This window comes from Myripristis murdjan, chromosome 19 (assembly GCF_902150065.1).
Source record: "Myripristis murdjan chromosome 19, fMyrMur1.1, whole genome shotgun sequence".
Classification (NCBI taxonomy): domain Eukaryota; kingdom Metazoa; phylum Chordata; class Actinopteri; order Holocentriformes; family Holocentridae; genus Myripristis; species Myripristis murdjan.
In genome coordinates, this window is record NC_043998.1 from 27,983,071 (window position 1) to 28,054,808 (window position 71,738).

Below are 71,738 nucleotides of genomic sequence, written 5' to 3' on the forward strand. Positions count from 1 at the left end.
CGGGCAGATTTTGTGTTTTAGCTTGAGTCAGGAAAAAGCAGATGTGAAGGTGAAAGTGGTTTCTCTGCTGCTGGACTCTGAGCAGTTTGCTGTTTGGTGTCTCGCTGCAGGACGACGAGCCAAAGCAGGCGAGGCCTCTCTTCAGGTCAGCTTGACTTGGCGCTGCGTGGACGTTTATGTAACTGTTTTTATTAACTGAGAGGATAAAAATATCATGTGGGAATCCAGCAGAGAACAGAAGATCCATAATGACAATATTTGTAAAAGCCGGCGGGGACTTGAGCTCATGACTGACAGCCGACATTAAACTAGGCGATGGTTGTTTTTAATTACAGAAAGGAAGTGAAATCCTCGCCGGATTAACTGAGACTCTTTCACACACGCTGGATTTTACACAGATTGAGTTATAAAGTTCAGTTGTTTGGGGCAGAATGCTAAAGAGCAGCTGAGAGAGATTTCTAACAAACACCTGAGAACAAACTGCAAAGAAACCCGTCCCACCTTCAGGTTCAGGTTTATTTACCCTGCAGCAGTCCAGGGGCCCGTTCTGGAAAAGAAAAAAGGGGGCCAGGGGCCGCCGGATAAAACGAGACATTATGGACGTCTTTCATTTCAAAATGTGAGAATCCCAGACCTTCATCCTGCTGAGAGGAACAGCAGCAGTCCCGTCTGTCCCACTGAAACCAGTGAAACCATCAAATTAAACTTCAACTAAATCACACAGACAAGAAAACCATTTGTGAAAAAATAAATCATAAACTCAGTGAAAAACAGTAAAAACTGCAAAAATACCAGAAATGATAAGAAATTTAAAAAAACAAAAAAAACAATAACAAGAAGACAAAGAAAGACAGGACAATGATTGTAAAATTAGATAAAAAAAAAAAAAAAAAGAAAGAAAAAGAAAAAATATGACCAGCAAAAATATTTGCGATGACAATGGCTGTATATTTACAATTAACAAAATAATTCAACCAAAAAATGAAAAATAAAATGGACTGAAGTGAGTTTTGTTTGGATGGTGAAAAACAACCCTTTCAGAATAAAAGGGCTTCACAGTTGGCCTGGTTTTTCTGTCAGGATGATTTTATTGTGGTCGTCTGGATGTGAGACAGTTTCAGGAGTTTGGGGCTTAAAAAATCTGTTAAAGCTTCTTCTTCTCTCTGTTCTCTGTTTTTAAATTCACCCCCTCGTCACATGAACTGCAAAACCTTTGATTCCCTCTTCTTTACATCCTCCTGTTGTTTTAGTTACTTCAAAGTAAAAGTTTCCTGACAGCCTGACCTCCTGCTGTCACCAAGCACAAAGCCGAGACACGAAACTTCAAACTTCAACACATTTACAAAACAGTGAAAAGACATTTCAACCCGCTGAGAGAGATTTCTCAGAACTAAAACATATTTGTGACACGTCACCGTTATTCCTGACAGAAATATTTTGAGGACGTGAAGACGTTCCTGCGTCAAACTGAGGACGTTTGACGAATGTGAGATTTCACTGATCTGATCTCGTTTTCACTCTGACGGGGATCACATGGGCTCGTCAGACGCCATCAGGCAGGATGTCCCGTGTTTCCTGTTTCCTGCAGCGGCGGGTGGGGGGTTGGCGGTGGCGGTGGCGTCTCCATCTTGTCTCCGTCGACCCTCTGAAACGCCTCGAGGATGGATTCTCGTTTCTGGGCGCTGAGTCAGCACGGAGACGCCGGAGGAGGAAGTGAAAGCTGGCGAGACGTCACCTGGTCCGGACAGACAGGAAGTCCCAACACGAGCCTCGGTGCCAGGAAACACATTGATGGTGTTCCCTGGCAGCTGTTTCCAGTCGCTCTGGCACAGAGTTTGAAACATGGCTCATTTTGTCAGAAGTCTTACGACACTTCTCAGAACCAAACAGCCACGTGGCAAAACGCCTCATCCAAGCTGCAAAATGAAGCACCGCATTTCAAAACTATATCCACACTTCAAAAACACAGAAGGCCAAACTCTAACCCTTCATATCGTTTTTTTCTGTTGGTTGTGGTTAAAACGGCTACTGCAAGTTAAATTCTTTACTGTGTAGAACTTGTGCTTGTAAATCCAGTTAATTGTAAATATTGTGAATATATGGAACAATGCATGGAAGGGCGCAAGGGAGTAATTTTGTCTAGAGCACCAACATAGGTAGACCGGCCCTGTGTACAGAACAAAATTACACAAAAAAAGGAAAAACAGGAAGGAACATTTCGGCTGCACCTCGTCGCCTAGATGGGTCCTGAACCAGACGTTGTTGGAGGGCAGCAAACCGGTTTTGGGCCCCGGCTGCACGACGGAGCTGACACTGTCCCGTTCTGCAACACACCTGCGCTCCTGTGCGTCACCCACGGGGTCTGCTGCCCCAAAATGTGGTGCAGACTGTCCAGAAATGTGAGAATACATACACAATACATCTTGGCATATTCCCGTGTTTCGGCATATTCCACGCTCATATGTAATGCAACACTCAACCTGCGGGGGGCAGCAGTGCACCTATAGGCGTCTGCTCTGCAGGAAATACAGAAGAAGAAGAAGAAGCCGATATCCTCCATGATATTTTCAGTCTCTGATCAGCTGAAGGCGGACTGCAGGCTCCTGGCTCTGGCTGCTGTTCGCCATGTCGTTCTCCCCGCTTGCAGTAACCATAGCAACAAAGACGCCCCAGGATTCCTTGCGAGTCGAGCATGTGCAGACGTGACTGAATATTCCGGTTTGGGACATTTTCCGACTAAGACGTTTACATGGCACAATATTCCGGTTGGAACAGGCACATGCCAGGAGTCTGATCTCCAACCGGAATATGACCTTAGTTGGGTTTGGCGTGTTTACATGACTCGTGTGCAACCGGAATATTGCAGATATTCTGAATCATACAGGAATATGGTGTGCATATAAACGCGCTCAGTGTTGTATTCCCACCACGGTGAACAGGAACATCCACAGCGGCTCTGTGACCTGATCTGGGAGCTTCATGTGCGCTCGGGGAACACAGAGGAGAGGCTGACTTGCTGGTTGTTGCTGAAAACTGCAGTATCTTTTATGATGTGGCTTTGAATCTCTCGCAGGCTTGTTGAATTATTTGCCAAAACCAAGTTCACAACCGCTGCTTCCTGTGCCACGCTGAACACCGGACCCCTTCCACGCTGAACACCGGACCCCTTCCACCACGTCGGTGCTGTCTTTGAGTCCTTTAGACCAGGGTTCCCCAACTCAGTCCTCCAGGCCCCCCTGTCCTGCAGGTTTTGGTTCCAGCTCTGCTCTTGCACACCTGACCCAGGTAAGGCCCACACATCTTCCTGTACACCCTGTTCAGGTAGATCTGCTTCAACCAATCAGCATGAAGCCCTTAAATGGATCAGCTGAAACCCTAACCTGCAGGACAGGCGGTCCTGGAGGACTGAGTTTAGACAAACCAAACACACGGTACATACCTGGCCAGTGTGGCCTGAAGACCTTTATCCTCCTACGGCACATCGTGCAGGATTCTTGCACAGCTGCAGAATGCATTCATGAGGTCAACAGTGGATGTGCACATGACTGTGATCGGTGTCCTGAGTCACTGTGTGCAGAGAGAACTGAAGTTTGGTCTGAACCCGTCAGTGTGCTCACCTGGTTAGACACGACATGCAAACACATTCTGACCCACTAAAACACGTTTTGCACTGGGATGCTCTTGTGTTGCACAGTGATGAGCACAGGTAGCAAAAATTAGACACAACTAAAGCACAGGTGTCACAGCTTAACCCTCCTGTTATTTTCAAATTTACAAACAGCTTTTCTGTTTGGGCTCAGTTTGACTCCAGCAGTTTAAACCTCCACAAAATTATTAGAACTAAAATTGTTACCAAAGTTTATGTGTCGGTACTTTAAGTTCAGCCCTTTAAATAAAACATAACTCCTCCACCCCCACTTATACATCCAATATTCCTATTACGCCACTGTGGAAGAATATGCAAATCACCTAATATAAATAAAAATATAAATTTTTGGTGTTTTAATGGCTTTATATTATTTCTAAGTACAGATTTTTGTTCTTTATAACTGATGTATACAAAGTGTGTGCAGGACATTGAAAACATATCATCATGTCAATTTCATGTTTACCTGGTAGTACCCATTACATTAGGACAACTCATTAAATATGAAGCAAAAAAAAAATGATGTTAATCATTTATTTAGAGACGTTAAACATTGAATGGGGTCAAATTGACCCCAAACATAACTGGAGGGTTAAACACGACGACTCCAAACCGATCGTGGCTACCGATGCCAGGAAACCAAGGCGGCGTCTCTGACCCGTCACCTGTGAGCGGTAAACATGTCTTGTGGTGTGTAACGATGACTCAGTCGTGTTTCTGTCAAAGGTTTGATGTGACGGCGTCGGCTGGCTTGGGGCACAGATGGAAGTGTTTTGAGAGGATTATTTGGTTTGGCAGGGAGTCGGCGGTTTGGTGAATGTTGTCTGAGATTTGGGTTTTGTGTTTCTAGTGTTGGGAAAAGCCTGGAGGATGTCAAGAAATGTGTTCAGGCCACTGAGAGATGGAGCTTGCATCATAAAGATGGTGCAATACAGCTCAGAACCTGCAATTTCGCTGGAACTACATGTAGTGCAATGACAATAAAGGCTATTCTATTCTATTCTATTCTATTCTTTTCTATTCTATCTGGGTGCGGTGTTTGGAGAGGCAGTGAACTGGTCAGACGCATGACTTGGCGTCAGATTGCTGCGTCTTATCTGCGTCTTATCGTCTCACCTGGCGCTCGGTGCGACAGGTGAGCAGCAGGAAACGTGTTCAGAGCCTTGAGGCTGGAATGTTTACGTGTCATTTCTGTGTGCCAGCAATCGGAAAAAAACTTTAACTGGAACTTAACTATAAGCATGTATCTGTCTGACTATCTATCTAATTCTCTATCTATACTAGTGTTGCAAAGGGGTGGAAAGTTTCCAGTAAATTTCCCGGAAAGTTTCCGAAGATTCCCATGGGAATTTTCGCTCTGGAATATTGGAAATTTTCAGAAGATTTTTGCTGTCACTTTTTTTCAATTTTTCCGAAAATTCCCGGGAAAATTCGGCTCGGGAATTTGGGGAATTTTCATTTTTTTTCTTGTCATCAATTTGAATGAGGTTTTTAAAAAGTTTTCATGGAAGTTTAAGCTTGGGAATTTTGGAAATTTCGTTTTTGTTGTTGTTAACTTAAGGTGAATGGGGCAAAAATAAACAATAATCAATAAAATGAATGTCAACATCAATATCACCATTTTGGAAATGGAAACCCTAAAGTCCTGAACTCAGGACTCACCTCTAACCCAAAGGCCACAATGCCAGCAAACTGTAAAATCATCATCCCCATACCCCAGTGTGTGAAATAAAACTTCAATATAAACAGTCAACTTTGCATTTTAATGGGTAATTTGAACCACTTAATATGCACACCTTAACAATAGTAGCCTACTGCACACAGTCCAATGCCTGAATTAACACAGTTTGACTCAGCTCAAAATTCCCACAAAATTCCTGTTTATTCCCATTAATTCCCGTTAATTTACAAAAATTCCCATGGAAATTTTCCAACTTTGAAAATTCCGGGAATTTTGCTGATTTTGCTTGATATTTTTATATAAACTTTTTTTTAAAAAAAAAATTCAGTTTTACTACCTTCCTAATGTTTTGCTGATTTTTTATAGTTTTTCTTTTTTTTTAATTTTGTTTTTAAACCGTTTTTGGGGTGGTTTTGGTGATTTTCTTGTAAATTTGGACTCGTTTCTTGCTCCTTGATGATCAGGGCTCCAGATAAACCAGGTGCTGGATCTCCATGACAACGCTCGTTTGATCTCCATGACAACGCTGCAGGGGGCGTGGCTGTGATGAAGAGGCAATGAGCCAAGCAGCTCAGACCAAAACACAAATAAAATGATTTAAAAAAAAAAAACTGCAACAACCAGAAAAATAGTCTTTAACATTCCAGATGTGAGCTGAGAGAGGTAAGGCGTGCTCCTATTGGCCCGCCTGGATCTGTGAGCGCCACCTGCTGGACAGGAGAACTGCTGTTACTCTGATCCAGACCGGCCAATAGAAAGGTGCCTCACAAACTGTCAGCGTAAGCCCCGCCCACCAGGTTCACCTCACCAGAAAGCGAAAGTTTGGGATTTTCATTTTAATCACAAATTTATTTCACTCGCAATAAAACATTTTTTATTACAGTGTCAAGTTTTTATTTTCAAATCTGTTCCCTTACGTTTCTGCAGCCCTGCTGTTCAGCTGTGTGTGTGTGTGTGTGTGTGTGTGTCTGTGTGTGTGTGTGTGTGTGTGTGTGTGTGTGTGTGTGTGTGTGTGTGTGTGTGTAAATGTGTAGTCACAGTACACTCAGGCATCTGTATTTTATTTTTATCGAAGTGTTTCTGGATGTGTTTGCACATGTGGAGTGTGTGTGTGTGTGTCTTTGTGTCTCTGTGTGCATTTGTGTGTGTGTGCATGTGTGACTGTGATTATTTGTTCATGCATGTGTGCGTGCGTGCGTGCGTGTGCGTGTGTTTAGGATTTGCCACAATTCCAGTAAGTTGCTTCTTTTGCTGCCAGTTCCCATCTGACTGTTTGGCCCATGGCTTTACAACCCTCAACCCCCCTTCTGCACACACACACACACACACATGAATGTGAGTGCAGGGACTGTGACACACACACACACACACACACACACACACACGCACAACAATGTAACTTATCTAATCGCATGTGAACGGAGCTCTTTGCTCTCATAGTCTCAATGTTTCTCTTTTTTCAGGGGTTTTATCCTGTTGTTTTCTCAGTGTGTGTATGTGTGTGTGTGTGTGAGAGAGAGAGAGACGTAAGACCTGTTAACTGGGGATGACTTGTCCAACTGGGGACAAAACCATATCCCCATTCGGAAAAACATGATTTTTTGGGTCAGCAGTTATGGTTGGGGTCTCCAGCCTCCAGGAAATGAATGTAAGTCAAAGTGACGTCCCCTAAAGTGAACGAAGTAAATGTGTGTGTGTGTGTGTGTGTGTGTGTGTGTGTGTGTGTGTGTGTGTGTGCGTGCGTGTGTGTGTGTGTCAGTTTCTACCAGTCCCAGTATTCACACACTCTTTAGAAATGCCAAACATGGCTGCTTGGGTTGAATTTTGCCATTTTGCCTGCAGGAGCTACAGATTTCACAGCTCAAAGTCAGAATGTGAGTTTGTGGTTGAAGCAGCCGCCTTCTAATGTTCAAAGTCCTCAACATCCAGAAACCACACAGCTGATGATTGGCTGTGGAAAGAAAAACATTTCCCCAGGGACTATTTTCCCTGGCGGAGGAGGAGGAGGAGGAGGAGGAGGAGGAGGAGGAGGGAGCGTTTCAGTGTGAAAAAGTCCTGAAAAGCCAACAGTGCTGCTGCTTTTAGGAAAACTCATGTGGAGGACTTTATTGGGCTGATGGAAAACTGGAGTGAAGAAAGTGTGAAGGCTCTGAAAGTTCATGTTCATATCGTAGTGGAATGAATGGAGGAAAGGGAGGAGGAGTGATGTGGCAGCTCTGAAAGCCCACTGCTCGCTCTGGGAGGAGAGCAGAGGAACGTTCTGGAGATCCTGACGTTTTGCCGTTTGAGTGTCCAACAGAGTTCAGCTTGTAAAGACGCTCAAACCAAACCTGTCTGCCCTTTTTTTTTTTTGTTTTTTTAAGAAAAAGATCTGCATCAGCTTTGAGGGGACGATGAGGATGATGTTTCAGATCTTTGTTTTAAACGCCGCTGGACCCTGGCACTGTGTGAGTTTTCCACACAGTGCAGCCAGGCAATGCAAAGATGGGAATAAACATAAATTCACGCCAGGCGATGCAGAATTTGTGACACAAAATTCAAGTCATTCGTATATTTCACGAGTTAAGACTTTTCAGCTCAAGAGAAAAATTTGTGCCACATTCACGGAAGTCTGTGAGCCAAAAATTAATTTGGCGTTTGGCCTGAATGCACCGTCAGAAGGGATTTGTTTTACAAGACCAAAGTAAGAAAAAGTCAAAAGTAATTTTTGTTTTAGAGAATCTATATAGAATATTCAGCAAACAAAAACAAAACAAAAAAACAATGCCTATAAAAAGTATTCACCCCCCTTGGATGTTTTCCCTTTTTATTGCTTTTAGAAATTAAATCAAGGTCAATATAATTTGACGTTTTTGACAAGAATTTACCAAAAACATCTCTTTAATGTCAAAGTGAAAACAGATTTTTACAAAGTAATGCCAGTTAATTAAAAATATGTAATGTAAAATAAATGATTGCATAAATATTCACCCACTCATTTTTTGCCAAAAAGCCAAATTGTATTGATCATGATTTCATTTATAAAAGCAATAAAAGGGGAAATAATCCGAGGAATATATTTTATAGGCAGTGTAATAACACTGAAACATAATGTACTGTATTCAGAACTATCCAAAATATATAAGTATGTAAAAATCATGAGCTTTCTGACAAAAAACAAAACCATCTTCATCTTCTAAAAGAAAACAAGTCAGTTTCATTTTCACGTTCATGTTTTATATCGCTGGGACATTTTCTGATATCCAACCTGACATATCTGGACGTGATCTCGTCTCTGATTGGCCAGTAGAACCCACACACACGCACACACGCACACACCCACACACCCGCACACACGCACATGCAGTTAGAGCGTCTTCCACAGAAATGGGTTAATCAGCCGTCAGCCTGTCACAGCTGACTTGCGACAGTTACACGTCTTTAAATGACTCATGACTTTTATTGTGATAATCCACCGTGGCGGAGGACGAGGCTGCAGGTCTGAACCGGCCGGCCGACTCCTCCAGCCCAGACCTGCAGCTGCCGAGGACAAACACACACACACACACACACACACACACACACACAAGCTGTGACGACGCCTGATGTGCAGTTCTGATACTTTTATTTTTATGGAATAATTTGGTCACTGACAAGCTGCAGCTTGTTAGCTTGTTAGTTTGTTTCTTAAATTATTTTTTTCTAAGTAGAAACAAGGCAAAGCAACATTCTTGTTAGTTTAAACAGGCTCATGCACTGACAGCCTTCATCCTTCATCATCATCATCATCAGGTCATGTTAGGCTAATTCTGCCAATGCCAACTCGACTAGTGTTAATACTGCTAACGTTTACTCTGCTAACATTAACTCTGCTAACGTTGACTCTGTTCACTTTACATGCTACAAGTTTATTTGCATTTGCCTGAAAAACGAATTCTAACAGCCATGAAGGGGTTAAACCAGCGTACATGAACCCTTCATGGAAGGAATGGACAGATGTGGGAGCTGAGGACAAAAACAGGAGAACAACGAGATCATACATGAAGACAGACAGCCTGTTTCCCTGTGGAATGGAGAGGTTCCTGTGTGGAGAACCTGCAGACGTTCAGTCAGGCGCTCGGAGCCGCTCATCCTGCACAGCCCGGCCCGGCGTGGTCTCGTTCGGCCTGAGCCTCACCTGAGCCTCACCTGAGCCTCACCTGAACACCAACTCACAGCGGCGAGAACACCTGTAGGAACGTCCTGTCAACCGGAAGTAAAGACGGACCTCGGGTTGTTGGACGCATCGCTCCTCGTGCTGCCGAGGTGAAAGACAGACCGCCTGCTCTCCTTCACATCGGCTGCATTTGTAAGGACCTTTATTCTGAAAGGGAGTCGTAACTATTACCAAATAACTACATGAATAAATAAATAAATGTGACTTTTTGCACACATTTTTAAATTTTGTCCTGGAGAATTCTGCATTTCATCTCATCTCACAGTGGCCAGTTTTGCAGAAATATGAGGCAATTACATTTCTGATTGCACATGGATGCTCATGCCATGAAATTCATATCTACATACCCCATCACGGTGAGTCAAGCTGACTCATCTGTAGTTGGGTAAGAGACAACATGGCCTCAAGCTGCCACCTACATAAACTAACTCATGACCGCTCATCATCTGCAGCCGAAAGTGGAAAAGCACTCGGAAAGCACGAAGTTGCACAAACACCCTGACACACACCGAGTGGACTGAAGGTTTGCTGGTGATTCAAGTACAAACCACCTGGGAAAAGTTCAGGTTTACTCAACACACACACTGAGAAAACACTCACACTCACACACACACACATTGCATCAGAGATGGGTTGTGAAGCAACAGGTGACACTCCAGCAGGTGAAGCTCCAGCAGGTGAAGATCCTGCAGGTGAAGATCCTGCATAGCTACCATCGTAGCTCCACTGGTCGTTAACACTCCACATCACATTCACAACTCCATAGACTTGACAAACAAGATTCGAGGCTTGAAACTGGACCCAGAGGAAACCATGGTGTCCTATGATGTGACATCAGTGTTTACGTGCGTCCCTACTCGGGAGGCAGTTGAAGCTGTAAGGAAACTGCTGCACGGTAACACCCTGGGAAACAGAGCCAACCTCAGCCCTGACCAGATCTGTCGGCTACTGGCCTTCTGCCTCAACACCACCCATGTCCAATACAACAGGGACTTTTACAGGCTGAAGCTTGGCTCTGCCATGGGCTCACCAGTTTCTTCCATGGTGGCCAACCTCTACATGGAAGAAGTGGAAAACAGAGCCCTGACCTCTTTCAGAGGGACAACACCAAGCCACTGGTTCAGGTACGTGGATGACACATGGGTCACCATCAAAGCTCAGGAAGTGCAAGCCCTCACAGAACACATCAACTCTGTGGACAACAACATCGAGTTCCCAGGAGAAGACACCAAGAACAACAGCCTGGCCTTTCTGGACTGCAAGAAGAGGACAGGAGTCTTCAGGACAGGAGTGACCAGAACCCTGCAACACTGGGCAGAGAACATACCATCGTGTGCACAGTCCCAGGAAAAGGAGAAGAAACACCTGAGGAATGCACTGCAAGCTCGTGGATATCCTAAATGGACTTTTGTGAAAACAGCCACAAAATCCAGGAAGAAAGATAACGCCACGGAAGGGGAAGAAAAGAAGCCCAGATGCAACAACATCGTCATGCCGTATGTGGCTGAAGTGTTGGAGAAACTCAAGAGGATCTTTAACAAACACCACACCCCTGTGTTTTTCAAACCCAGTAACACGTTCAGACAGAAACTGGTCCACCCTAAAGACCGCACTAAACACAGCCACTAAACAGACGCATGGCCCGACACAGGAGGGCCAACTCCTCAGGCAGGGACTCTGTGGTCTACCTACACCTGAAGGACAAGGCGCACACCTTTAAGGGCCATAATGTCCATATTCTGGACAGAGAGGGCAGCTGGTTGGAAAAAGACCAAACCACCAGTCATCAGAGGAGGAGGCCTCAGACACCACCTACCCTCCATCTACCTCCCAGGAGACTGAAACACCAACCACACCTGACGTCATGTGACAGCGGTCACCCACACCTGGCACCAGGTGACTCCAACCACTCCCGATGATGATGGTTAACACCCTGGAGCTCCTGCATATCAGTGGTATCAGTGTCCCTGACAACGAACCCACACAGGTTAAACACCTGGGATTCCCTGCCAGTCAGTCGGAACTGAAGAAGCTTCTCGGAGGAGAAGCGAAACGTCTTCAAGAAAACCTGCTAGAATGTCCAGTCGACCTTGTTTTTAACTTTACCTGCAAGTAGGCAGAATGGTAGAAACATTTATATCAGATATTCTGCCTCTTATGAACACCATGAAGTCAGGACCTTCTTTAGGATTTTTCAAAGATTTCTAACTGTGAAATATAACATGAACAAAAGAAAAATAAGAAAGGGTTTTAAAAAGTTTTTTTTTTTTTTAATTATTATTATTATTTATTTATTAGTATCTTCTGGAGCCATGTTGAATTTCGTGAGGCTGTTTTCCAGTGGTTGCAGTGGTTTTTCCCTGGAAGTCTGGCAGGCAGAAGATAATTCACTGTGTTCGTCTGGAAACTGTTTAGACGTGGGACCCAAACATGACTCCACCTGCCCTCATGTTGCTCTGCACAGGTGAACCAGACACCGACTGAAACATCTCAGACACACACAAACACACACACACACACACACACACGCACACACACACACACACACACACACACACACACACTGTCCAGCCAGCAGAGTGAAACAGCAAGTGGACAGTGACATGAGGAAGAGGAAGTGAGCGGCTTGATGGTTTCGGGGGAAGTCCAAACATCCTGATGAAGTCACTTTGCTGTTTGAGCCTCGAAACACAAACTTTCTTCACATTTAACCCTCAAACGTGGGTGGGCGTCATGAGCTCTCGTGTTTTAAATATCTGTGAAAATCTTCTGAACGCAGCTGATTTCTTTAAAGAAAAAAGAAAAAAGAAAAACAAATGGGCGAAAACTCAACTGATGACCTGGAAATTTGCAAGATATTGAAAAAAAGTTACAGCAAAATAATCTAAAACTGAATAAATAAATGAAAGAAAGAAAAAGAGAAAAGAAAAGAAAAAAGAACATGACCTGAGAATCAGCTAAAAAAACGACAAAACAAAGAAATGGAAATAGAGAAAATGACGTTGAACATCACAAAAGAAACAAAAACAAAACAAAAAAAGTGAATTATTTGAAATTGATGAAAAACAAAACAAAACAAAAAAAAAACCCAGGGAAAATCCAGAATCCCACAAAACTATATTTATTATTACTATAATTATATATTTAAATTTATGAAACAGGGAAACTATATTTTTTGACAAATTGTCATGACATTTTCTTTTTTTTCCTTTCTTTTCTTCTTTCCAGGACTTCTTTTGTCTGATAAATTTCCGGCCATTTCCTCGTTTATTTATTTGTTTATTTACTGAGTTAGTCAGTTGACCTGGCTCGTCCAATCACAGCGCAGCGTTTTCCGTCTCTGACTCGTGAAATTTTTGTATTGAAGCGGATTAATCCTTTAAACTTGAACTGCAGATGCACATTAAAATAAAACCATGAATGTTGTTGATGAGAGTGTGACACCTGAGTTTAATACAAAACACTCATTAACCATTAGAATCATCAGACATATTATTAATGTCTTCCCTGTGAGACGCAACATTTACAGTAAACACAGTGTGTGTGTGTGTCTGTGTCTGTCTGTGTGTGTGTGTGTGTGTGTGTGTGTGTGTGTGTCTGTGTCTGTGAGAGAGAGAGAGGTAAAGGTCCACGCCTTTTCCTAAGAATTTCTCTGCTTTGAAGATTTTTTTTTTTTATAACCAATTTAAAAAAAAAAAGAAAAAGAAAGAAAAAAAACCCTGATAAAGCATCTGGACATTGAATGTTCCATTAACACAAAATATTATCATTGTTAATAATAATAAAGCTAATGTTAATAATGATAATGATTATATTGCAGGTAAATGAAAAGCCAGTAAAAACCCCAGGAGGCTGCGTGACGCACGTCAGTTAACCCTTTAACACCTGAACACACTGACTGACAGACTGACAGATAGATAGAAGGATAGATGGATAGACAGGTGGAGGAGGAAATTATGAGAAAATATATTTTAAAAACTAGTAAAAAATTAAAAACTTTACGTATAATAATTAGAATTACATATAAAAACATCATAAAAGACATAAATTAATCTGCCAAAACAAATGTAAAAACTGCCACAAAGTTATTTTAACAAATTATACAATACACACACACACACACACACACACACACACACACACACACACACAATTTAAAAACAAAAAACAAAATAACTAAAACAAATAACTAAATAAATACATTTATTCATTTTCCAAACCGCTTATCCTCACAAGGGTTGCGGGGTAAATAAAGACATACATTTATGTGAGAAAATATTATTATAAACTAAACTCTATTATAATTATAATACTTATACATTTTGAGTGACATTGTGTGTGTGTGTGTGTGTGTGTGTGTGTGTGTGTGTGTGTGTGTGTGTGTGTGTGTGGTATGTACAATAGCAGAGGCATGAGTCAGGTCATCAGGAAATGTCCTCCAGCTGAGGTGTTTTCCCTGGAAAACACACACACACACACACAGGACAGAGTGAGTGTGTGTGTGTGTGTGTTCCTGAAGGACAGAGCGGGAAGTGACTTGGGAAAAGGTTCCTGGACACGCTCGTCATGAAGGAAAAGGACATTTCGTTGCAAAGCTACAACACCAGACGCACACACACACACACACACAAACACACACACACACACACACACACACACAAATCTAACAGAAAGTGTCGGTGATGTCATGAAAGTCAAACCGATCAAACATTAAACCAAATGGAGGCGTGACGTGTCGTCAGGCTGAACGAAAGCTTCGTTTTATGAGACGAGAGCAATAAAGTTTATTCAAACAGGCGTCACCGCGTGCAAAGTACAATCACAGTTACCATGGAAACACATCAGCACAAGCCGGCAGAGGAAAAGTGTTTTTCCTGGTGGACACAGGCTGGAGACACAGCTGATCACCAGGCCTAAACAGCCTTTCAGAATAAAAGACATGACTGTTTTACCTGTGAAGCTGCTGAGGCTCCTGCTGTCACTCTGCAACACCCCGCTTTTATTTTGAAAGAACTCTTCAACCTGTCAGCAGCCGGCGGGTGTTCTGCGCCCGGAGAGAAAGTCAAACCACACAAGATCAATGAGATAAACAGGACAAATGAAAGATCAGGCCTCAAGACTGCGGCTGGTCGGGGTCAGAGGTCACTATCAGACTCCCTAAATAGATAAATAGATAGATAGATAGATAGATAGATAGATACTTTATTGATCCCAAACTGGGAAGTTCTTATGTTACAGCAGCAATGGAAACATAAAATAAACTTAAATAGATAAAAAAGGAAAAATATATACAATAAAGACTATATACAGTAAATACAGTAAAAAAATATAAACATCAAACAGTATGAAAACATACAGATGGTAAATATGAAATGGTCAAAAAGTCCTTTCAGAATAAAAGACATCACTGTCTTACATCTGAGGCTGATGATGTGTTGCAGTTTTCCTGACAGAATAAAGTCACAGTGATTCCACATGAAAAGCAGAGCAACAAATATCCGTAACATTAAAATATAATAATAATAATAATAATAATAATAATAAAAAACTAGTGAAGCTGAAAATTCTGCTGACAGGAAATAAAACTCTATAAATATACAACTGGGACTGTGTGTGTGTGTGTGTGTGTGTGTGTTTTAAAGACCGTCCCGTTCGGCGTCTCTCCAGTGAAACGTTGGTTCCGAGCTGCTGGGATGTTCGGTTCTGGCCGATTTATTTTGGGGCGTTTTTTTTTTCCTTCAGCGTTCAGCGTCGTTTCGGGCCATTTTCAGTAACTGTTTGTTTAAGTCTACAGTTTCATTCACAGTAGACCTTTCAGTGTAAAAGCACAGAATGAATGAACTTGGACTCACTTCTAAAGGCCCTGACACCTCTTTTGTTTGTTTTGTTAGGAGTTGTTGTTGTTGTTGTTGTTGTTTAAGATCAGAAATCACAGACTGTCCCTTTAAACGTGTCTGGTCCTCAAAACTCTGTTCATATAGAAACACATTAATATCAGTCACTGAAATCTAAACCAAGTCGCCTGCACACCTCACAAGAACAAACCAGGAGTGTGTGTGTGTGTGTGTGTGTGAGTGTGTGTGTGTGTGTGTGTGTGTGTGTGTGTGTGTGTGATATCTACTGTACACACTCCTCGTGTTAGTGATTTGTTCCACCTTCACAATAGAAAAATAAGTGTAAATCCAGCAGGGAGTTGACTCTGATGGTAAACGTGTGTGTGTGTGTGTGTGTGTGTGCGTGTTCAGAGGAACTCTGATTAAGGTTTTACAGTTTGATGGGGGGGGCGGGGGTGACTCAGTGGCACCTCGGCGTTCAATAAGACAGCGCCTCACGATAGGAAGTCTCTTTTCTTCTGTAGAACAATGTTCCTGTGTAATACAGAAAACACACACACACACACACACACACACACACACACACACACACACACACACACAGTTAACAGTGTCTCTGTATTGTATAAATGTCAGATGTTGGTCAGTGATTTATAACTTATTTCACTTCATTCCTGCCACAAATTAATCATCACATCAGAGAGGAACGCTCGTTTCTCCTGCAGAGTTCAGATTCTGGGGACTGGACTGAGTCAGCCTGTTCGCTTGGTGCTTTTTTTAATTTATTTTTTTATTTTTTTCATTTTTTTGTCATCTCTAAATTTTTCGGTGAAAGACTCTGGGTTGAACTTTGTTTCTGGTTGCTCCTCATCATTTTAGAACATCATGAAGAAAACATCCCATCTGACAAATTTACTGTTTCTGAAAAGTAAAAAGTAAAAACTAAAAAGTATTGTGAATGAGCTCCACTTTCACTGAACCTGAAACCTGAAGCTGATTCACTTGATCCCCTATTAAACTCACACACACTCCATCCTAAATCCAGAGGCATTAATATGGAGTTGGTCCTTTGCAGCAGAACAGCTTCCACTCTTCTGGGAGGCTTTCTGCCAGATGTTGGAGTGTGTCTGTGGGAGTTTCTGCCAGATGTTGGAGTGTCTGTGGGAGTTTCTGCCAGATGTTGGAGTGTCTGTGGGAGTTTCTGCCAGATGTTGGAGTGTCTGTGGGAGTTTGTGCCAGATGTTGGAGTGTCTGTGGGAGTTTTGAGCCTTTGTGAGCTCAGACTCTGATGTTGGACCAGAGGACCCGGCTCCCAGTCTGCGTTCTAGTTGATCCCAAAGGTGTTGGATGGGGTTGAGGTCGGGGCTCTGTGCGGGCCGCTCAACTTCTTCCACACCAAACTCAGCCGGCCACGCCTTTATGGAGCTGCTCTGTGCACTGGGGCTCAGTCATGCTGGGACAGGAAAGGGCCTTCCTTCCCCAAACTGGTCCCACAGAGCTGGAAGCAGAGAATTGTCCAAAATGTGTCGGTGAGCTGAAGCGTTCAGATTTCCCTTCAGTGGAGCTGAGGGGCCGAGGCCGAGCCCAGAAACACCAGCCCACAGCGTGACCCCTCCTCCGGCAAACTGCACAGTCGGCACAATGCGCTCAGGCAGGGAACGTTGTCCTGGAGGCGGGGAACGTTCTCCTGGAGGCAGGGAACGTTCTCCTGGCGTTCCCCAAACCCAGACTCGTCCATCAGATCGCCAGATGGAGAAGCGTGATTGGTCACTCCAGAGAACACGTCTCCACTGCTATGGAGTCCAGTGGTGGCGTGCTTTACACCATTGCACCAATGCATTGCACTTGGTGATGTGAGGCTTGGATGCAGCTGCTCAGCCATGGAAACCCAATCCATGAAGCTCTCTACACACTGTTCCTGAGCTAATCTGAAGATGTGCGTATGTGCCTCAGCATCCGCTGACCCACCTCTGTGATTTTACGTGGCCTAACACTTCGTGGCTGAGTTGCTGTTGTTCCCAATCGCTTCCACTTTGTTATAGAACCACTAACAGCTGACTGTGGAATATTTAGTAGCGAGGAAATTTAATGGCTGAACTTATTGCACAGGTGACATCCAATCACGGTATCACGCTGGAATTCACTGAGCTCCTGAGAGCGACCCATTCTTCCCCAAATGTTTGTACAAGTGATTGGAAGTGATTGGAACACCTGAATTCAATGATTTGGATAGTTGAGTGAATACTTTTGGCAATATACTGTACATGTATATACCCTAAAAAACATAATAATGATTATAATAATAATAACGAAAAAATTTAATTTGGGATTTTGATTCTATGTCGTGAAATTTAGCGCCCCACATGATTCACTTAATGTCTGGTTGACATGAGTTTTTAGTTTCAGACGAACTCGCCTCTCCTCAAACAAAATCTGAGGAACCAGCTGGATCTGCAGGCACAGAAACTGTTTACCTCAGTCATCCATGAATATAAATCAATCAGTCATCTGCAAATATAATTCAATAATCCGCACACATAAATACAAGAGAGCTTGTGTGAAAATAATCTGCTGTTCTGTTTGTTTTAATTAACAGTTTTATCTTTTCTCTGAACATGTGATGGTGTTTCTGTGTGAAGGCAGCAGCTCTGGGTCAAATCAGGGTTACAATAAAAATGTACACACAACATGTACAGTGTGTGTTCATATCGTACAACATGTAGAGGGATGTAAACAGAAGAGTCATGAGAGTCATGAATGAGAGGCGCTGACATTTATTTAACAGTCACAAAACATTTTAACATCGTCACATCTCACTTACAGACTTTATCTTTTAAAAAAAATCAGCTTTTCAGTCACATTCATCTTCACAACAAAACAAAGAAGAAGTTGTGTACTTCCTCTGAAATGTTCAGGGATTTATTGTGAAGGTGGTCACAGTCACAGTCCTCACACTCCTCCGACCTGCACACACACCTTCACTCCTCATTCTGCCTCGCTTTGTTTTTTTCTTTCACATTTTTCTTGTTCCACGTCCTCAAAGTGACCGGAACAAATCCAAACACCTCGTCCAAAATCTGACAGGGTGATTATAGCTGGTCGGGTACCAGGTTAGATACAGGATTACATAAAAACAAATAAATACTGTTCCAGGTATTTAAATGCATTAAAAAAAAACATTGAAACACAAGAAATTTGGTCCAGCTCCCCCAATCTGACTTCTAAATCCATCATTTTAATCGTGTAAATACATTTTTCTTTCTTTTTTTTTTTTTTGGGGCTAATATTGCAATTATTTTGCTCATTTGCCAGTAAATGTTTTCCTCAAGTTTTTGATGGAGGGTCCAGGGACAAATTATTAAACGTTTGGTCACTCTAAAATCTTTTCATAATCAACACACTCTTGCCTTCTGAATCACCCGACACACACTTTCACTCTTCACTCTGATGTCTGTCTCTGTTTTGTTGTTGTTTTTTCTCACATTTTTCACATTTTTCGCATCTCTGCTGCTCATTGGCTCGACTTTCTCCTTTTCCTCCAAAGCAACTAAGAACACAGAAGTGAAATCAGCCCAAAATAAGGTTTCTCTGCTCAGTTTCAGTAAAAGTGATGCAAAAGAGGAAGTCCTGGTGTGAGTCAGACCGCAACTAGCCCGGCTCAGAATAACTGAGGAAACTGTCGCATTTTATATGACCTCATCCAGGAAAACAGCGCCAGCTCAGAAAAAGTAAAAAAATAGATGTATTGGAAGTGCAACTTACATGAAATACTCTCTGGTAATAAACTGATTAGTTAATAAATAAATAATTTATGAATAAATAACACAGTGATTATCATAAATATACATCCATCCACTGGACAGAGTTTGCAGCACTTTGCCAGCTCACTCTTTTAATGTAAAAGATTATTCGGCTTAATAATCTGTGCAGCAGAGCCATAACACAGTATTTAATGTTTATGATGGTTTGACAGATTACTCTCGTGCAGATTACAGATTACAGATTGCTCTGTTCCACTGTGCATTCACACCATCAGCAACAAGTCCCTTCATTGTCAACAAGCGGAGGAGAGGTTGTTTTGTCTGAGTGGAGCAGGCGGAGCGGGTGGGGTTTAGCTGCCAAAAGAGTTTGATCAGCCACAGCATCTGATAACTGTCTTTAGACCACAGCTGACTCATCGGGCCAAAAACCACCCAGACACCCCGAACGCCCTGATCTGCTCAGGTTTCATTCTTTGTGGCTGTGGAAGGTCCCGGCCGCTTCACCGAATCTGTTTGGAAACCTCTCATCACGAGGTCTCCAGTCAGCCTCGCAGGGTCCAGCTGCTACAGTCTCTTCAGAAATGACTTGCCACGATCAGGAAACCACTCAGAACGTCCTCGGGCAGTTCCTGATGCACTCAGAACGTCCTCGGGCAGTTCCTGATGCACTCAGAACGTCCTCGGGCAGTTCCTGATCCACTCAGAACGTCCTGAGCAGGTGACAAACCCTCCAGGTGGGTTCAGTCTTCGTGCCTCTGCAGCGTCCCGGCCAGCCTGTCCCAGTGTGTGAAGTAGGGTGCATAGTTGGACTTGAACTTGAGGTGGTGCAGGTCGTGGTGCGGCGCGCCGCCGTACAGGCCGCCGGGCACCAGGCGGTGCGTGGCCCAGGGCAGGTCGTAGCCGCAGTGGTCCTCCACCGACAGCCAGATGTTCAGCACGTAGAAGGCCATCTCCGTCATCGGGTGGCAGCCCAGGAGGAAGGGGTTGATGGCGGCGAAGAAGCCCAGGCACAGGGTCTCCCAGGCGCCGGAGTACTCGGTGGTGAGGGCGGAGGTGGCGGTGTGGGTGTGGTGCACCTGCAGGGAGAGGAGGGGATTTTTAATGAACCAAATTTGTCGCTGCAAGGAAATAACCGTGACAACAGAAACGTCAGATGTGCCACACATGAACAGGTACAATGTTACAGTCAAATAAATCAAAATAACATAATTTATTGTGTTTAAATGCTGGTGAAAAATTTCAGTAAAAATAATAATGATAATAATAATAATAATAATAATAATAATAATATAACAATAGGGCTTCGCACTGTTCCAGTGCTCGGGCCCTAATTACAGAAATGTTTTCACCAGCGTTTAAACACAATAAATCATGTTATTTTAAACATTACAAATAAAGATTTCTTTGAAATTTCTTTTGCTTATTTTCTGAGGTTGTGGGTGGGTGGGTAATTTTACACATGTTAATTTTAATTTTCTTCATGACACTTTCTCTTTCTACTCTCTTTGGCTTATATCACTTTTAAAATAATAATAATAATAATTTTCTAGTTGCCTTCTTCCCCTTGTTTTTGAAAGAAATCAAGTGAATTTGCTGCAGTTAATTTAAGGGTTAATTTGCTACATCAACATCCAGTTAAATGTAATTAATTTTACAAAGTAAAAGCCTGCAGTCAGCCCCTCACTGCGAGATCACATCAAGACTTATAATATTTCCACAAAATGATAAATGAAAAAAAAAATCAAAACTCTATGACAGCATCATCTGGGAAGATGAAGCTGTGATTCATTAAAGGTTCATGTAAAGTTGCGAAACTTTAAAGATACGCCAAGTTCTTACACTTTATTTTAACTCTATAAAACCTGAACAAATTCACTGGATTTACTTCAGAAACATGGAAGAAGGAGATGAGGTCGAGCTGCTCCTGGGGGGTGAAGCAGGTTAAAGCGGCGCTCACCTTGTGGAAGGTGCGGTACAGCCAGGGCACCTTGTGGTGCAGCAGATGCCAGATAAAATACTGGAAGTCGAACATGAGCAGGCAGGCCAGGACGTCCCACGCCAGGCGGAGCAGCGCCGGCGCCTCGGCCGGCAGCGTCACGGGTCTGCAGTACCAGTGCAGCAGCGTGATGGGGAAGATGTACACGGCGTGGTTGTAGAGGGCCAGCGCCAGGCACCTGCCCATGGTGTCCCAGCTCGCCACGCTGCGCGGCTGGATCTTGTAGCGGCGGATGAAGGCGAGCCGGGAGGAGAGGAGGTCGAGGAGGACGAAGGGCAGGCAGAAGGAGAGGTAGACGCAGAGCGAGAAGAGCACGGGGAAGAAGGGCGAGGCGAGGACGGAGTGCCGAGAGAGGATAAAGTCCCACAGCGCCTGAAGTAACATGATGCTCTTCTTCTTCACTGGTGAAAATCCTCAAGCGCTTCAAGTAAAATCCTGTGTCTGTGTGGAGCTGTTCCTTCTTCTTCTCCCCGTCTGTGTGGCTGTGTGTTGGTGAGCGTGTGTGAGAGTGTGTGAAAGTGTGTGAGCTCTACAAGCATGTCTGAACACTGTGTCTGACGTTGTGGAACCACGTTATATGAGCTCCATCCAGCCCAGATCCCCTCATATGGACTGTTTCCTGTTCTCTTGGCCCGAGCGAGAGACATAGATAAGAGTAGAGAGAGAGAGAGAGAGAGAGAGAGCGAGAGAGAGAGAGAGAGTGAGGTGGGCGGGGGGGCAGAGGTAGAGGCGGGAACGAAAGGAATGTCAATGAAGCTCAAGGCTACACTTTTTTTTTCCATCTTGAGTGACGTATAGGAAACAGAACCAACCTGTTCCTTTAATCAGAAAGACCCACAAGACTTCTGCTGTTCAATTTGAAAAACTCTATTTATATATATGTATGTTATGTATCAAACCTACATGAACACACAAACTGAGAAATAAAAAAAAATACATGGACAGACAGACAGAGAACCTTACAGGACAAAAAGAAATTACAGGACAAAAGTGAGAAAAAGTCGAGAACCAACCTCTTGGTCGGTTCTTCTCAGCGAGTTCTGGATCAGAACCCTCCCGGTGGGTTCTCGACGGGTTCTGGATCAGAATCCTCCCGGTGGGTTCTCAGTCGTTCTGGATCAGAACCCTCCCGGTGGGTTCTCAGTCGCTCTAGATCAGAACCTTCCTGGTGGGTTCTCGCCGGGTTCTGGATCAGTCTTGGTTCCTCTGCAGCGTCCCGGAGCGTGAAGGAGGCACGTAGATGGACTTGAACTTGAAGTGGTGCAGGCATACAGTTGTGTGTGTGTGTGTGTGTGTGTGTGTGTGTGTGTGTGTGTACAGAAACCTGGAAGTTCAGAGCCACACACACCACATGGTGATGAGGCAGCAGCCTGAGCTCAGAGTTCTCGTCGGCTTCCTGCTCGCCGTCTGGATCTTACAGGAACGTCGTTTTTCACCGTCTGACGGCCCGCGTTCTGCAGGAACCACAGCCGGCCGCGGATCAGCGGAACTGGGAACCACGCCGGGCGTCTCGCAGGAGAACCCGGTGTTCCTCAGCCACCCGGTGAAGAGCTCGTCCAGACCACAGCTGATTCAATTCAAAACGTTCATTTAAAACCATCAGTCACACATCATCATAATAATGATCCCCGAGACACTGAGCCCGTGCTGTGAGATGTTCAGGAAACGGCGTAAACGTCAGCGCCGTGCCAACACGTCGACAGCAGCAGGACGACGGGGTTCAATAAGACGATTAAAGACGGATGGCAGGCGGACGTCCCGTAAACACGAGACTTGAGGACGAACTGTAAAGACGGAGTGAAGGTCCAGCCGAGAGGCCTCAGCTACAGCAGCACGGCGGCGTGTCTCCAGCTGACTGAAATTGATTTATTTGGATAAACTCCTTGAGATGCATCGTCTCGTTTTCAAGGGGGTCCAGACTTATAGACAAACATGGACTCAACAATATACAGAATACATGGAAACAGAAACCAATAAACAGAAAACAAACAATAGAATGACAAATAATAACAGAACAGAATTTAAAAAAAAAAAAAAAAACAGCAACAAAAGACAAAAGACAAGCCACAGTTAACATCATGATGACATCAGGACAATACAACCATAACATGGCCACAGTGGCCAATACTGAAACACCGAACAACAGCACTTGAATTCACCAAATCATGGGGATCAAGGAGCATTCAGTGAAAGCAAGAGCAGGCCACCTTAAAATGAGGAGACAAAGAACTCTTAAATATAACAAACGAAGAAATAGATCTGATACTGGAAGGTAAGTTATTCCAGTCTGTTGGTGCTTTAAACATAAATGATCTTCTGCCAACACTAGGAATTATTATTATTATATTATTATTAACACTAGGAACAGAAAAATAAAGATGGGTAGAATGTCTAATATGATAATTTGATGTAAACGGTATAAGAAACTGTTGTAAATAAGGTGGATAATTAAAGTAAATGCATTTATGTATACGTTTTAACCAGTGAATGTGTCTTCTCACATTCATAGATGGCCAGTCGAGTCTATCATACATCATGCAGTGATGGGTGGCCAAAGGGCAACCAAGGACAAATCTACTGCTATATTAAGGGAAGCAAGATCTGTTTTGTGAGCATTTTGATATATGACATCACAGTAATCAATGCTGATCTGATGCTGAAATAGTCCTCCGGTACAACATTGAGCCCAAGCTCTTCTCTGACTGCTGCTCGGATGTAAACAAACAAACAAACAAACAAATCAGAGCAGTCAGAGAATCTTAGTCTGGCTGTTTCAGGGCCTCATTACAAATGAAGGTTTTGTTTTTCTTAGGGAATATGTGACACGCAAAGACGATTCTGTCCTCCACTTTTATGAGGAAAGATTCTGTTCCTCTCTATTCTGTTCTATTCTGTTCTATTCTATTCTATTCTACTGGATTCTGTTGGGCTCTGTCGGCAGGTGAGGTTCTGTGTAATCTGGTGCTGCAGTGATTCTCAGTGTAAATTCTGTGGGGAACCAAAGAGTTCACAGCAGCGACTCAGGCCGGGATGTCCCAGGACAGAGAAAAAAAACACAGCAGCGTGGCGCCCCCTGCTGGCCGTGTCGGCTCATGGCAGAGGAACTTCACATTCAGCTCATCTCAGTAAAAATGTTAAATCAAAGTGAAACTGTGACATTCATCCTGACACCAACACATCCTTATTAAAAAAATAATAATAATAAAAAGTTACATATAAAAAAGTTACAAAAAGTCTTTTTTTGTAACTTTTGTAAAAAAAAAAAAACTTTTTTTTTTATATTTTCAGGACTTTTTTTTGTTAATATCACTTCATTTTCTTGTTTGTTTTACTTTTTGGGTTTCAAAGGGTTAAATGCTGGTGAAAGTCATCACATCTATCTATCTTTTATTGTTTTTTATTGTATTTTTATGTTATTATTATATTTGATTTGTCCCTGCACACATTTATTTTCTCTCTCTCCCTCTGTCTGTCCCTCTCTCTCTCTCTCTCTCTCTCTCTCTCTCTATCTATCTATCTATCTATCTATCTGTCTATATATAGATAGATAGATAGAAAGATAGATAGAGAGATAAATAGATAGATAGATATGCATGTAGATACATACACATATGTGTGTGTGTGTACGTATCTAAAACATGCGTATGTCTGTCTAAATGCTCATGTGTTAAGTTTCTTTACGACTGCGCTGTTTGTTTGTTTGTTTGTTTGTTTGTTTAAATGCTGTGAATTATAAGTTTGGCGGTGGTTGAACCTGGTTGGTCCTCTATAAGATAAATACAGTCTGTAAAATACTTCATACACACACACACACACACACACTGGGTTTTAAGGAAAACGAAACCTACTGTTGAGTGCAAGCTGAACCGCGACACAGAGGCAAACAACAACAACAATTATTGTTGTTGTTGATGAAGCAAATTAGGAATTTAATGTGTCGGAGAAATCCAACAGAAGTACTTGAAGGCACCAACGAGACCCTGAAGGCACCACTCTTAGTTTCGTTTCCTGTCAGGACTGTTTTTCTTTTGAGTCTGGATGAAACTCATCCAACCAGTTTCTAAACAACAGAAATCACCACCCTCTAACTCTCTTCATCTTCATCTTCATCATCATCACAGGTATTAATAATCCCACTGAGCTGTTGGACTGTCACTTCTCTCCACTCGCCCTCACAGCTTTAACAGGGATAATCCAGAATAATCCAACATGAGGTGAGTTCACTTCTTTAAAAGCTGCCTAATCCTGAGATACAATTTACAAACATTCTCCTCAGTAATCTACAAAATATGAAATTCTTTATCACACTATAAAACTATCTGTTATAATCTCCTTCCCTCCTCGTGATGCATTCAAGTACATGATTTTTTGTCTGTATTACTGCTATAAGTCATAAAGAGCTTTGTAAAGTTAAAATTCTCTCAATTCAGTTTCAGTGTGCTTTACTGGGAGATTACAACTGAAAATGACAGCGTTGCCATGGCAGCAGCATTTTGTTAGACATCACTTAGTATTACAAGATTACAGCTGATGTTTCTGTTCAGTGAACAATACTGAGCAGATAAACAAGCTCTGTGTGTCTGTGTGTGTGTGTGTGCGCGTGTGTGTGTGTGTGTGTGTGTGTGTGCATGTGTGTATGTGCGTGTATGTGTGCGTGTATGTGTGTGTGTGTGTGTGTGTGTGTGTGTGTGGTGTTGTGTGTTATGTTGCGACGGTTAAATTTCAATCAGACATTGATTACAATTCAGCACCATGTCTGTGAAGTGTTATTATGGATCCCACCACAGTTCTGGGTAAGACCCACCCACAGGGTTTAAGATCAGGGTTCTGATTGGCTGATTACGTAAAGTCTGTTTTACAAACGGGCAACAGGCCAACAAATGTTTATAACCAATCACAGCACTGGTGGGCGTGTCTTGCCAAGGAACTCTGGTGGGATCCATAACAACACTTTACAGACATGATGTTAGACTGTAATTTATAACCATAGAAATAGAACTGGGTAGAACCGGTTCTGTCTGAACTGTGAGAACCAGCTGGCGGCTCCTGAGCTGGACTCAAATAAAAAAACATAGAACCACCTGGACATACGCTTTCCATTTGCCGTGAAATAAATTTTCTATATTTTCCTGAACTCTTGCTGATATTTAACTTGTTCAGTAGTTTACTCTCTGCTGAACGTCCTCTATCTAAGGCGTTGGTGGCACCATGTTTTCTTTCTTCTCAGGTGTTTCTGTGCCGCGTTTCCCCGGTTAATGTCCTCTGTTCCTTGTCAGTCACAGTCGTTAGTCTGCAGATTTGTTTTGCTTGTTGAAGCAACGTAAAAACCTCTCTCTGTCTCTCTCTCTCCCTCTCTCTCTCTCTCTCTCTCTCTCTCTCTCTCTCTCTCTCTCTCTCTCTCAGTGAAGCAGACAGGGCTCTGCGCTCCAGGCTGCTGAAGCTGGAGAGTCGGTTCATGTGGGATCTGAGGAAGGAGCACATGGACCTGGAGGACCTCAGCACTCGACTGCAGGAACAAATTGACGAGGGTCCGGGCCGGCGGGACACTGTCGACCACTCCTACAGCTTCCTGGCTTACGTCAGGTCAGACTAAAACATAACAGTGGTTCTGAAAGCAAATCCTGCAGGGAACTAAAGATTTCACAATACAGAACCAAAATCTGAATTTCCGATTGAAGCAGCCGCCTTATAATGTTCTGCTTCTGCAGCGAACAAAGTCCTGAACATTCAGAAACCACACAGCTGATAATTGGCTGTGGAAAGCAAAACACCCTAAAAACACCACAAGGCTAAAGACGAGTCAGGACGTGTGTAAATATCATCAGCAAGGAAGTTCAAGTTCAGGCTTATGTAGAGCTCAGCATCACTGTTTACAGTCTCAAAGGGCTTCACATGCCCACATGTTTACAACAAACAGGACAACACCCCCTAACTTCATCCTCATAATGGACAAAGAGAAACCCCCTCCACACACACACACACATACACACACACACACAAAACAGCTGAACTGGGAAAAGGAGCAGAGAGAGGAGCGCCCATTCCTGCCAACCAGGTGGCCAACAGGTGACAAGCCAGTGAGCAAATTACAGACATTACAGTTATGAAGAAAAAGCAAGAAAACTTAATAGCAGACAAAATGACAACAGGAGCAGCAGGAGTCCCCCTTACCCCACTCATTACTGGCCTCCATAACCTCCCATACCTTCCCCCATACTGGCCTTCATACCTGCCCCCGTACTGGCCCCCATATCTAGCCCCTTACCAGCCTCTATACTGGCCCCTATACTGGCCCTCATACCATGTTGGGATATCAGACAAGACACAGTTTATGAGTCTGCTGGTCTCTGATGTTCTCATTGGTCATGGTGTTTATATAACAAATTAGATTATATAAACTGGATCATAAGAAAGAACATGGTCATAAGAAACAGCAAAAATACAGCAACTGGGATGTATTTCAACATGGGCCATCTTGCCCTCTCTCCTCAGGTACCTGCAGGACAGACCGGAGGAGGCGGTGCTTCTCCTCAACCAATCAGAGGAGAGAACCAGGGAGCGTTTTGGTGAGGAGAGCGAGCGGTGGCTCATCGTGACGTACGGAGACCTGGCCTGGCTGAGCTACCACACCGGAGACTACACACTCTGTGAGGCATACTGCGGCAGGGTGGAGGACATACTGGTACGTACACACACACACACACACACACACACACACACTCACAGGGTTTTAAAAGGAGATGAGCAAAACCACTCCGAGTGTCTTCGGTCAGTGTCGTGTTACTGGACTATCTCAGGCCACGAGCTCTACATCCTGTTTCAGGGAACTTGTGTCTCCAAGGATTTTTAGGTTCTTCTGTTTCTCTTTATCTCTCTTTCTGTCTCTCTCCCTTTTGCTCCCTCGCTCTTCTCTTTCCAGTTAAGGAACCCTACCAGTTCTCCCTCGGTTCTCCATCCAGAGGTGTATGGGGAGAAGGCCTGGACCTTCCTCAAATTCTCGATACGTTACTACCCCAGAGCCATCCAATGTTTCCGCAAAGCCATGGAGCTGCAGCCTGACAACAGCGAGTGGAACAGCGGCTACGCTATCGCCCTGTACCGCCTTCGACAGGTACATCTACTTAACTGACTGATTGATCTCTGACTTGCAATTGGAAATGTAGATGAGCAGTCCAGGCATCCTTAACAGAAAGCTCAATTCAGTCCAGTTGCCAGGAAAAACTGTTGGTATTTTACATTTCTGCAAACCAAGGACCCATTGAAATGTCACTTTTGCAAGTTTCATGATGTAGTATAAAGCATTAGGAGGCAGATGGGGTGGAGGACTGCATAAACAACAGGACATTGCCTCTGGAGACCAGGGTTCAAACTCCCTGTTTCTCCTGTAACATTAGCTAGCTAATGTTAGCTAACAACTGGTTTGCTCACTTGAGTCTGATTTGCAGAGAGATGAAGAAACATCTGAGGAAGCTGAGGATTCTCCGGTCATCAGGCAGCTTCGCCGAGCCTTGGAGCTCAGCCCTGATGACGGCATGCTGCTGATGCTGCTGGCTCTGAGGCTCCACTTCTATCAGCAACATGAAGAAGCTGAAGCTCTGGTGGAGAGAGCGCTGGAGGTCGACCCGGACCACCCTCACATCACCCGCTACGTAGCCAAATACCTGCGTGTACAGGTAGATTCAAACTGTGTGATACACTCCCCTCCAAACGTATTGGAAAGGTGCGGCCAATTCCTTTATTTTTGCTATAGCAAACACATGAACACATGTCATTTCCAGGTATTTACATCTGGATCTGATTCACAACTTAGACGATAGCATTATTTGTAACGGGAACACCAAATTTTTAGGTGAGCAAAAGTATTGGAACAGATAGACTTAAAATGGATTAAAGTGAATAAGACTTAATATTTAGTTGCAAATCCTTTGCTTGCAATAACTGCATCGAGTCTGTGGCCCACTGACATCACCGAACTTTTGCATTCTTCTTTTGTGATGCTTTACCAGGCTTTCACCACAGCCTCTTACAGTTGTTGTTTGTTTTGGGGGATTACTCCCTTCAGTCTCCTCTTTAGCAGGTAAAATGCTCCATTGGGTTTAAGTCTGGAGACTGACCTGGCCAGTCTAAAACTTTCTACTTCTTGTCCCTGATGAACTCCTTTGTTGTTTTGGCAGTGTGTTTTGGGTCATTATCTTGCTGCATGATGAAGGATCTCCCAATCAGTTTGGTTGCATCTTTCTTTAAATTGGCAGACAAACTCTTTCTGTAGACTTCTGAGTTCATTTTGCTGCTGCCACCATGTGTTACATCTTCAATGAAGAAGAAGCTATGCAAGCCCAAGCCTTGACATTACCTCCACCGTGTTTCACAGATGAGCTTATATGTATGGGATCATGAGCAGATCCTTTCTTTCTCCAAACTTTAGCCTTTCCATCACTTTGGTAAAGGTTAATCTTTGTCTCATCAGTCCATAAATCTTTGTCCCAGAATTTTTGAGGCTCATCTTTGTATTTTTTTTTTTTTTTTTTTTTTGGCAAATTCCAGCCTGGCCTTCCTATTCTTCTTGCTAATGAGTGGCTTGCATCTTCTGGTGTACCCTCTGTACTTCTGTTCATGAAGTCTTCAGTGAACAGTAGATTGTGATACCCTTATACCTGCTGTCTGGAGGCTGTTGCTGATTTCACTAACAGTTGTTTTAGGGTCTTTCTTTATAGCTGTCAGTGTTTCTGTTGTCAGCTACTGCTGTTTTCCTTGGTGTACCTGTTCGACATCTGTTTCTTAGTACACCAGTGGTTTCTTTCTTCTTCAGGACATTCCAAATGGTTGTACTGGCTATAGCCAATGTTTGTGCAATGTCTCTGATTGATTTTCCATCTTCTCTCAGCTTCACAGTTGCTTCTTTGTCACCCATAGACAGCTCTCTGGTTTTCATGTTGGTTACACCTCTAACTATAAATGCAGTCTGCACAGGCAAAACCCAAATCTGAAACGACATTCAGTGCTATTTATTGTTTGCATAATCAATGTAATGGGACACACCTGGGCAACAAAAGACACCTGTCAGTCACATGTTCCAATACTTTTGCTCACATGAAAAATGGGTGGGTTCAAACAAAAGGTGCTATCTTCTAAATTGTGTATCAGATCCAGATGTAAATAGCTGGAAATGAAAGCTGAAATGTTGATCTCTTGTCTCATATTCATCTTTTGATATCAAACCCAAATGTTTCAGTTTATAGCAAAAATAAAGGAATTGGCCTCACTGTTCCAATACTTTTGGAGGGGGCTGTATATGACTTACATGTTGATATTGTAAACAGGCCTGGGCCCAGAAACATCATATACACAATATGATGCTTGATGTAACAGAGGACAACCTTTATTTCACGAGCAAGGACCACACCAACAACAAGGAACGTTTGAACGATTTATTGCGAAGTGAATTGAACTTGATTGATAGTCTTGTAGTGCGGCTGCGTGTGGGGAAGCTTCTTAGGGAATCCGCCGTAGCTCCGGGTACGACGAACCCCCCTTAGGACCCTACGAAGACAGGAGAGGAGAAGGGAGAGAACACAGGGTGGGAGGGAGGGTGCAGAGTACGAGAGTGACAGGGGAGGAAGGGGTTAGGAGAATTTATGCAATGCCGGAAGAGGTGTGGTTGTGGTGTGGTCCTGCTCCCGAAACTACGCTAGAAAGCTTCAATTCACGAGCAAGGACCACACCAACAACAAGGAACGTTTGAACGATTTATTGCGAAGTGAATTGAACTTGATTGATAGTCTTGTAGTGCGGCTGCGTGTGGGGAAGCTTCTTAGGGAATCCGCCGTAGCTCCGGGTACGACGAATCCCCAAAAAGCTTCATTACTTGAGACGGAATTGAGTGGAGTTGGATTAGATGATCAGCGGTATTAAGGCGCAGTCTACGATTGAACGTTGGAGCCGAATATGGAGGGACCGTTGTTGGGTAGTTGACCGCGTAAGGGGTCAAGCTTCTGAACTTCTTGAACGAGAAGCGGGAGCGAATGTGCAATGGCATTGATGTGACCAGAGACGTGAGCAGCTCGGAGGATGTACTGGTGAGTGACGGAGTGCCAACTTAGACGACGCATGAACGGCATGATAGATGAGGAATTGGAACGACCTTTGTTGATGATGTAATGAATACCAGGTTATCGGAGTAGAGGAGGATAGACTTGCAAAACCAATCATGTCCCCGAAGGATGGCAGCGACTACGATGGGGTATATTTCGAAGAGCGTTGGGGATTCAATTTTCAGTTCAATTCAATTTTATTTATTTGTATAGCCCAGAATCACAAATTACGAATTGTCTCAAAGGGCTTTACAGAAATTACAACATCCTCTGTCCTTAGACCCTCACATCGGATGAGGAACAACTCCCTAAAAAAACCCTTTAACGGGGAGAAAATAGGAAGAAACCTCAGGGGAGCAACAGAGGAGGGATCCCTCCCCAGGACGGACAGACGTGCAATAGATGTTGTAAACACAGAACATGAACAATAAAAGGTATATATGTATAATGTGGGATGTTATCTAGCACTTGCTAGCGAGCAACCATTCTGTTGCCAACCATCTTCCATCGTAGAAACCCCCAAGGAACCGGCAGATGGAGCAGCATTGGTATAAGAGTTAATGTCGTGAGGTGAGTCAGATGGTCAGCGTAAAGAAGGTAATCCCATCCCAGATTGAGGGGAGGTTGAGCCACGGATGGAGTTCGGCCTGACTGGGACTGTGAGATGTCCAGAAGGGACGGAACAGAAGCAGCGATGGATAGCAAGTGGGAGATGAAGCTTGCTCCTGGGGAATGATATGCATGGCGAAGTGGAGGTGGCCTAAAAGAAAAGGAAGTTGGGGTTTGGTGCACTAAGGGGTGAGGACGTTCGAATTCGGAAGCTGATTCGATTGAGCTTCATGACTGAAAGAGAAGCTTGCAGCTGTTTTGTGTCCGGTGTGACACCGAGGAATTCCGAAGATGTGAAGGGGCCCTCTGTTTTCTCGGAGGACGGAGACACTCCTAGGTCAGGGAAGACTGCAGTGAGTGTAGGCAAACCCGAAGCTGGTGATGATGAGGGTGGCGAATTATGAGAAATCATCCGAGAAGTGGACGATCCACGTAATTTTGTGGTTAGAAAGCAGGGCTCTGCTTTTGCTCTAGAATGGATGAAATGACTTGGCGTGGGCGGCCATAGAGCAGGAGGAGGCTGGGTGGGAGGGGCGCTACGCACGGAGAGCGCAGAAGGCTGCACGGCGCAAAGATGCGGTAAAAGATTTCCTTATCGAGTGTGCCCCGGTATCTGATGAAGTTGGGCTGCTGCGTCGGAAGCAAAGTGGACGTGATGTTTCAGAATATCATGAGAATTCTGGTAGCTAGCAGGGGGCGCTGGCATCACGGTGCCATGAACTTCGGCTAATTGCAAGTTGCCGCGACAGCTGGATGTGAGTGGCAGGTGGCGCTGGCATCCCAGTGCCAGGAGCCCCGAATGACGGAAACTGCGGTTGTTGCTGAATTAGAGCTGCGAAGGTTGCTGGCATCCTGGTGCCAGAAGTCCTGAATGGAAGAAACTGCTGCTGTTGCTGGAATAAAGCTAAGGAGGATGCTGGCATCACGGTGCTGGAAGTCCCGAATAGAGGAAACTGCTGCTGTTGCTGGAATAGAGCTGAGGAGGGTGCTGGCATCCCGGTGCCAGTAGCCCCGAATGATGGAAACTGCGATTGTTGCTGTATTAGAGCTGCGAAGGGTGCTGGCATCCAAGTGCCAGGAGTCCCGAATAAAGGAAACTGCTGCTGTTGCTGGGATAGAGCTGAGGAGGGTGCTGGCATCCCGGTGCCAGGAGCCCCGAATGGAGGAAACGACTGTTGTTGCTGAATAAGAGCTGCAGACAGTGTTGGCATCCCAGTGCCAGAAGTCGGTGCTGGAGGAAGCTGGTGCTGTTGCTGGAATAGATCTGTGGAGAGCTCTGGCATCCTGTGCCAGAAGTCTGTGCTGGAGGAAGCTGGTGGTGTTGCTGGCATAGAGCTATGGAATTGTGGAGAGCCCTGGCATCCCGGTACCAGGAGACCCTGCTGGAGGAAGCTGGTGCTGTTGCTAAAAAGCTGTGGAGTGCCCTGGCATCCCAGTGCTGGAAACCTGTGCTAGGGGAAGCTGCTGCCGTTGCTGGAATAGAGCTGTGGGAGGCCTTGGCATCCCGGTGCCAGAAGACCCTGCTGGAGGAAGCTGCTATTGCTGTAATAGAGCTGTGGAAGGCCCCTGGCATCTTGGTGCCAGAAGCCCCTGCTGGAGGAAGCTGCTGCTGTTGCTGGAATAGAGCTATGGAGGGCCCCTGGAATCCCGGTGCCAGATGCCGCTGCTGGAGGAAGCTGCTGCTGTTGCTGATTTGAAGCTGTGGAAGGCCCCTGGCATCCTGGTGCCGGAAGCCACTGCTGGAGGAAGCTGTTGCTATTGCTGGAATAGAACTGTGGAAGGCCCCCGGCATCTTGGTGCCAGAAGCTCCTGCTGGAGGGAGCTGCTGCTGTTGCTGGGATAGCTGTAGAAGGACCCTGGCATCCCGGTGCCAGAAGCCACTGCTGGAGGAAGCTGCTGCTGTTGCTGGAATAGCTGTGGAAGCCCCCTGGCATCCCGGTGCCAGAAGCCACTGCTGGAGGAAGCTGCTGCTGTTGCTGGAATAGCTGTGGAAGCCCCCTGGCATCCCGGTGCCAGAAGCCACTGCTGGAGGAAGCTGCTGCTATTGATGTAATAGAGCTGTGGAAGGCCCCTGGCATCTTGGTGCCAGAAGCTCCTGCTGGAGAAAGCTGCTGCTGTTGCTGATTTGGAACTGTGGAAGGCCCCTGGCGTCCCGGTGCCAGAAGCCACGGCTGGAGGAAGCTGCTGCTGTTGCTGGAATAGCTGTGGAAGGCCCCTGGCATCCCGGTGCCAGAAGCCTTTGCTGGAGGGAGCTGCTGCTGTTGCTGGAATAGCTGTGGAAGGCCCCTGGCATCTTGGTGGCAGAAGCCACTGCTGGAGGGAGCTGCTGCTATTGCTGTAATAGAGCTGTGGAAGGCCCCTGGCATCTTGGTGCCAGAAGCTCCTGCTGGAGGGATCTGCTGCTGTTGCTGATTTGGAACTGTGGAAGGCCCCTGGCATCCTGGTGCCAGAAGCCACTGCTGGAGGAAGCTGCTACTTTGCTGGAATAGAGCTGTGGAAGGGTTAGGGTTAGTGTTAGCTGATTTAGAGCTGTGGAAGGCCCCTGGCATCCCGGTGCCAGAAGCCACTGCTGGAGGGATCTGCTGCTGTTGCTGATTTGGAACTGTGGAAGGCCCCTGGCATCCCGGTGCCAGAAGCCACTGCTGGAGGAAGCTGCTACTATTGTTGCGATAGAGCTGTGGAAGGGTTAGGGTTAGTGTTAGCTGATTTAGAGCTGTGGAGGGTGTTGGCATCCTGGTGCCAGGAGTCTGTGCTGGAGGAAGCTGTTGCTGTTGCTGGAATAAAGCTGTGGATGGCCCCTGGCATCCCATTGCCAGAAGCCCGTGCTGGAGGAAGCTGCTATTGCTGTAATAGAGCTGTGGAAGGGTTAGGGTTAGTGTTAGCTGATTTAGAGTTGTGGAAGGCCCCTGGCATCCCGGTGCCAGAAGCCTGGGCTGGAGGAAGCTGTTGTTGTTGCTGGAATAAGGCTGCAGGGGCGCTAGCATCCCGGTGCTAGAAGCCTGCGCTGGAGGAAGCTGTTGTTGTTGCTGGAATAAGGCTGCAGGGGGCGCTGGCATCCCGGTGCCAGGAGCCTGCGCTGGAGGAAGCTGATGCTGGAATAGGGCTGCGGGGGGCGCTGGTATCCCAGTGCCATAATCCTGTGCTGGAGGAATCTGTTGCTGTTGCTGGACTTGGGCTGCAGAGGGCGCTGGCATCCCGGTGCCTTGAGCCTGTGCTTGAGGAAGCGGTTGCTGGAATAGAGCCGTCTTGTGGTTGTCTGCTCTGGATAAAGGAAGAGGCTGTCTGTTTTTTTGTTCTAGCTGCAATGTATTCTTTCTTCTGAGGTGTGTCTTTCTGCTGACTTTGAGCAAGGGAATGTCTGTGAACTGTTCGTTTAACTGCGGCGGGGGTGGTGACGTTAGGACGTGATGACATAGTGGGCGTGGTGACGTCATCCGGAAAGCAGCTGCTAGGTGTTGGGCCGACATCGGAATGTTAAAAAGTTTTCCTTTATTATCGTTTCTATGAAATGGGATTCCTTTATGTTTCAGTGTTTTGTGAAGAGCTGCTACGGTCCGAACGGAGATTTCTGAGGGAAACTGGCCATATGGGGACTTTGCTGGAGCGTGGTAACGATGCGACTTGCTACGTGTTCTGATGCCGGAGTGTTGCCTCCATGGCGGGGAATTTGAGACGTGTTTGGGGCGACAGAGTGGGAGAGCGGCGGCAGAGAAATGACGAGGAAGGCTTGGGGACATGGAGGAAGCGTCCGACGATGATAATGGACTGAGATGATTTTGGATATTTAGGAGACATGAACCGGGCGGAATACACACTTATGGAGGAAACTGTGTTGGCTGGACTGACCGGATTTTGGATGGCGGAAGCGGGGTCTCGAGCACCGAAGCGGCGGAGAGATGCTTTTCGTCTGGTGCTGGCACCGCGGAGGAGGGTTGATTAAAACTCTGGGCCTGATTGTCCTGATCCCAGTCGAACGAGTCGTCTTCCGAAGGAGAGAGGGAAACGACCTCCATGCTGAAGTGAGGTGAGTGGCTGCCGAGTAAAGTTTAATTCGCATTTTGCTTCGAGTTTAGGGCACAAAGTTGCCGTGTCTCGGCTCTCGTGCAGAGTACGAGAGTGACAGGGGAGGAAGGGGTTAGGAGAATTTATGCAATGCCGGAAGAGGTGTGGTTGTGGTGTGGTCCTGCTCCCGAAACTACGCTAGAAAGCTTCAATTAAGTATCTGTTTTTTATAATGAGGTAATTATGTAAACACAATGGCAGAGCACCTACGGCCACAGCACTGAGTTGTATGGCCATAAATTGCGGAAATGATACTTTAATTAGCCGCCTTTCCCCCGTGGCTCCAGACATGGCGTGCTCGTGGCGTGCTCAGCTGTGTCTCCACGGTCTCCTCCGGTCTCTGCTGGCTCCTCAGTGGGGCTGTCCTGGCCAGTTTCCAGCTGCTGAGGGCCCAGAGAATCACTATGGGCCAGACAGGGCTAACCCAGCTCTGAGGCGGAGCTAGGGCTGGTGGGCGGGGCTTACTTGGCTGTGGGCGGGGAGACAGTTCAGCTGATAAGTACAGATGTCAGCACAGCAGCTGGCTTTGTAGCAGAAACATAACAGAGGAAAGAAAAATGGAGGACAAGTGGTAGTCCTGGTCAGACGAGGACATCAGGGCTCTGCTCGCCGTCTGGACAGAGGACAACGTCCAACGCCTAATCCACACTGTCTGACCACATGAGGACGTTATGTGATATACAGTCAGAGAGCTGGCAGCGGTGGGGATCCAACACACGAGACAGGTCTACCAAAGCTGAAAAAACTGAAAAACCTGAGGTCTTGGTACAAGACAGTTAAAGAACACGACAAACAAAGTGGCGTCCAAAGGAAAAAAATCCTGTGGTACTTAGTTCTGCAGGAGTTAGTTGGTGTAAGATATACTGCAGATGGACTGCAGGTGTTGGCTGATCAGCAATCAGGGAGTTGAAATACTGGGAACCAGAGGGGACAAACTGAAGACCATGACTTGAAAAAAATTGTGAAAAGGACAAATGTGTTACTGTTGCAGGGTGAAGTGGAGCGGTCCATCGACCTGCTGCAGCGAGTGCTGGAAAATAACGGCAAGTCAGCCTTCATCCACCATCAACTGGCTCTCTGCTATAGGAAAAAGAAGATCGCTTTGTATGACAGAATGCCCTTCTTCAATCAAGGTACCTACACACACACACACACACACACACACACACACACACGCACACACACACACATTGCAAAGATGTAACAGTATAATAATTCATAAAATAATAGGGTGAAATCATTTGAGCAGGGAACGAAATTGCTTGGAGAACCAGAAAGTGAAAACAAGGTAGGACATTAAGGAAATGCAGAAAGGCAGAGGTACAGAGTCTTTAGTTTCAATTCAAAAGAATATTCCAACATTTTGGGCAAAATCCCCCTTTTATGTCTTCCACAGACTGAGACAAGATGTTGGACACCATCTTCACCTCTATATGTCCAGTGGTTCAATTCCCATGAGTAGCATTTCCTGTTACCTTAGCATAAAGACTTGAAGTGTATGGGAGCTGTTAGCCTGAGTCCATCAAAGTGAAAAAATAAACCTGACACATCCACTGACACATGTTCCACACAGTGGAACATGTGTCAGTGGATCACGTCCTGGAACCAATGGACGTACAGACGTGAAAATGGTATTGCACATCTTATCTCAGTCTTGGGAAGTCGGAAAAACAGGATTTTGCCAAAAATGTCAGAGTATTCTTTTAACAGTTTCAGAGATAGTGCTCCAAGAATCACTGTTAGTGTTTAAGCTGTCAAGAAAAAAACAGTAACCCAATGTTCTATACCATCTAATGCCAGAGATGAAATACTGGAGGCGTCTGATGATCCAGCACCTGGAAGAAGCCGTCAGACTGAGGCCTTGCTTCGTCTACGCCATGACTGATCTGGCACTGATGTACGCAGAGAACAAGGATTTAAACAGGTACCTGTCACCTGTGTGTCATGTGTGTAAGGAAACTTTATTCATATTGCACCTTTTAAAACATTGTCACAAATTTTACAAGGTGCTTTACACACATGGAAAATAAAAAAATACATGAAAAATATATACAGTCACACACAGAATAATACAACGGTGTGTTATTCTGCACAACAAGCTGGTTTCCTCTACCAGAGGCCTGGGTTCCTGAGGGTTCTGCGTAGTATCTAAGCTGTTCCAAAGACTGTGCTCTTCTGGACAGAGATCTCAGATGTTGTTCCTGGAATCTGCTGGATTCGCTCTCCCAGTTTGTGGCTCACCACTGCTGCCTTCACTGCCCACATCTTCTCCAGCTCCTCTCTCAGCTCTTGGTTTTCTTCCAGCTTTTCGTCTTCCTTCTTCCTGATGTTGCTGTGGCTCGCTGCATCTCTCACTACTGCCTCCTTCTGCTGTTTGTGGACCAGCTCCATGTCTGGTGGATCAGCCACCAGATGATCCGTCTGGGTCTGGACGTCCCACAGGATCTGGGCTCTGTGGTTCTCCACCAGCTTTGGAGGTGTCCTCCATGTCGGCCCTGGGACGTCCGGCCCCGGTTCAGTGCAGATGTTCCTGTTCACTCTGCCAGCTGCTTGGTTATGGCGCTCCATGTCTGCTGTAGCTGCCAGCATGGCGCCCCCTGCTGTGATGTGCTGTACTGTGTCGGGGGCCCCTCTGCACAGCCGGCACCGGGGCCTCTGCCTGCTCTGGTAGAGCCCGGCCCCTGTGGATCTGCTGCTGAGGGCCGTGATCAGAGCCTCTGTGCCTTTTCCAGCCTCTGGGATGTTTCCTCCATATCAGCCACGTCCGCTGTCTGTTGCTGGTCCACACCATGCAGGGGCTGCTCCCTCCATGATGCTGCCACCGCCTCCTCCTCACTGGGCTTCTGCTGCCTGACGTCTTCACATAGCAGCTCATCACTCGAGGCCATTGTGATGGTTAGTGTTAATGTAGGCTAGTACTGTTCAGTTTCAGGCCTAGCTGGGTTTGTTCTCAGTTACTACCCTGCCACTGAGAGAAGACTTTGGATGGTTCAGTGGAGAGCATCATGTTTATTCTCTTTGCTTCAACATCTCTTGTGTACCTTTTCAGGCAGGTAGAGAGGGCTGTGAGCCTTTGTTTGGCAGTCTCCGGTGACACAGTTATGGACAACTTGTTGTATTTCTTTTCAGTCCTTTATTCACCACCATCCCTTTCCTTGGCTCAGACAGCTGGCTAACATCTCTTCCATGGAGGGTTTTGCCCTTTATTAGGGGTGTTCATCTTGTAGCTGAGCATCTCCAGGATAGTCAGCAGTGCTGCATTCACATCCTCCAGTAGATCTTCAGGTGGTACTTTGTCTCTTAGCCTTGGCAAGTGGAAGAGGTTCCAGGATTCCATCTTAGTTAAGATCTTCATTCTCAGGTCAGCTGCCCTTGTGTTAAAGTCAGGCTTGGTACCCAATCTCGGAGTGGGAAGACGACAAACTCTCTCCTCGGTCCTGACGTCCTGGCTCCCCATTGCCATAGCATCTTAGGTGTTCATGAGGTACACTGTACCTCATCAATTTCGAGAAGTTAAAGTAGCTTCCATTTGAAGAGACATTGTCATGACTTGCAATTGGATTCAGGAACAAGGAAATCCTGCTGATTTTAACCCAGAATCACAATTTTTTTCCCTTCTGAATCGGCCCAAGTCATGGCAATGTCTCTTCAGAGTCCAGGCTCTGAGGAGAAGATTGGGATTCTGGGCTCAAACCAGCAGGATTTCCTTCTGACTGGATCCTACAGGAAAAGAACGAGTTTTAATTTTTTTCTCCTAAACTTACAACTTCTGTCCATCTTTCATCTGTCCATTAGTGTGTATAAGTTCATGAATTTGTGTCTCCAGAGCCGAGGAGCTGTTCCAGAGGGCCTTGATGATGTCATCAGAGAGGGACAAATACATTCGTCAGTTTGTCCACCTGCGCTACGCTCAGTTCAACCACTACCACACCAAACAGGAAGCCAAGGCCATCACACACTACACCAAGGTGTGTGTGTGTGTGTGTGTGTGTGTTAATACATCAACAGTGTGCATGCAGAGGCATTTATAGAAAGCAAAATGACTGATAACACAGATTATTGCTGAAGGTATTCTCGTTATTTATTTTACTGTGTTTTCTCTTCTGCAGGGTTTGCTGACAGCTGTGAACACGGTGGATGGCAGGAAGTGTGCAGAGGTTAGCATGCATGTTAATCTAATCTGATGTAATCTAATCTAGTCCAATCTGCTCTGACCCAGTCTATTCCTCAGTGAGTCCCCAGCTGCTGTTGCTCTTGTCTCCTCCAGAAACTGAAGCAGATCGCAGAGCGGCATCTCTCTGGGGACGGGAATGACGGCGAGGCGCTGGGCGTGTTGGGTCTGGTCTACAGAGCCGAGGGCGAGCTGACGGAAGCAGCTGGATACTATGAGAGAGCTCTGACATGTGACCTGAACAACCAGCAGCACCGGGAGGCCCTGTCCCAGCTGCGCATGGAGCTCACACAGCAGGCACACATCCCATAATACCACCCACACACATCCCATAATACCTCCCACACACATCCCATAACACCACCCACACACATCCCATAATACCTCCCACACACATCCCATAATACCTCCCACACACATCCCATAACACCACCCACACACATCCCATAATACCTCCCACACACATCCCATAACACCACCCACACATCCCATAATACCACCCACACACATCCCATAATACCTCCCACACACATCCCATAATACCACCCACACATCCCATAACACCACCCACACATCCCATAATACCACCCACACATCCCATAATACCACCACACACATCCCATAATACCTCCCACACACATCCCATCATACCACCACACACATCCCATAATACCATCCACACACATCCCATAATACCAGCCACACACATCCCATGATACCACCCACACACATCCCATAATACCACCCACACATCCCATAATACCATCCACACACATCCTATAATATCACCCACACATCCCATAATACCACCCACACACATCCCATAATACCACCCACACATCCCATAATACCACCCACACATCCCATATCACCCACACATCCCATAATACCACCCACACACATCCTATAATACCACCCACACACATCCCATAATACCACCCACACACATCCTATAATATCACCCACACATCCCATAATACCACCCACACACATCCTATAATACCACCCACACACATCCCATAATACCACCCACACATCCCATAATATCACCACACACATCCCATAATACCATCCACACATCCCATAATACCACCCACACACATCCCATAACACCACCCACACACATCCCATAATACCATCCACACACATCCCATAATACCATCCACACATCCCATAATACCACCCACACATCCCATAATACCATCCACACACATCCCATAATACCATCCACACATCCCATAATACCACCCACACACATCCCATAATACCATCCACACATCCCATAATACCACCCACACATCCTATAATACCACCCACACACATCCCATAATACCTCCCACACACATCCCATAATACCACCCACACATCCCATAACACTACCCACACATCCCATAATACCACCCACACACATCCCATAATACCACCCACACACATCCCATAATACCACCCACACATCCCATAATACCACCCACACACATCCCATAATACCACCCACACACATCCTATATCACCCACACATCCCATAATACCATCCACACACATCCCATAATACCATCCACACATCCCATAATACCACCCACACACATCCCATAATACCATCCACACATCCCATAATACCACCCACACATCCTATAATACCACCCACACACATCCCATAATACCACCCACACATCCCATAATACCACCCACACACATCCCATAATACCACCCACACACATCCTATATCACCCACACATCCCATAATACCACCCACACACATCCCATAATACCACCCGCACATCCCATAATACCATCCACACACATCCCATAATACCACCCGCACATCCCATAATACCACCCACACATCCCATAATACCACCCACACATCCCATAATACCACCCACACACATCATATATAGTATCTACTGATGAGCATGATATCATCAAAGCGCGACACATGGCTGGGTTTGCCATAGGACTTTGGGAGAATAAGTTCAGACTGTTGATGTTTGGTTGGCTGAGTAAAAACAGAAGTTAACTGACAGCTAGCGCCACCTGGTGGAACACTTCAACTAACGTTAGCAGAGGGTTTTTTTTTTTTTTTAGATTTTGGGAAGGTGGGATGTTTCTTTAATACACTTTTCCTACTCCAGGATAGGATGTTTTCCTAAATGAGGTCCTAGGCCTAGTTACCATGGTTACCAAACAGTTAAGATATGATGTGAATGTTAGGAAGCTGCTCTGACATGGCGCCTGATTGGCTTCCTCACTAAATCCTCTGCAGACACTCAGCAGGGTTTTCTGTCCCACACACACATTATCTCACACATTCTCACATTATCAGATTATGTCACATTATATAATGATCTCACATGATCTCACATGATCTCACATGATCTCACATGATCTCACATGATCTCACATTAATGATGCATCGTTGCTCCATTCTGGCATCTTATAAACTGCACTGACTGGCAACATTCATTTAGTTTTCGAAATCTGTGGAAAGTTCAAATAATAACACATTTCATTTCATTTCATTTCATGTCTTGGTTCATTTCAAACAGGGACATAGCAGCAGATTGAGCACAAAGCTAACTCTGTTATCCCTGTGGTGTGTGTGTGTGTGTACAATGCAAATATAGCAATAAAAATGGCATTGCCACATGACACTAATAAACACACCTGTAGGTGCCAGAGGTGTTGTCTTTTTTCTTTTTTCTGTGTCTCGTCTGTATTTATTACTTCTCTTTTTACATCTACAGCAACACAGTGACACGGGAGGGGAGTGGAGGGGGCTGTGGCAGAAACCACAGTTTGATTCAAATATATCAATTAAGTTATAATATAATATAATATAACATATTATATAATAATGTGTAATGATATATTTTAAATAATATAACATAATTTAATATATAATAATATATAATGATATATTTTATATAATATAATATAATATAATATAATAATAAAAATAAATTGGATTTAAATGCACTGCCATATAAATGAGCTGTGTGTGGTTTATAGTGTCCAGCAGGTGGCAGCAGAGTCACATGACACATGAAGAGAGAAACCAGGGTTAGGGTTCAACATACTGGTACATAACATCAAGCTCACAGAAACGATAAAGCTCAGAACAACCTGTTGCACCACTTGGAGCAACAGTCCCACTAGCCTCCTGGAAACACTAGCATCAAGCATGCTGAAACGAATTTTTGAGGTGATTAACAAGAATGGCGCAAGTACTCATCACTGAGTCCTTTTTTGAAAATTTTATTTCTATTTAAGAGGGTTTGGGGGGTTTTTTGAGATAAAGGGCTTTATTTTCCCGGTGCAGCGCAGGGTGGTGCAGTGAGGCGAACCTCGCACAAACTATTTTCGACCAGCGCAACCCGAGAGGCGCACAGTTCGGTAGTTTGGCAGACCGAGGTGCGCTGAGATGGCAGTGGTGTTGCAGCAGGGGGAGGTGTTGACAGACTCAGCTTGGTGCAGTGACAGCATAATGTATTGTTGTTGCTCGTATAGACAGCACTGGAGCTGGAAGTCCTGTGTTATGGAGATTCAGTTGATTTCCTGTTGTGATCTTGTCTTTGGGAGCTCCTGGGCTGTAAATCCTGCAGAAATGCAGGTGGATGTATGTCCTGATTAACTTTGCAGTTGTTTTAATATTGAGTTCTACTTCATATATATTTTTGTATGCATGTGCTATGCGATTTAAGCTCTGGCTAATCGTGTCTACCCAGACACGGACTTTTTGGCCCCGACTTCTTAAGTGAATCCAGCTCTCCTGGTGTGTGTGTGTGTGTGTGTGTGTGTGTGTGTGTGTGTGTGTGTGTGTGTGTGTTTAGAATTGTTTAGGACTTTGATTCAGTTTGCTAATGACAATAAAACTAAAATAAAACAAAACATATTTTTTTAAAAAATCTGTACACACCTTGCATTAACGTGTGTCTCCAGCTGCATCTCACCTGTCCACATGTGTTTGGATCTCACCTTCCCGCTCTATATGCAAATTAATGCACAACATTTGAGAGAGAGAGAGAGAGAGAGAGAGAGAGAGAGAGAGAGAGAGAGAGAGCATAAATCAAATTCCCACTTTGCTAGTCCTCCTTCCACACAATAAATAAAAAGAAAGTTAAATATCAGATGAGAATAACTGGACAGTCCCTGTGCTGTGATTAGTAAATATTGCCTACAGATGCTAATGCTAGCACTTACTTGTCAGCCAAGTTGGGATGCATCCAGCAGACATAGCAGAACATTTCCCTTCCCTCATAGTGCACCCAGTCAAATTCTGTTGGACTCGCAATCAGTGTTCTGATATTTCTGAATGTCCTCATTTAGCTACATAGCCTAAATCAGGGGCAGTAAATTTCTCTTCCACTTGTCCTAAAAAAAAAATCTACTTGTCCTGGACAAGCGGACAAGCGTTAATGTCGAGCCCTGACTGTCCCCATTCCAGAACGCAGGCGACAAAGTAGACTGTGTCATATTAACATGCTGAAGCCGTACCTGGAGAGGGCCGCTTGTTTTCCCTCTACTGTCAGAGCAGAGGTCAAGGCTGCCGGGGCGCTGTCCAGTGCTGAAACCACCGATCAGGGCGGCTCCGTCGGGGCGCTGTCCGGTGCTGAAACCACTGATCAGGGCGGCTCCGTCGGGGCGCTGTCCGGTGCTGAAACCACTGATCAGATTCTAGTGAGCTGCCGGTTGTGTCAGCGTTGTCTGGGTTTGCTGAAGATGTTGTTGCTCCGTCCAGTGCTGTTGTACACGGATGGCAAAAAAAACTCTAAAATGTTTTCGCAACTTGACATTTATTTTCCACATTTGACTCTCAACGTGAAGATGTGGTCAAATTGACTGAATCGCACTTGCCTGTTCTTAAATGTGCCAACTGGGACACAAGTGATACAGCATTACATCGATGTGTGGGATGCTTACAGAGTAAATCCTGATAAACGTCTCTGGTTGCAGAAGCAGGTGAGCTACATGCTGGAGAACAGCATTGCAGAGCCCAGCTCTAGCTCTTGCTCTTTTAGCTGATAAATCTGATGGCTCAGACTGCTTTTGCACAGATTTTGGGAGGGTGAATTGGGTCACCAAACCAGATTGTTACCCTCTTCCTTGCCTGGAGGATTGTGTTGATCATGTTGGCAGTGCAAATTATGTAACCAAACTTTTCATTATACTGGGCAAATTCTTCTACAATCTGGTCCTTATCAATAATTATTTCAGATTGGTCTGATATAAATACATATCTTTACATATCTTTTCTTATCTTGTCTGTTTCTCCTTCAGTTCTGATTTATCTGTATCACTATTTGATTTACTATTTCTATCTCTATCTCTCTCCACATAATCTATTAGTTCTTTTTTAATCTTTTCTACAAAGTTTGTATCCTGTAAAAGTGAATTATTTAGTTTCCAAAACAATTTTTGTCCTGTTAGCGTGCAGTTATTATCAGGGATATTGTTGCATGATCTGACATGTTAATGGAGCTAATTTTACATATTTTCACCAAAGTTACATGATTCTTCAACATGAAGAAGTAATCCAGTCTGCTATAAACTGAGTGCCTTCCAGAGTAGCAGGTATATTCTTTTTTGTCAGGGTGGAGCTCTCTCTACACATCTACAAGTCCTATTTCTGAACAGGCGTCCTCAGTAAGCTGGCATTTGTTTGTGCTGTGTGGCTTGCTGCTTGAAGTTGACTTGAGTTGATTACCAAGTTGAGATCCCCTGCCATTATTAGAACCCCCTTAGCCTTTGTAGCCACTATATCTATCATTATGATCATCAATTCAGGAGCCGTGTCGGGTGGATAGAAAACATTAAGCAAAGACAGTTCCGTTCCTCCTACTAGTCGAACATACCGTCCTTCTTTATCTGTGAAACAATTTTCTAATTCCAAATTCACACGATGTTTCGTTAGGATTGCTGCTCCTCTTTGTTTTGAATTGTATAAGCTGTTATATACCTGTCTGTTTGTTACGTTCTTTAACTTCTTGTGTTCCTGCTTTTCCAAATGTCTGTCTTGCAGGTGTATAATACCTGTTTGTCTTTTTCTATCTCTAACAAGATCTTTTTCCTCTTCATGACATTATTTAGACCATTTACGCTGAGCGATATTATCTTCAAGTCACCCATGAAACAACTGAGAGGTTTGGATACTGACTATAAATGAGAAGGAGTCTGAGCGTGTACATTGGTTTAATCCTGCAAAGTGTAGATAGATATTGCTCTGAGCACATGTTTGTGTGTAAGTGGGTATGTGTGTGTGTAGGAGTGTGAGTGGAGTATGTGTCAGTGTGACAGCCTTGGAGCCGTTTTGGACATAATAATAATAAACATTGAAACAAAACATACAAAGGACCATATAGAGAAAAGGCCTGGGTTCCACCTGTACCACCCCCATATTAGGCGGTATCTCGCGGTGACTGATGCTGTGAATATCTGTATGATCCGGGTATCAGCCCACAATGTAAGCATGTACACACCCTATTGTGCTGGCGCGTTTTATATGTTTTATATTCAAATGCGTCTTTTAACTTGATACATAATTACCGACCAAAAAACAAAAAACAAAAACATTCTATTTAGGGCTTAGTTCCTTTTTATTCTTTTTCATTAACTATGAAAGAAACTGAAGTACAATCACTTATATATATACATATGCACATATACATATATATACAAACTTTTAAACATTTTTGCAGTTTTGCCTCTCTGTTACAGTTCAGTGAGACAGCACAATACTGAGATCTTTTGTCACTCCGAGAGGGTCTCTAATCAGCTGTTTAAGAAAGTATCAATATTAGGATCAATACTGAAGTGAGAGGTGACATGGTGTTCTCTACGTCTGAGGATGATGCCAGATAATCTGGAAATAGGGCTCGAGCTCCACAAAGAGCAAACCTGTCCTGCCGTTCAACATTGATTCACACAAAGCAGCCATCCAGCTGCTGTGTTCAAATCGGATTTCTTCCCTCTTCAAGTCGTCTTCAGTTTTAGGAAACCTGTGGAACACCTGGCCAGGGGCTGCAGGTGAGAAAAGCCTCTGACACATTTACAGTCATGTGTTTATTAATGTGCACTGTCCAACATGACATACAACTCTGTTGACAGTAAAACATCAGGTATAGAGCATTAAACATGTTAATGTGACTTGGAGATCAACAGGTGAAGAGAGGGGCACAAAAGGTGAGGGGCTCAAGTCACAGCTCTGCAGTGTGCAATGTGCTGGCATTCTCACGTCTGCAGTGTTGGGCAGTAGCGGCGTTACAAGTAGCGACATTACTAGTTTAACTACATTTGTCAGTAGCGTGGTCGTAGCGTCGCTGTTTTCCAAATCAAATAGCTTTTAAGTAGTGAAACTATTTTACTGATCAAATAGCACGGTAGCGTCCACAGAAGCTACATTTTCCCAGCCATTTCTCAAACTTAAACGCAACAGAGCTTTTGCTGCGGTTTGAGTGGGTGACGTCACCGCCGCTCATGGACCTGTGCGTGTAGCCGACAGCCGCTTTTCTGTTTGATGTCGCGTACCTGTCCAAATTGTCTGCTGCAGCGGGACACGAGCACATGTGTCGCATGAACAAGCAGCTGTTAAGAAAGCTGGTAAGAAAGATCAGGATGCCTGGCCTCCTTATCCACTAATAAGGAAGAAACTTTGGAACACAGAGGCAGAAACTACATGCAAACACAGGTGTGCACACATACACACACACACTAACATATATACATACTTCCCCCACATTAGTATAAATGCACTACCTGCTTTTTGTTATTATGTGAAGCATGTTGTGTATTTTTGTTGCCATGGTTTGTAGCAGTAAAAGCAGAGAGAGCACAGTTTCATCAACTAATGAACTGAACATTTTTGCCTGACTTTCTGTTTGACTGACAGTTTTATTGATCACTAAGATAGAAATGACTTGGAATAAAGTTGGTTCATGTTAAAAAAAAAAAAAAAAAAAAAAAAGTAGCTTTGATGTAGTTGAGCTACATTTTGTCACTGTATTGTAGCTTAGCTTGCTACATTATCTGGAGTGTAGCTTAAGTGTAGTGAAGCTTCATTTAATGCAGAGTAACTGGTAGCTTAGCTCACTACATTTTCCAAGTAGCTTGCCCAACACTGCATGTCTGTGTTTAGTGACTAGAAATACAAAGAAAATCAATCAGTGGAGGAAGTTTAAATGACATTTTTGCACAACATCAAAATTTGAATATACAAACATTATAATGACTTATTATATTTGCAAGCCTGTCCAATCAATCAGTTAACAATTATCCACCAAGATGCCTGATACAATTAAAAAAAAAAAAAAAAAAAAAAAAAAAAAATCAACTGTCAACCACAAATCAGCCAAACATGTTTCAGGTCAGTGTTTGTTTCTGAGAAACTGGCAGCAAAACCACACTAGAACGATCATCTGACCTCAAACCAAACCCAGGGAGGACCTGCTCAGTGAAGGTGGATCTGAATTTGTGCAGGAGTCTCAGTCTGTTAGAAGAGACTCTGTAGAAGGACAGAGTCCCAGCAGACCAGTCCAGATACACTGCTACTCTGTCAGATCCAAGGGGACGGACTGAGATGTCGGTGGACTCACTGTTGTGTCTGACAGTGTATCTGTTATCAAAGCACTCCAGACTCCAGGACTGTTCATTGTATCCAAGCACAGACCCAGCACCTCTTCTTGTGATTTCTCTGTAAGTCACTGCTATATGAACCACTCCACTCCACTGGACCTCCCAGTAACATCGCCCAGTCAGACCTTCTCTACAAAGAACCTGAGGGCTCAGGTCAAATCTGTCTGGGTGATAAGGATACCACTGCCTTCTCTCCCTCGTCGCCTTCCTGTTGTCTTCAGACAGACCGAGGTATCTGTGCGCTGTGTTTGGATCCAGTGTGAGATCACAGGCATCTGATGGGGAGAAGACACACAGCACACCTCAGAAAGCATCTTTCACTCGCACTCTCTTGGCTCTTATAAGGTTATTATAGTTTGGCATTTTTTATTAGTTTTTATTTTTAATGTCATTTTACACATTCATCTGGTCTCTGATCTGAGCTGCTGTTAACTTGTGATTTCTGAGGCTGGTGACTCGGATGAACTTGTCCTCAGAAACAGAGGTGACTCTTGGTCTTCCTTTCCTGGGTCAGTCCTCATGTGTGCCAGTTTCGTTGTAGCGCTTGATGGAGTCCACTTGGGGACACATTTAAAGTTTTTGCAATTTTCCGGACTGACTGACCTTCATTTCTTAAAGTAATGATGGCCACTCGTTTTTCTTTAGTTAGCTGATTGGTTCTTGCCATAATATGAATTTTAACAGTTGTCCAATAGGGCTGTCGGCTGTGTAGTAACCTGACTTCTGCACAACACAACTGATGGTCCCAACCCCATTGATAAAGCAAGAAATTCCACTAATTAACCCTGATAAGGCACACCTGTGAAGTGAAAACCATTTCAGGTGACTACCTCTTGGGGGGTAATGAGGAAGGTTTATTCTCCATCTCTTTCACAGTCTTCCAGAATCTGTTATGTGAAATAGCTAGTCTTGGATTTGTGGATGCCTTGGATACATTTATTTTTTATTTTACAGAAAGCTAGCCAGTCCTCAGGAGATTTTGATCAGTGGGCTCCACAGGGTGTTTTTGAGGCGGAGTTGCTCTGCTAGGTCGCGGTCAAAACATGGACTAAGTCTGTATTTGATCCTCATTTTTTTGACGGGGGCATGTTTGTCGATGACAAACAGAAGAGCATCATTGTCCCTGTTTGAAGTGTAAGTGCCAGCTGTCTCACGGCCAGGAAGTACCGCACTCAAATGGGTCGGTAAACTACAGTTGATTTGCTTTCTTAATTCTTTTTTTTTTTCTTCTAATTTTCTGTGTTGTTTTGTTTGAGTTACTGTCTGGTTCTTTCTTTCTTTCTTTCCACATCTGTACAGTCCTGTCTTCTCCTTTCCTAATATGTTTTTTGTCAGTGTAGCTTTGACTGGACTAGAGTTCTCATCGGGCCTGAAAATTAAGACCCGACCCGACCCGGGCCGGACTGGGCCAGCCCGAGGCCCGACCCGACCCAACTAATTAGCCGAACTTTAGGCCCGACAGCCCGATAAAGCCCGAAAAAAAAAAAAAAATCGCTAAATTCGCCATTATTTAGCAGAGCCGGTCGGCCGCGGCACCGGGGCACCATCAGTCGGTATCAGGCGGGCCGGCCGCGGCACCGGCCAGCATCAGGCAGCTCACCTGTCAGATCCGGCAGACCTGACGGGTGGGCGCGGTATCGGACGGTGCCGCGGCCGGCCCGCCTGATGCCCACTGATGGTGCCGCGGCATGTGCGGGTTAATAAGGTAGTCTAGAAAACTGGAGATTTTTTTTTTTTTTCTCGTGCGCCCCCAAGTAGATTGCGCCCTGGGCAGTTGCACTGCCCATAGCAAAAACCGCCCCTGCTGCCGAGTCTGCCAGCACAGCGGGATACTGCTGCAACTCTCTCTCACTTGTTTGCGCTGCGCTCTCACAGCTGGTTGTCTGTCTGTCACTGAAAGTTTAGCCTCCAAATCCAATCCAGTCTCTCACTCTCTCCACCAGTCACATAAAAATGAAACGTCATAATCAATAACAGAACACATAATTCTATTTTTTTTTAATTAAAAAAAAAAAAAAAAAAAAAATCCCCCACAGAACCCGAAGCCTGACCCGACCCGCCCAATTCACGTAAATTTGGTCGGGTTCGGGCAGAATATGAGAACTCTAGACTGGACACAGCACAGAGACAGGAAAGGCCGGGGAGAGAGAGGGGCCGCCCTGCAGCAAAGGGCCTTAGGTGGGATTTAAACCCACGACTCAGCCTGGACAAGCTGGAGTTCTGCAGCACGTGAGCTCCCAGGGCGCACAGGTTTCTCTGTCCCTAACCCTAACCCTAACCTAACCCTGTTTGGATTTACACTTTGTGTGTGTGTGTGTGTGTGTGTGTGTGTGTATGTGTGTGTGCTCATACTGTCTCAGTACTCACATCCTCTCAGGCTGTCAGCTGGAATCCAGTGTTCTACATGTTCCAGCCTGTAGGGATGAACACAAAACCATCATCCTCTTCATCATCATCATCATCTGCAGGTCAACTCGAGCACATGATCCCAACACACTGTGGCTGCTCTGATTGGCTGATCTCTCTCTCTGTCTTTCTGTCCAGTCCTGGGGCCACTGAGCACTTTGGATATTTCCCAGGAAATGCTGCCTGCAAAAAACCCTTATGAAGAAAAGAACAACAAAGACCGTGACGTCGCCCGGTACAGCGGAGCTGGGGTCCCACCCTGGAGCCAGGCCTGGGGTCAGGGCTCGTGAGCGAGCGCCTGGTGGCCAGGCCTTTGCTCACGGGGTCCTGCCGGGCCCAGCCCGAACTGACAACGTGGGTTCAACCCTCTGCGGGCTCACCACCCACAAGGGTAGCTGTAAGGGGTCGGTGCTATGTGGATCGGGCGGCAGTTGAAGGCGGGGGCCTCGGCGACCCAATCCCCTGACACAATGGCTGGCGATGGGGACACGGAATGTCACCTTGCTGGAAGGGGGGGAGTCGGAGCTTGTGCGGGAGGTTGAGAGGTACCGGCTAGAAATAGTCGGGCTCACCTCCACACACAACTTGGGCTCTGGAAGCCAGCTACTCGAGAGGGGCTGGACCCTCCACTACGCTGGAGTTGCCCTCGGTGAGAGGCGGCGGGCAGGTGTGGGCTTGCTCATAGCCCCCCAGCTTAGCCGCCATGTGTTGGGGTTCACCCCGGTGAACGAGAGGGTCGTCTCTCTGCGCCTTCGGGTTGGAGAGAGGGCTCTCACTGTTGTTTGTGCCTACGGGCCAAATGGCAGTGTAGAGTACCGAGCCTTCTTGGAGTCCCTGGGAGGGGTACTGGATAGTGCTCCGACTGCGGACTCCATTTTTCTACTGGGGGACTTCAACGTTCACGTGGGCAGTGACAGTGATATCTGGAGTGGGGTGATTGGGAGGAACGGCCTCCCCGATCTGAACCCGAGTGGTGTTTTGTTATTGGACTTCTGTGCTAGTCACAGTTTGTCCATAACAAACACCATGTTCAAGCATAGGGGTGTCCATAAGTGCACGTGGCACCAGGACACCCTAGGCTGGAGGTCGATGATTGACTTTGTTGTCGTTTCATCTGATCTCCGGTCGTATGTCTTGGACACTCGGGTGAAGAGAGGGGCTGAGCTGTCAACTGATCACCACCTGGTGGTGAGTTGGATCCGCTGGCAGAGGCAGAAGCTTCGCAGACCTGGCAGGCCCAAACGTATTGTGCGGGTCTGTTGGGAACGCCTGGCCGAACCCCCTGTTGGGGAGGTCTTCAACTCCCACCTCCGGGAGAGCTTCTGCCAGCTCCCAAGGGAGGCTGGGGACATTGAGTCCGAATGGACCATGTTCTCATCCTCCATTGTCGACGCGGCTGTTTGGAGCTGTGGTTGCAAGGTCTCTGGTGCCTGTCGTGGCGGCAATCCCAGAACCCGGTGGTGGACACCAGAAGAAAGGGATGCCGTCAAGCTGAAGAAGGAGTCCTACAGGTCCATGTTGGCCTGTGGGACTCCGGAGGCAGCTGACGGGTACCGGCAGGTCAGGCGTGCCACGGTTTGGGTAGTGGCGGAGGCAAAAACTCAATGAGGCCATAGAGGAGGATTATTGGTAGGCCTCTAAGAGATTCTGGCAAACTGTCCAGTGCCTCAGGAGGGGGAAGCAGTACTCTGACGACACTGTTTACAGTGCAGGTGGGGGCCTGCTGACATCAACTGGGGATATTGTCGGGCAGTGGAAGGAATACTTCGAGGGTCTCCTCAATCCCAGTGTCACGTCTTCCGTCAAGGAAGCAGAGGCTGGGGACCCAGAGGTGGACTCGTCCATCACCCAAGCTGAGGTCACTGAGGTGGTTTGAAAGCTCCTCAGTGGCAGAGCGGTGGGGGTGGATGAGATCCGCCCTGAGTATCTCAAGTCTCTGGATGTTGTGGGGCTGTCTTGGCTGACACACCTCTGCAACATCGCGTGGTGGTTGGGGACAGTGCCTCTGGAGTGGCAGACCGGGGTGGTGGTCCCTCTTTTTAAAAAGCGGGACCGGAGGGTGTGTTCCAACTATAGGGGGATCACACTTCTCGGCCTACCTGGGAAAGTCTATGCCTGGGTACTGGAGAGGAGGATTCGTCCGATAGTTGAACCTAGGATCCAGGAGGAACAATGTGGTTTTCATCCCAGCCGTGGAACACTGGACCAGCTCTATACCCTCCAGAGGGTGCTCGAGGGTTCACGGGAGTTTGCCCAACCAGTCCACATGTGTTTTGTGGATCTGGAGAAGGCATTCGACCGTGTCCCTCGTGGTGCCCTGTGGGGAGTGCTTCGAGAGTAGGGGGTCCAAGGCCCTTTGCTAAGGGCTATTCGGTCCCTGTACAACCGGAGCAGGAGCTTGGTCCACATTGACAGCAATAACTCAGACCTGTTCCGAGTGCATGTTGGACTCCGGCAGGGCTGCCCTTTATCACCGGTTCTGTTCATAATCTTTATGGACAGAATTTCTAGGCACAGCCGGGGGCCGGAGGGAGTCCTGTTTGGGAGCCACAGGATTTCATTGCTGCTTTTTGCGGATGATGTTGTCCTGTTGGCTCCCTTGAGGCAGGACCTTCAGCAGGCACTGGGGCGGTTCACAGCCGAGTGTGAAGCAGCTGGGATGAGAATCAGCACCTCCAAGTCCGAGGCCATGGTTTTCGACCGGAAAAAGGTGGCATGCCCTCTCCGGGTTGGTGGAGAAGTCCTGCCTCAAGTGGAGGAGTTCAAGTATCTCGGGGTCTTGTTCACGAATGAGGGAAGGATGGAGCGTGAGATTGACAGGCGGATCGGTGCAGTCTCCGCAGTGATGCGGTCGGTGTACCGATCCGTCATGGTGAAGAAGGAGCTGAGCCGAAAGGCGAAGCTCTCGATTTACCTGTCAATCTAAGTTCCTACCCTCACCTATGGTCATGAGCTTTGGGTAATGACCGAAAGGACAAGATCGCGGATACAAGCGGCTGAAATGAGTTTCCTTCGCAGGGTGGCTGGGCGCTCCCTTAGAGACAGGGTGAGGAGCTCGGTCACTGGTGAGGAGCTCGGAGTAGAGCCGTTGCTCCTCCGCATTGAGAGGAACCAGTTGAGGTGGCTTGGGCATCTGTTTCGGATGCTCCCTGGATGCCTCCCTGGGGAGGTGTTCCGGGCATGTCCCACCGGGAGGAGGCCCCGGGGAAGACCCAGGACACGCTGGAGGGATTATGTCTCTAGGCTGGCCTGGGAACGCCTTGGTGTTCCTCCTGAGGAGCTGGTGGAAATGTCTGGGGAGAGGGAAGTCTGGGTGTCTCTGCTCAGACTGCTGCCCCCGCGACCCAGCCCCGGATAAGCGGCAGAAGATGACGACTACTATGCTGCCTGCACTGATTGTGTCCAGCACAAGAACCAACCAACGAAGCTGCTCAGCCTGGACTGACTCCACCTGTCTACTGACCTGAGAGGACTTACTCCACCCCTCTACTGACTTGTGAGGACTGAATCCACCCCTCTACTGACCTGAGAGGACTGACTCCACCCCTCTACTGACCTGAGAGTCTTCAGGCTGCAGTGTGGACTCTCCACCAGAGTAGACAGCAGCTCCACTCCTGAATCCTGCAGCGGGTTGTCACTCAGGTCCAGCTCTGTCAGATGGGGGTTGGACATCAGAGCCAAAGCCAGAGAAGCACAGCAGCTCTCTGTCAAGCTGCAGTACTTCAGTCTGAATAAAAAATAAAAAATAAACTCTAAGACAGGAAGAGTGCAGATGTGTGGCAGGCCTCAGTCACAGAGCTGCATCTGACTGGCTGCTTGTCTCTGAAGAGCAGCAGCCTGACAGGTGAAGCTCAAACCACTTCCTGTCTTTTAGGAATGGAATGAGTCTTGTGCTGTATCTTCATGCAAGCATGGGCTCAACATTTTCCTCCAATCAGGGCGCTGCATAACAGAGTCAACACCGGTTAAAGGGGATTCAAACTTCCTGTCAGTCATTCCATTTCCATAATTCCAGATTTGAAGCGTCACTCCTCAGTGAACTGGTTCCGTGCGCTCTGTGATCTTTTTCCACTTCAGTATCTAGTTATTATTATGGAATTGCCATGTTTTCCAGCAGCCTGCTCACACTGATACAGGTATTCATTTTGTAAGATGGCTAAGATGGCTGTTTGAAGAAGAGGCATTTGCTTTGGGTAAATTCTTGGAGAAAGCATGGCAGCTGCGGTGGAGACAGCTATACCCACATGTATGAATTGATGCATGTATTCATTTACTTTTGTTGGGAGTGTCTTATAAGCCCATGGGGGCTGGGCATTATTGTATGCAGGACACTTAAATAAAAAATATCTATCTATCTATCAATCTACCTGTTATGGCGGCGCGCACGGACGCAGTGGCTCGAAGCTCCTCGCTATTTTGCACCCTTCTGTGTTTGCACCCTTTGCATGTCTTTTTAGTCCCATATGTCTCTTCCGTCCTGTGTTGATTCATCAATACACTCGCCAAGATCTGATAGGCATTGGACACCGAGCACAAACGGACATTACAACGGACTTTTCACGGATGCACAACATTCCACCGGAGATAGCGAGACTGCCAAGTGCTACCTGGATTGTTGGCGAATCCTGGCTACACCCGCTTATTCCTGATGCTACGGTGGAGCTAGCTAGCCGTACCTTACACCGCCACGACCGGACCGAAGCCTCTGGGAAGACCAGGAGAGGGGGTCTCTGTGTTTATGTACATAATGACTGGTGCTCGGACAGCAGAGTAATCAACACCTACTGCTCCCCGGACCTAGAGGCCATGTCCGTCCAGTGCCGACCTTTTTACCTGCCACGGGAGCTAACGGTGGTTATTGTGACCGCTGTTTACATTCAACCAAAAGCTAACGTCAGTACGGCACTCGGCCAGCTCCAGCTTATGGTTACAAAACAACAGAGGGCTCATCCGGACGGCGTTCACATCATCGCTGGGGACTTTAACAAAGCATGCCTTAAGTCAGTTCTCCCCAAATTCTACCAGTGTGCTACTAGGGGTGAAAACACGCTGGATCATGTTTACTCAAACATTAAGCATGCTTACAGAGCGTCCCCCCTCCCTCACCTTGGACAATCGGATCACCTCCCCCTGCTCCTCTTCCCTGCCTACACCCCCCTGCGGAGGCAAACAAAACCAGCCCCTCAGACCATCAGAGCCTGGCCCGAAAATGCTCTCGCCCAGCTGCAGGACTGCTTCTCCCGCACTGAGTGGAGTATTTTTGAAGATCAGGACCTGGACACATACACCGAGTCAGTCCTCTTCTACATCAAATGCTGTGTAGAGGGAGTCCAAGAGGAAAAACACATCCTGGTCTTTCCAAACAGGAAGCCCTGGATGACAGGTGAAATCCAGGGACTGATCAGAGCTCGGAACCTGGCCTTCAGGACAGGGGACAGAGCTCTCTATGCCACCGCCAGAGCCGACCTGAAGAGGGGAATTAAACAGGCTAAGAACACCTACAGGAAGACAGTGGAGGGATACCTCCATGAAAATAACCCACGGCAGATGTGGAGGGGCATCCAGGCCCTAACCAACTACAGAGGCCTCCACCATCATCCCCATCCCTAAGAAGACCACTGTACACAGCCTCAATGACTACAGACCCATCGCCCTCACGTCTGTAATCATGAAGTGCCTAGAGCGGTCAGTCTCCCAGCACATCAGAGACTGCCTCCACCCTTCCTTTGACCCCCACCAATTTGCGTACAGGGCAAACCGATCCACGGAGGACGCCATCGCCCTCACACTCCACACAGCGCTGAGCCACCTGGAGAACAAGGAGAGCTACGTGAGGATGCTCTTCATGGACTACAGCTCAGCTTTCAACACAATCATCCCGGACATATTACACAACAAACTGCTTAAACTCCAGATCCCCCCGTCCACCTGCACCTGGATTAAACACTTTCTGTCAAACCGCCCACAGACTGTCAGACTTGGCCCCCAGCACTCCTCCACACTCACCCTCAGCACGGGCTCCCCCCAAAGCTGTGTTCTGAGCCCTCTACTGTATGCCCTGTACACCCACGACTGCTCCCCAACCCATCCAACCAACAGCATCATAAAATACGCTGACGACACCACCGTGGTTGGACTTATACAAAATGGGAATGAAAAAGCGTACAGGGATGAGGTGGAAAGGCTGTCATCCTGGTGCTCACACAACAACCTGAGCCTGAACATCCAGAAGACTAAAGAACTGATTCTGGACTTCAGGAAACACAGGCCGGCCCATACCCCCCTCCTTATAAATCGACAGCAGTCTAGCATGTCTCCACCTTCAAGTTTCTGGGTACGCATATCTCAGCTGACCTTTCCTGGACCTCAAACACCAAGACCCTAGTAAAGAAGGCTCAGCAGCGGCTTCACTTCCTCCGCGTCCTGAGGAAAAACAACCTGGACCAGAAGCTGCTGCTGGCCTTCTATCGATCGTCTGTGGAGAGCGTCCTGACATACGGTCTGAATGTGTGGTATTCAGGCTCCACAGCTGAGAACAAAATCGCGGTGCAGAGGATCATTAAAACTGCCCAAAAGATCATCACCGCTCACTCTCTGCCCACCCTGGAACAACTGTCCACATCCTGCTGCCTCAGGAAGATCAAGGCTATCACAGGAGACCCCACCCTAACCCTTACCCCCCCCCCCACACACACACACACACACACAGTACACTACTATCTGTATCTGTATCTGTTCGACCATCTACATTATCCATATCCGTATCCATACTCGGACTGGGTGGGGACGAAACCGGAAGTGGGTGGGGCTTGCACCGGAAGTTGGTTGAATTTGAGCGGAAATGGGTGGCAAAAGTGCTATATCCGTACCGGATACTCATTTCAGCCGAGTATCCGGGTCATCCCTATAAACAATAATAGGCTAATTATTCCTAAATAAACGAATATGTTGTTATTGTAAAGTCTGGTCCCCACAATGTCTGCCTAAAAAAACTCTGGCCTTTGGACAAAAGGAGTTGATGAGCCCAGATGTGTTTTATTTTCTTCCACACATCACAGCAGCGATTTGGAAACGAAGCCTCACCAGCTCTGTTTGATAGAAGTCATGTGGCTCTGACAGAAACTGTGTTTCAAACACACAAACACACTCAAAGCTAAAGTAAGAATAAGGTTTCTCTCTTTCTCCTGACACATGAGACGGTTGTTAGTTACTTGTCAAACCTCACAAAGCACACATGCATCCATGACACAGAACCTGACCAACCATCCCCAAAAAAACTAAAAGAACCAGAAGCCCCGACTTTAAAAAAGTACAGCATATACTTTACAGCAACATCAGCCTTATAGACATTTAGTGTTACTGTATGACTCAAACAATATCCATATATTTATGTCATCATTAAAAAGTGCAGTCTGACCTGAGAGTCTTCAGTCTGCAGTTTGGACTCTCCAGTCCAGCAGACAGCAGCTCCACTCCTGAATCCTCCAACTGGTTCTCACTCAGGTCCAGCTCTGTCAGATGGGGGTTGGACTTCAGAGCCGAGGCCAGAGAAGCACAGCTGCTCCTTGACAACCTGCAGCCGCTCAGTCTGAATAAAGAATAAAAAATGTAGCTATATTTTCCAGTGTTGTGGATATTTATCAGTCAGAGATTTTTCAAAATATTCAAAAAGGAAGAACAAACCAATGAAATCATTTTTATAACAATTAAATTAATAATAATACTGATAATAATAATTCATATTTATATAACACCTTTCTAGCAAATTTCCAAAGTGCTTTACAAAACCACCAAAAAAATAAAAAGATAAAGACAACACCTGAAATGAAAAGACATCAAAACATTAAAAACACAAATAAACAGACAATGAAAGCAAGAAATGATAAAAGGTCCAAAATAATTCAAATTCAGTGCTAAATACGGTAGAAGTGAAAACAGCCATAGGTACGTCCATAAATAACAAATGAATGGCTCAGGGAAAAGTCCTCAGATGCCTTCAGTCTACCATCTTCTCAGAGTAAAACTGGAGAGCAAGAGCTTCTGCATCACACCAGCACCCAGTCTCTGGACCAATCAGGGCCAAAGTTAGGAGCATTTCAACAGACTGACCAGACTGACTGATGGCAGTAGAGGTGGGCTGATCAATATATTGATATAACATGGATAGTGTGATATGAGATCAGATATCATGTGGGATTTGGGATATGGTAATATCTTCTGGCATCAGTGTTGTCCTCTCCTGCTTTTAAAGGCTGCATTACAGTAAAGGGATGCAGTTTTCTCAACTTATTAGACGCTCCTCGCTGCTCTGTTATTGGCCTCAGCCTGCTCGCTCATCATATAAGAAAGTAAGTAAGTAAATTTTATTTATAGAGCACTTTTCCTAGATAGAATCACAAAGTGCTTTACAGCATAAACAAAATGCAATAAAATACAGGGATAAACAACAGAAAACACATCCATATTACTAGTGACTGTTTATTAGTTTGGTTGTTTCTTAGTCACAGGTGTGTTAATTGCAGACAGGAGTTCACACAGGTGTATTAAGTCTCCTGAGCTCCTTCACTCTCTGCTCTTCAGGTGAGGAGGATCTCTTTGTGCGTCTGAGTGAGCAGTTCATTCCAGATTAATTGTCACAAGTCGTGTTTATTTTTCCATTGTTGCCTGAGCAGTAACATCATTGTTGACTAGACCAGACTGGTAGTCAGACTACCAGTCTGGTCTAGTGAACAGCGTGAACTGATGAAGCCACTTGGATAAGCGGCAAAACGTCTTCTAGACATATACTAAGTAACATAACTAAGTCCAGTTGACCTGATTCAGTTTCTTTCAGATCCAAAAGAAACCAAGCAGTAGAAACCTGATGCTCAAGTTCAGTTACACAGCAAAAACTTGCTTCTGATTTTGAGGTATTGTAGGGGTGAGCTGCTATGGGCATCACCATCATGTTGCCTCCTTTTTACCCTGGACTGCCTGAAGTATATTTTTTCTCACAGAATCAATCCTTTATCCTGAATATTTAGAGAACTACATATCTTTATTGTATTTCTGATGGTGTCAGGTGTGGAAGCAGCTCTACACTGTTTGCATAATATTGATTTCACATCAGGACTAACCGAGCCTTCCTGCAGTTCCTCACAGCTGGGATCAGTCTCTTTCGTCCCTCCGCTGATGTGTTGTATGCCTTCAGGTCCAACTCATCCAGAGCCTCCTCTGACATCTGCAGCATGTAGGCCAGAGCTGAGCACTGGATCTCAGAGAGTTTCTTCCCTGATCTGTTCTCTGACTTCAGAAACTCTTGGATGTCCTGATGCACTGAGAGGTCGTTCATCTCCATCAAACAGTGGAAGATGTTGATGCTTCTGTCAGGTGAGACACTGTTGGTGTTCATCTCCTTCAGGTTGTTGATGGCTCTCTGGATGTCTTCTGGTCTGCTGTCTGTCTGACCCGGCAGGCCTCCTAAGCACCTCTGGTTGGACCCCAGGAGGCCTCCCAAGAGCTTCTGGTTGGACTCCAGTGAGAGGCCATGAAGGAAACGGACAAAGAGGTCCAGGTGACCATTTTTGCTCTGCAGGGCTTGAGACATGACTGTCTTCAGGAAGATATCCAACGATGGCTCATTGTCACCAAATGAATACTTGTGTGTTCTCATGACTCTGTCCAGGAAGAAATCCAGCGATGGCTCACTGTCACCAAACTGATTCTTGTGTGTTCTCATGAATCTGGCCAGTACCTCTGTGTTGCTGTTGTTGTAGCAGTGGAAGATGTAGACTGCAGCGAGAAACTCCTGAATGCTCAGATGAACAAAGCAGTAGACTTTTCTCTGGAGGAGCACACACTCGGTTTTGAAGATCTCTGTGCACACTCCTGAGTACACAGAGGCCTCTGTGACATCAAGACCACACTCCTCCAGGTCTTCTTGGTAGAACATCAGGTTGCCTTTCTCCAGATGTGCAAACGCCAGCCTGCCCAGCTTCAGAAGAACTTTCCTGTCAGTCCTCTGCCTCCTCCTGTCATGTCTCTCATCGTACTTGTGCTTCTTCCTTTGTGTCTGAACCCGCAGGAAGTGTGAGTACATCTCAGTCAGGCTCTTGGGCAGCCCTCCTCTCTGGTTTCTAGTCAACATGTGCTCCAGAACTGTAGCAGTGATCCAGCAGAAGACTGGGATGTGGCACATGATGTGGAGGCTCCTGGACGCCTTGATGTGTGAGATGATTCTGCGGCACAGATTCTCATCACTGGATCTCCTCCTGAAGTACTCCTCCTTCTGGAGGTCAGTGAACCCTCGCACTTCTGTTACCCTGTCAACACATGTAGGAGGGATCTGAATGGCCGCCGCAGGTCTGGAAGTTATCCAGAGGAGAGCTGAGGGAAGCAGATTCCCCTCGATGAGGTTTGTCAACAGCACGTCTACTGATGACGTCTGTGTGACATTAGACACGACCTCATTGTTCTGGAAATCCAATGAAAACCTGCTTTCATCCAGGCCGTCAAAGATGAACACGACTTCACAGACGGCGAGCTTCTCTGCTGTGACCGTCTGTAATGTTGGATGGAAAACACAGAGCAGCTGGAGAAGACTGTAGCGCTCATCTTTGATCAAGTTCAGCTCCCGGAACGAAAGCAGAACCACAAGACTGACATGTTGGTTTTCCAAGCCCTCTGCCCAGTCCAGAGTGAACTTCTGCACTGAGAAGGTTTTTCCAATCCCGGCAACGCCCTGCGTCACAACTACTCTGATGTGTGTGTCTTGGCCAGGTAAGGGTTTAAAGATGTCCTGGCACTTGATTGGAGTGTCACTGAGGGTCTCCATCTTGGATGTTGTCTCCAGCTGCCACACCTCATGTTGGGTATTAACCTCTTCCCTCCGTCCCTGTGTGATGTAGAGCTCAGTGTAGATCCTGTTGAGGGGGGTTCCACTTCCTGCTGCAGCAGTTCCTTCTGTCACAAATTCACATCTCCTCCTCAGACTGATCTTATGCTCGTCTAAAACCTCCTGCAGACCGCCGTCCACTGGGCTGGTTTGACTGTTTGTCTGCAGTCCAGGTCTTGTTTTGGATCTTTCTCCACACTGGGGACAGGCAGGATCTCCTGATGGATCAAACTGGTCCCAGTCTGAGGTGATGCACCGTCTGCAGAACCAGTGTCCACAGCTGGTGGAGACTGGATCCCTCAGGAGCTCCTGAGGGATCCAGTTGGAGGACAGCTGCTCCTCCACATCACCTCGACTCCTCTTCCTGTCCCTGTGGAGATGAAAGCACTTTGTTTATGTTTAGACAACATTACGTTTTAAGTCAAATCTTTTATAAATGTCATAAGCTCTTATGTCTCTTCTGTTTTTTTAAACCATTATTTTACCAGGAAAAAATTGCTTGAGATAAGAAAATCTCTTTTTACGAGCAAGGCCTGGCCAAGAAGGCAGCAAGCAGGATACATATACAAACAAAGACGGGACAGACGGGGAGGGAAAGACATGAGAAAAAAAAAAAAAGACCAGAAGGGGGATAGGGGGAGAGAAGGGGGAAGAGAGAGCTGGATGTGGGAAAAGAAGGCTGTACCAGGGGATCCTGAGGAGAGAACAAGTACATAAAATCAAGCAAAATAGAACATATCACTTTCTTTGACTACAACTTCATGATTGTAATATTCCAATATTAATATAATTAAGATATTATTTACAAGAAGAAATGTCCATGTAAGTAGCATGACATCCACTTGAAGTTTCTGCAGCAGATTATGACAAATAGCCTACAGCAATCCAAGAGCTGGACAGCTCCTGATTTGTTTTTTGTTTGTTTTTTTTTTTTGTGATTTTTATCATGAATCCGTAAAAGAAAAGTTGACCAACAACAAGAGCAAAACATGTGAACAGTTTCTGGGTGACGAGGACACTCACTGCAACAAGCTTTCAACAAGCAAAAGAGGACAACACCCCCTTGACTTAACCCTGACATTAGTCACCATGGTTACGACTCCAGTGAAGACCCCGTAACATGTGTGAATGTGTGTGTGTGTGTGTGTGTGTGTGTGTGTGTGTGTGTCTTACTTTGTGTCTGGAGGTCCAGGTTCAGCACTGAACTCTGGAGGTTTATCTTTAGACCAGTCACTCTTCATGGACAGACAGCTGGACACTGCAGACTCTGCTCTGTGGCAGGAACTTCTGGAAACACAAATGTTTGAAACATGTTATTAGTTCTTGTAAATCAGGGCTCCAGACTAACTTTTCCACTGGCAGCACTGGTGCTCCCAGCTTTCCCAGTCGCTCCCAGCAGCTCATGGTTTGGTCGCACCCTTTTCTTGTGAGGGGGGTCCAGCTAAAAGAGCGGATGTGGCTCGTGATCTGAAGCATCAGTTTTGGGGTCACGTCTACTTTCTCCATGAGCCACAAACAGATTTCACAAGAAAACAGTGAACACACACTGCACTCTGACAGCTGTCTTACTTTGTGTCTGAAGGTCCAGGTTCAGCACTCAAGTCTGGAGGATGATGTTTAAATCAGTCACTCTTCATGGACAGACAGCTGGACACTGCAGACTCTGCTCTGCCCTCCTCTTCCTCCACACAGTCACTCATCTTATGCTTTAAGTCAGTCTAAGAGGTGCAAACACACACACACACACACACACACACACACACACACACACACACACACACACACACACACACACACCAAAGGGATGATATATGGGTTAATGTTCTAGTTTCCTATTGGACAACAGGCATTAACTGTATTAAATAATGTGTGTTTCAACATATTTTCGTGGAAACGTTAGTTAGTTTGTTGCTATTTTATATTAATTCTATATTTATAATAAGTTGTTCGTTTTTTTCTTCTTCAATTCCAACAATGTTATTTTGCAAAAATATGTTTTTTGCATTTTATTGTTATTATTATTATTATTATTATTATTATTATTATTATGTCTTTATTAATGTCTTTCCCATTTACACAGGTGACGGAGGGTTAATAATACACACACACACACACACACACACACTTTGCTGAGATGTGAATGTCGTATTTTTTACTAAATAGGTTTTACACTCACAGAAAAATAAAGACATAAAGACATTTAAAAAATTATCCAAAATCTCAGTGTCTGAATATTTTCCCAGAGCAACAGCAGTTATCCCTACATTAACCATATTGAGGGATTTGGTCAGAGAGAGAGTGCCAAACTACTGACCCAACATTCTATTTCAGTGATTGCAATAAATTAAACACACCATTACTGACAACAGCTGACAACAGCTGTCAGGCAAGGGTCCTAACTTGTCCTAACTTCTCCACCATATATGGCGCCCCTGACAGGGGGAACCGCCCAGTTTGCAAACTATTAATAGATTTGCATTTTTTTCCCATTAATTTATTCATTTGTTCATTTTCCAGTGTCGGGTTTATACACACAGATCAGTCTGTATTTCCTGCGGAATAAACGCAATTAAACGGCTTTAAAAACGTCCTGTCTGACGGATAGAACTGGCTAACATTTGTTTTTACCGCCTGATGAGATTTTTTTCATCACCACAAAGAAAATGATCACTGCTTTACTTTTTAAACTTATTTCTAACAGATGAACTCAACAGTGAAAAATGCAGCTTAAAAACGGCGTCAGACGAAAGTAGAGACTCACCGCAGAAGGGGAAGTTGGTCTCATGATGACGAGTTTCTTTCTTTCTTCTTGGACTTGAACTCAAAGCTCAAACAGAAATACTGTTCTGACGTCCGAACGTGTGCAGCTCTTCTACATCATGACAGTGGGACAGTCCAACATTAATGATGATGATGAGCCTCCTGGTCGCGGCTCGTCCAAACCTTCAACCAAACTTTCACTTTTACTTGTGCTGCGTTCACGGCCTCATCGGACTGATGGGATAATTCAGCAGCTCCCACCTGCATCCCTGCGCTTTGGGACTGTGGACGTCATGAGATTATAATCTGATGCCGTGAAGGCTTTGGCCAGTCAGCTCACACTGCTCCCTGTTTCATTTAAACCCCCGCAGAGGAAAACAAAGCATCTGGGGACAAAATCTCCTCAGACGGGACTTTTACTTTGAAATGTACCGCTGTGGCCCGCTGAGAGCAGATTGGTTTTCATTCATAGAAAACTCGGTGCCATGAGCTGACATTTTGAAACGTCACTTCTTGTTAAATCCCGATTTTACTGGACGGTTTTGTGAGGCGTTCACGTGCCCCTCCTGCCGGGAAGCTGAACTGTCTGATAATCCCAACACCACCTGAATGCAGCATGACTCACCTGACGTCGCATGCATACCTCTGACTCTGTGTGTGTGTGTGTGTGTGTGTGTGTGTGTGTGTTCAGATGTTTGTTTGTTTGTTTGTGTGTTTTCCTCTCCGTCCTCAGAAACACACAGTGAGGTGATTCTCAGTTGATTCTTGTTTTGTTCTCTTTTTCTCTTTGTCTCCATCTAGTGGTGAGAACACAGAACGACACACTGACTCCCTCCTGCCTGTGGCTCTGTGTGTGTGTGTGTGTGTGTGTGTGTGTGTGTGTGTGTGTGTGTGTGTGTGTGTGTGTGTGTGTGTGTGTGTGTGTGTGTGTGTGTGCAGGGCCGGCACTAGCCATTTGGGTGCCCTAAGCACAAATGCTTGTGCTTAGGGCACCTCCTTCCGGGAAACGAACAATAATTCAGTATTTGTCAGTGCGTTTCTCTTTATTTCCACTTCTCAATATTATTGGAAATACTTGCAAATAAATAAGAGGAGAAATTAATATCTTGATAAAAAAAAAAAAGACCTAAAACTAACTAATTTTGGATTAACAATGGCACCAAACATTAAAATAAACAAAATAATTTAAAATAATAAATAAATACCTCCACCATAATTAAAAAAAGATCTGTGCAATGACTGTAGAAGAACTGAAAATTGTAAACACAGTACAAAGTATCTTTAAATAAGTACATAAGTACAAATAACTACACAATAAAATTTACTTAACAGAGGAACTCTACAAAAGACCATGCTATGCTATAAAACTATGTACCAGATATTTTCACAAGCACCAGCTGTTAGAGGCCCTACAGAGGCACAGGTCTGCATTTCCTGACTGCAAAATCAGAAATCAGATGTAATCAGAAATACAAGACAAAATACTCAGGGATTCTACAGTGAAATACAGTTTTGAACCATGGTACAAAAAATATTTCATAATTAATTATAGGATTATGTAGAGAGATAAGATAAGTAGTGGTGTCAAGAGATTAAAAAAATTGAGAGATTAATTAATTATGATCTGTAATTAATTGATCTAATTAATCTCTTTTTTAATCTCACCTAAAATTGCTGATTAAAGCCCTCAACTTGAGGTATTTCCCTTTAAATTCATTACATTATTGTAGCAGATCAGTCAGATGCAGGTCGGGGGAACGACCCCTCTTTTTCAAGACCCTTTTTTGGGAAAAAAAAAAAAAAAAAAAAAAAAATTATATGGACAAAATCTTGTTTGAATAAAAAAGCCACCGGTCGGCATCAGGCGAGCCGGCCGCGGCACCGGGTCTGGTCTGCCGGATCTGACAGGTGAGCGGCGCACACATAGCCTACTGCCATATCAATTTTTGTTCATATGCGGCTGCAATGACTGCTTAACCCTAACCCTAACCCTAACTGGTTTACATATGCACAATACATGTGTATTTGCTTAGACCCCCAATATTAGACAAGGGCGTTTTTTCAGGGCATTTTCAATGGAAAAAATATCGTCTTATATTCGGATGAATACGGTAATGTATTAACTTCGATCACGCAACCTTTTCTTCCACCTCCTCTCCTCTCCTCTCCTCCACAGTCAGACACACACACACGAGTCGCGACACCCCCTCCTCAACATGCTGCCTGTTTACAACGGACTCGGACTGTTGGGGCAGGTGTTAATCAAAACAAACCAATCATGTCTTGACCTCTTCACAGGTTGTTGGCCTCTGATTGGCCTGGCCTGTCTCTCTGACTTAAAAAAAAAAAAAAAAAAAGATCAGACAGGTGAGGCCAGCCGGACCGGAACGACAGCTGATTGGCCTGACCGGCGACCTGTTTAAAAAAAAAAAAAAAAAAAAAAAAGACGGGCAGGCCACTGGGCCAGTGACAGGCCGGCGCTTCGGGAAATCTCCCGGTTTTCCCGATGTACAGTCCGGGCCTGACAACAGGAGCCTATCAGCTTATGCTAAACGAGCCCAAACACAATGACAGCCAATCAATGTCCACTTCAGGGTGTGACTGACCATTGTTTTCCACCCCCAACAACTTAAGCACAGGAAGCCCAACGCCTACAAACCGATTTTATAAAAGTAAAGTTAGAGATTAAAAACTAGATTAACTCGATTAAAAAACATAACATGCTAAATATGACTGTAATTAATTAATCTCAATTAACGCGATAATTTGACACCACTAAAGATAAGATAAGATGAAATATTCCTTTATTAGTCCCACAGTGGGGAAATTCCAGCATTACAGCAGCAAAGTGGATAGCAAAAATATGAAGCATCAGTAAAAACAGACAATAAATAGCAACAAGCAATACAAACAATATAAACAATGAATATAGAAAATATAGAAAATATGAACAATTTAAACAATGGAGTAGGCCTATGTTTAAAACACTGGTACATGAAAAAATAATTATTTTACCTTTATAGACAAGGATTGATGGGGCACAATATAAAAATTCTGTACATCTACATAACTTTAACATTGATTTTTCAAATTACAGTTTCACCAGCAGATGTCGCTCTTAGCCTATCAACCTCTCGAAAATGTCGGCATAGAACAATTACTAAACTTGATAATCACCTGTCTAATCTGGCGTATCGCATCACTTTCAGTTTTAAGGTTTCTTCAGAGTTCAGGTTACCAAGAGCCGTTTTCCATTCATCAACTCATTATTTTGTGAAAGTATCACCTGCAGCGTTACTTTTTTCACTACACAATCACATACTCGTTGGTTCATAGTACATAACAAACGCCAAATACAGACATCTCAACTCGGCATCTCAGCGGCTCCCTGACACCGGCAAATGAGTCTCCCGGAATCTGGAACGAGCAAGCAAGAGCTCAGAGGAGAGTGACGGCGTGTGTGTGACTGATCATGTACTGTGCGTACAAGAGGAAGCGAGCATGTGTGTGTGTGTGTGTGTGTCACTGCTGCTGCGACCGTGTGTAACGACAACCCCCCAACCACCACCCGGAGCAGACCTCCCTGGAATGAGTTTCTGCAGATTGAGATGTCTGCAAATAAACGTCCTGAAATGCAGTATGCAAAGAAAACTTGGCTAATACTTGGCTGATCACTTCTGATGGCTAAAAGAAATAGCAAGTTAAGCTTGATCAGCAATAGAAAACATGTTTGTAATTTCCGTTTCAAACTACAGCGTGCTTGTGAATTAGTGAAGGAGAACATGTCCATTGCGCAGTCAAACCAATGCGCAGCGATGGTTTGATAAGGATGGAAAGAGCAGAAGCTTTAGTCCAGGGGGAAAAGTTTTGGTGTTGCTTCCTATTCCTGGTTCAGCTCTGCAGGCACAGTATTGTGGTCCCTGTGTAGTCAAAGAGAAAGTCAGTGACCGAGACTACACTGTCACCATTCCAGAACGCAGGCGACAAAGTAGACTGTGTCATATTAACATGCTGAAGCCGTACCTGGAGAGGGCCGCTTGTTTTCCCTTTACTGTCAGAGCAGAGGTCAAGGCTGCCGGGGCGCTGTCCAGTGCTGAAACCACTGATCAGGGCGGCTCCGTCGGGGCGCTGTCCGGTGCTGAAACCACTGATCAGGGCGGCTCCGTCGGAGCGCTGTCCAGTGCTGAAACCACTGATCAGGGCGGCTCCGTCGTGGCGCTGTCCAGTGCTGAAACCACTGATCAGGGCGGCTCCGTCGTGGCGCTGTCCAGTGCTGAAACCACTGATCAGGGCTGCTCCGTTGTGGCGCTGTCCAGTTCTGATTCTAGGGGGCCGCTGGTTGCGTCAGCGCTACTCCTCCCACAGCTTTCATTTTAGGCCCACATAATGAATTGGAAAAATGTGTGGTCCGATTGGGAGAAGTGTGCTATTGTTACTTTTATAAGCATTCTGCCTTACCAAATTTTCACAATTCCAATTTTACAGAAAATTTCAACCATCGGAAATGAATGGCCAATACTTCCCAAGGTTGTGAGGCGCACAGCTTTTGACCTGCGTCCACACACCAAATACAAAAAAACATGCGTCCTGTGGAGAGGAAGCGGTGTGTTGATTTTCAAACCAATCGGACTTTGCAAGTTTTCATAATTTACGTTTAAATTCGCGATTTTGCCCTCATTGGAAAATAATGGGGAACTGGCTGACACCCATGCATTTTCAAAGCCTCACAGCTCCCTCATTCTTTGGCCGACAGACTCCATTCAAAGCCTAAAAGGTCAGCAAAAGTGCAACTTTATCTGTGTCATCTTCAATACCAACTTCCAACTTCCAACGGTACAGCGCAAGGCAGTAATTTCGCCCAGGGCGGCAACATGGGCAGAACCGCCACTGACTGAGGTGCAGGTCATGTCAGCACTGGACGTTCACTTCACTGTGTTTTCTGATTCAATATTTATTGTAATTTTATTTTTTTATATATATATATTTTTGCCTGTATTATACAGCTGATATTGCACTCTTAGTCTACCCTAGGCCTGCATTAAAATTAGTGAAAAAAAGACATTTGACAGCTCAGTACTTGTGTATTTCAGAAGGAAGCTGCTAGTTTCCTGTCATTTTTGACAGCACTGGTTTTGGCCGGACAGCAGCGGCGGGGCCAGCGCTACAAACCTGAATGTCTGTTTACACCACTACACCAGCGGTCATGGTCGAGTGTTGGACTTTCCACAATTCCACACGTCCAAGATTGTCAGTTAACCCGTAGAAACCTAAATGAAATTTATTGATTTATTAATTGAAACACCTTTTATTTTATTTTTGTGTTTTTATTAGCAAATTGGAATGTCTGAAAAAGCTCAGTCTTTGTGTATAAGCTGTACCCTCCTGAGACTTAGGAGAAAAAGTGTCTGAGCCTCACCTTCTCTGGACACACTTTGACTCTGACAGACAGTTTTCTTTGTATAAAGACCCTGACAGGGAGTGAACTCTGCACCTTGTCTGGTTTCCCTCTCACAACACCTTGATCATGAACAAAGTTTCCTCCGTTTCTTAGCTTGCTCAACATATCTGGCCTTTGTCTTGAGTTTTTGGGGCACAAACAAAACTTTGCAACCTCAAGTTTGTCAGTAAGGACTGTTTCCAGATATCTTGCAGTTTGGGCAGCTTGCTTTGAGTAAATCAGACAATAATTTCTCTCACCATAAACACGACATGCTTTCAAATTTGAGGGTGGCAAACTGGTCTCATCATTTACACCCAGATATATCACTGCATCAAGTTTAAAAAGCTGTAAGGTTTCCCTTTGAAGCAGTCGATGTAAAGGATTAGCCTGTCCAGTTCCAATCCCTGTACCGTCAATAAGGAGTCATTACAATCATGTACCTCTTTAAAGAGTTGGGCCATGGGATAGTCCACACTCTGGGTTTCGATCACATATTTGCATTCAGAGAGTCGTCTCCTTAAAGCGTCTTTGAGTGCATTCTACATAAGAACATGCTCATAAAGTGGAGTTATAGTTTAAAAGTATAGTTTCCTGTTTTCAGGTCAGTAAATGTCTTAGATTGAATCTCATTTGAACAGTGATGAAGTGATGATGCTGTTAATAAGACACTTAAAAGTGCCCGATGGTTTCTTAAGGCACGTATCCCGTCTCCATGCTGGTAGATAACTGGAAAATCATGAGCTCACACCGGCCTGCTGGTCTGACCCGACTGTTATTTGTTCCAAGAGGGAAAAAGAAGTCAGCTGGCCCCAGAGCTTTTTGGTCCACCTACAGAAATTATGGAGGGAAACTCTCTTGATAGCTTTAAAACCAAACTAAAGACTTATTTCTTTTCTTTAACTTATGGACAATATAATTGTCATTTGAGCTTTGAGGGAGTTTCTGTCTCCCTGCTGTCCTCAGTCCTGCTCCCCCTGCTGGCCCTACTTACTCCTGCACCTTCCACGGCCATTAGCTTAGAAACATTCATGCACCTTATTGTATCCTTGCTTTATTAAGTCCTGGAGCCTAAATAATGATGAACCTCCCCTCATACCTCGTGCATCGGAGGGAGCAGCAGCTGTGGTTTCACCAATCGCTGACCCAAATGTCGACCTGATCCACTTCTTACCGGTCTCAGAACGTTCTCCTGAAAAGGGCTTCTCAAACCGAGCATGTCCATAGTTCTGGTCTCAGACAGTCGTATTCTTCTGGGACTTGTTTTGGATGCTGCCACATGGGACTCTGCTGCTACTTAAGCTAGCAGCAGGCTGTGTTGTTTAAATGCAGCTGCATTCTGCGGCCGGTGAAAAGTCTACATCGAGCTGTCCATTTCAGAAGAGCAACCATTTCTTAGTGTTTCAAAGCCGTTTACGATGCTGTTGCCTGCAGCTAAATCAATATCAGGATCAATACTGAGGCGAGAGGTGACATGATATTCTCTACATCTGAGGATGATGCCAGATAATCTGGAAATAGGGCTCGAGCTCCTCAAAGAGCAAACCTGTCCTGCCATCGATTCACACAAAGCAACAATCCAGCTGCT

The 71,738-nt window shown here is 45.3% G+C and overlaps 3 protein-coding genes across 4 annotated transcripts; 1 reads left to right on the forward strand and 2 right to left on the reverse strand.

Annotated features, from left to right (window-relative positions):
- Positions 1-17,054: 17,054 nt before the first annotated feature.
- ch25h (cholesterol 25-hydroxylase) lies at positions 17,055-21,590 on the reverse strand. Of its 2 annotated transcripts, XM_030077946.1 has the most exons (3): positions 21,075-21,590; positions 19,845-20,193; positions 17,055-17,064 (listed from the first exon to the last, which is right to left on the reverse strand). In XM_030077946.1, the coding sequence occupies exons 1-2, from the start codon at positions 21,495-21,497 to the stop codon at positions 19,858-19,860; spliced, it is 759 nt and encodes a 252-aa protein (XP_029933806.1). In that variant the 5' UTR covers positions 21,498-21,590; the 3' UTR covers positions 17,055-17,064; positions 19,845-19,857. The 2 variants fall into 2 exon arrangements, with proteins under 2 accessions (XP_029933806.1, XP_029933804.1); XM_030077944.1 differs by lacking the exon at positions 17,055-17,064 and having other exon boundaries at positions 18,138-20,193.
- Positions 21,591-25,034: 3,444 nt separating this feature from the next.
- On the forward strand, positions 25,035-40,371 carry LOC115377547 (interferon-induced protein with tetratricopeptide repeats 5-like). Its single transcript, XM_030077359.1, has 10 exons — positions 25,035-25,327; positions 26,517-26,696; positions 27,606-27,795; positions 28,033-28,224; positions 28,559-28,786; positions 36,867-37,008; positions 37,676-37,799; positions 39,702-39,843; positions 39,985-40,032; positions 40,143-40,371. The coding sequence occupies exons 1-10, from the start codon at positions 25,323-25,325 to the stop codon at positions 40,356-40,358; spliced, it is 1,467 nt and encodes a 488-aa protein (XP_029933219.1). The 5' UTR covers positions 25,035-25,322; the 3' UTR covers positions 40,359-40,371.
- Positions 40,372-47,630: 7,259 nt separating this feature from the next.
- Positions 47,631-63,044, reverse strand: LOC115377548 (protein NLRC3-like). Its single transcript, XM_030077360.1, has 9 exons — positions 63,033-63,044; positions 60,197-62,076; positions 58,498-58,668; positions 54,642-54,807; positions 52,309-52,585; positions 51,688-51,868; positions 51,461-51,584; positions 48,446-48,959; positions 47,631-47,692 (listed from the first exon to the last, which is right to left on the reverse strand). The coding sequence occupies exons 1-9, from the start codon at positions 63,042-63,044 to the stop codon at positions 47,631-47,633; spliced, it is 3,387 nt and encodes a 1,128-aa protein (XP_029933220.1).
- Positions 63,045-71,738: the final 8,694 nt, after the last annotated feature.

What these genes read in the sequence shown, in the direction of transcription:
- ch25h (XM_030077946.1), bottom strand. Translation starts at nt 21,497, where the DNA reads ATGTTACTTCAGGCGCTGTGGGACTTTATCCTCTCTCGGCACTCCGTC. An exon ending in TGTACCGCACCTTCCACAAG is followed by an intron (nt 20,194 to 21,074) that starts GTGAGCGCCGCT and finishes CTCTCCCTGCAG; the next exon opens with GTGCACCACACCCACACCGC.
- LOC115377547 (XM_030077359.1), top strand. An exon ending in GCAGGGTGGAGGACATACTG is followed by an intron (nt 27,796 to 28,032) that starts GTACGTACACAC and finishes TTCTCTTTCCAG; the next exon opens with TTAAGGAACCCTACCAGTTC. An exon ending in CCCTGTACCGCCTTCGACAG is followed by an intron (nt 28,225 to 28,558) that starts GTACATCTACTT and finishes TCTGATTTGCAG; the next exon opens with AGAGATGAAGAAACATCTGA.
- LOC115377548 (XM_030077360.1), bottom strand. An exon ending in CACACTGCAGCCTGAAGACT is followed by an intron (nt 52,586 to 54,641) that starts CTCAGGTCAGTA and finishes ATGGACCTGTAG; the next exon opens with GACTCCTTCTTCAGCTTGAC. An exon ending in TACAGCTACCCTTGTGGGTG is followed by an intron (nt 48,960 to 51,460) that starts GTGAGCCCGCAG and finishes CTGTGTGTCTTC; the next exon opens with TCCCCATCAGATGCCTGTGA.